This window comes from Stegostoma tigrinum, unplaced genomic scaffold (genome assembly GCF_030684315.1).
Source record: "Stegostoma tigrinum isolate sSteTig4 unplaced genomic scaffold, sSteTig4.hap1 scaffold_67, whole genome shotgun sequence".
Classification (NCBI taxonomy): Eukaryota; Metazoa; Chordata; class Chondrichthyes; order Orectolobiformes; family Stegostomatidae; genus Stegostoma; species Stegostoma tigrinum.
In genome coordinates, this window is record NW_026728611.1 from 1974769 (window position 1) to 2046857 (window position 72089).

Genomic DNA, 72089 nt, shown 5'->3' on the forward strand with positions numbered 1-72089 from the left:
TTTATTTATTCCCATTGTACATCTGCTTCTCTTTCACCGGAATTAAAAGCCCATTTGTATTTTGCACTGTTCCCCCACACCCTCTGTTTTCTATCACCCCTCCTCCACCTCTGTCAAGTTATAAAAAGTTTGTTTTCAAACCCTTTTCAGTCTGAAGAAGAGTCTCGCTGGACTTGAAACTTTAACTCTGTTTCTCCAACTCCACAGATGCTCTAGGCCTGCTGAATTTCTCCAGAAATGAATTAGCACTCACTGAATTTTCAACAAAACAAAGAACCGTGCATGCTGGAAATCTGAAACAAGCAAAATTGCTGGAGAAACTGGGACCCTTGAAAAGACATCGCTGGATCCAACAGCTTAACTTTGCTTTCACTCTGCAGATGCTGCCAGACCTGCTGAATTTCTTCAGCAATTTGTGTTTTTGAATAAATTCCAAAACATACGTCAAAGTTTCTCAAAAACCCTGCCCAACATGGATCACCATATACTGAGAAGTGAATGACAGCACAAGGTGAACAAATTAATTGGTTCTGAAACTATATAACACTTGCATCACTGACATTACAGAGCTCTTAATCATGGTCAGGGCGAGAAACATTCACTTTAAAAAAAACCTTCCTATGGTTTGGTAACAAGCCCTCCAGCCTAACAAGCCCACACCGACCCTCAGGGCATCCCATCCAGACCCACTCCCCTATTACCTACCGAATCTACACATTGCTCAACACAATGGGCAATTTATCAAGGCCGATTCAACTCGTCTGCACATCTTAGGACTGTGGGTGGAAACCGGGCCACCTGGAGGAAACCCACACACAGACACTGGGAGAATATGCAAACTCCACACAGACAGACACCTGCAGGTGGAATTCAGCCTGCATCCTGGGCGCTGTGAAGCAGCAGTGCTAACCACTGAGCCACCGTGCCACCCAAAGATGCCTCTACTGGAGGGGTAAACGTTCAGATGAATATGTTAAAGGGTTTTGAGGAATGTGACAAATTGGTGGTGTGTTATCATGGAGAGAAGAATTCGAATATTAAAATGCAAGTGTTACCACACCAGAAAACAGAGTAGGTCACTGTGTACAATGGGGACTCGGTCTGAACTGGGGGACATTACGTTGCACTTATTGCAGCTCAAAACTGGGCATCCATGTGGTGATAGAAACCCCAGCAGCAGCAGCAGCAGCAGCAGCAGAATTGTATTCCACCAGAATCTGTGACGCTTTGTCCCAGATAATCCTTCAGTCTATGATTCCCATGAAGCTGGTCAATAGCACAGTGACGAATGCAGGCAAACACGCCGGGGTCAGAACCATGTGTACCTGAAACTGATGGCAACTGTTATAGATACTGCATTTGACTGCTTGCATTACAGACAGCAGAACTGACACATTACAGACAGGGTGGAATGATTGCAAGATCAACAGACCAACTATCCTGCTGGAGCCAGTCATGAATGGTGATGGGGGCAGCAGGAACTGCTGATGCTGAAGGCTGAGATAACAAGCTGTGGAGTTGGATGAACACAGCAGGCCAGGCAGCATCGGAGGAGCAGGAAAGCTGACATTTCGGGTCTGGATCCTTCTTCAGAAAGGAGGGGAAGAGAGCTCTGAAATAAATAGAGAGAGGGGGAGGTGGGAACAAAATGGAATCAGTGGAGGAGATAGGTGGAGAGAGGACGGGCAGGTCAAGGAGGTGGGGATGAAGCCAGTAAAGGTGAGGGAGGTGTGACGGGGGTTGGTCAGTGAGGAGGAGGGGGCGGGTAGGTGGGAGGGAACATGGACAGGTCGGGGTGGCGGGGATGAGGCTAGTGGAGGTGAGGTGAGTGTAGATAGGAAGTGGGGGTCGGGGTCGGTCAATGAGTGCTTCACAAAGCAGTCTCCAAGCATCCTTTTGGTTTTCCCGATGTAGAGGAGCCCACACCGGGAACAGCGGATACAATAGACCACATTAGCGGACGTACAGGTGAATATCTGTTTAATGTGGAAGGTTTTCCTGGGTCTGGGATGGAGGTGATGGGGGAGGTGTAAGGGCAGGTGTAGCACTTCCTGTGGCTGCAGGGAAAGGTACCAGGCCTGGTGGGGCGAGTGGGGAGTGTGGAGCAGACGAGGGAATCGTGGAGAGCGCGGCCCCTCCGGAAGGCAGTAAAGGACAGGGAGGGAAACATATCCTTGGCAGTAGGATCAGATTGCAGATGGTTGAAGTGGCGGAGGATGATGCATCAGATCTGGAATTTGATGGGGTGATACATGAGGACAAGGGGAATTCTGTCTTTGTGTTTATTGCAGGGAGGGCGTGTGAGGGCTGAGGTGTGGGAAACACAAGAGATGCAGTTGAGGTCATTTTCGACCACTGTGGGGGTGAAATTGCACTCCTTGAGAAACAAAGACATCCGGGATGCCCGGGAGTGGAACGCCTCATCTTGGGAGCAGATGTGGTGGAGGTGAAGGAATTGGGAATAGGGGATAGCATTAGAACATAGAACATAGAACAGTACAGCACAGAACAGGCCCCTCAGCCCACAATGTTGTGCCGACCATTGACCCTCATGTATGCACCCTCAAATTTCTGTGACCATATACATGTCCAGCAGTCTCTTAAATGACCCCAATGACCTTGCTTCCACAACTGCTGCTGGCAACGCATTCCATGCTCTCAACACTCTCTGCGTAAAGAACCTGCCTCTGACATCCCCTCTATACTTTCCACCAACCGGCTTAAAACTATGACCCCTCGTGCTAGCCATTTCTGCCCTGGGAAATAGTCTCTGGCTATCAACTCTATCTATGCCTCTCATTATCTTGTATACCTCAATTAGGTCCCCTCTCCTCCTCCTTTTCTCCAATGAAAAGAGACCGAGCTCAGTCAACCTCTCTTCATAAGATAAGCCCTCCAGTCCAGGCAGCATCCTGGTAAACCTCCTCTGAACCCTCTCCAAAGCATCCACATCTTTCCTATAATAGGGCGCCCAGAACTGGACGCAGTATTCCAAGTGTGGTCTAACCAAAGTTTTATAGAGCTGCAACAAGATCTCACGACTCTTAAACTCAATCCCCCTGTTAATGAAAGCCAAAACACCATATGCTTTCTTAACAACCCTGTCCACTTGGGTGGCCATTTTAAGGGATCTATGTATCTGCACACCAAGATCCCTCTGTTCCTCCACGCTGCCAAGAATCCTATCCTTAATCCTGTACTCAGCTTTCAAATTCGACCTTCCAAAATGCATCACCTCGCATTTATCCAGGTTGAACTCCATCTGCCACCTCTCAGCCCATCTCTGCATCCTGTCAATGTCCCGCTGCAGCCTAAAACAGCCCTCTACACTGTCAACGACACCTCCGACCTTTGTCTTGCAGGAAGGCAGGTGAACAGCAGAATATTATAGGGAGCTGTGGGAGTCGGTGGGCTTAAAATAGATATCAGTTTCCAAGCACTTACCAGATGGAGACAGAGAGGCCCAGGAAGGAGAGAGAGGTATCAGAGATGGTTCAGGCGAGCTTAATGTTGGGTGAGAGGTGTTAGTAAAGTGGATGAACATTTCAATCTCCTTGTGGTAGCACGAGGCAGCGCTAATACAGGCATCGATGTAATGGAGGAATTGGTGGGGATGGGGCCAGTGTAGCTGTGGAAGAGGGACTGTTCCATGTATTCCACAAAGTCGCAGGCATAGCTTGGGTCCATACGGGTACCTATGGCCACCCCTTTCATCTGTAGGAATTGTGAGGAGTTGAAGGAGAATTTGTTAAGGGTAAGGACGAGTTTGGTTAGGTAGATAAGGGTATCGGTGGTGGGGGACTGGTTGGGCCAGGGGGAGAGGATGAAGTGGAGGGCTTTTAGTCCATCTGCATGGTCAGTTACACAACTCCCTGGAGGAGAGGGTTCCAGAAATATCCCCATCCTAAATAATGGAACAGCCCTGCACATCAGTGCAACTTCAAGGATGTAGTATCCCCACTTTCCTCAGCCAGAAGTATCGAGTTGATGATTCACCTCACCGTCACCATGACGTCCACAAAATCACAGAAGCCAGTCTTCAAACAATTAGATTCGCGGCACATGATACCAAGAGAAAAGATAATGATAAAGTAAAGATACGATAAAGATAACTGGCCCTGATGCCATTCCTACAATGGGACTGAAGGCTTGTGCTGCACAACAAGCCGTGCCCCTGGGGAAGCTGTTTCTTTCCAGCCCCAACTCTGACACCTACCTGGCAATGTTGAACATTTATCAGCTGTGCGCAGTTTCCTAAGAGGAGCATAACTGCAGTCCGACGAGTTGCCATGCTCTTAGTCTCATTACGATTGTCGAATTGTTGGAAGTTGTTTTTGACAAGCTGTCAAGCAGCACAGAAATAACCTGCTCAGTGTGGTTTCTGATGGGTCCCCATGTGGAGATGGTGCTGTTGTGGAAATATCATTGGGTTTCTAATCCAGACCAGGCTAATGCTTTGGTAGCTGGGGGATGTTAAGAATAATTAATAAAACATCGATGTCTCAGATCTGGTGTCAGTAAAAGTGACCTTGAAGCCAATATCGATTGGAAACATCAATTTGCTTCACCAACACACTTTCAGGATGAAAATCTACCGCGCTGTCCTAATCTGGCCGAAAAGCCTCTCCAGATACACAGACATGTGATGAACACTTCAATGTTCTCTGGAACAGCCAAGTAAGGGACTCAATTGTATCAAACTGCTCTGATGCGTTAAAGGATAAAATCGGATGGAACACCCAGCCGCGGTATCGGAAAAGGGGCAAAGAAACTCTGTTGTGTTGAACATACACAGGCCTCCTTCCTGATATCTGAGAGCTTGTGAGAACATTTAAAGAGCTTTCCCATGGGCGGTACAGAAATATCGGGAAAGGAGAAGGCCATTCAACCCATTTAGTGTTCCCCATTCTAGTTCATGTCTGAACATCGCTTCAATGCACTTCTCTCACACCGTACACATATCCCTTACTGTGATTAATCATTGGGGAAACAATATTAATTAGGAACTGTAGTAATTCCTTCGGTCGATTGATTTTCCTCCACCACTCAACATAATGACGCTGATACTCTTTCTCATGCTTCTGTTCTTTGCCATTTAGTGTCTAGAAATCCATATTTATATTCAGTGCCTGGCTTCTACAGCCTTGTGTGGCAGACTGTTCCCAAAGTTCACCAGTCTCTTTATGTAGAGATTAATGCTTATCTTGTTGTACAGTGGCCTGCCTGTACCTAATACTGTGGCCCCTTATTTTAGACGTCCCAGCCAAGGGCATTATTCTCCCTGCTTCCAAACTGTCTCACTCTGAGAAAACTTAATGCATTACACTGAGATCTTCACTCGTTTTCCGAAACCTCATGGAATTTCGGCTGATTTGACTCGAACTCAGCTCAAACAATGAGCCTGTCATCCCATAGATCAGTCTGGTCATCCTTCGCTGTGCTCCCTCAATATAAGGTTTATCCTTAATGAGGCAAGGAGACCAAAACTGCATACAATACTGCACAATGTTCAAGATATGGCTCATCAAGGACCTGGTCTCCAGTAATATAAACAGCCTTCTCACACCATCCCCTGTCTCCTGCCATTAAGACAATTTTGAATGTGACTTACCAAATTACCATTGATACCATTGCGTTTTACTTTCTTTATCAGTTTCCCATGTGGGGCTTTGTCAAAAGGCCTTGCTGAAAAACCATATAAGTGATCATCTTGAAAGAAATCAATGAAATTTGTTAGGCATGACTTCCCACGAATAAAGTCATCCTGACTATCCCTGATCAAACCTTGTCTCTCTAAATGCAGAACATTTTTTTTTGCTTTCCTATTTTCTCCCACTGTTTCCCTAACACTGATCTGATACTCACTGGTCTATTATTGCCCAGTCTATCTCTGCACACCTTCCTGTAAAGAGGTACTACACTAGCTATTCTCCAATCCTCTGATGCCTCCCTGCGGCGATTCTTATAAATCTGGATCCGGGTTTCCCTCTCCTGTCTCCGACAGCTTCCTCTGTTGCAAATCAGCCAGGTTCGGGGATTTGTACAATTTTGTACCTGCCAAAACCATCAATCACTGCTTGCATTATATATCCATCTGCTAAAGGGCTTCACAGTTCATCTTATTGAATTCTGTCCCCGAATCCTCCTTCTCCCAATTAAAACAGGCGTGAAATACTCATCTATCATGGTTCTCCAGCTTCACACACAGATTGTCCCTTTGTTTCTGGTGGGCCCTATTTGTTCCCTGATTATTCCATTCCACTTGATGTACATGTGGAATATTTTCGGATTCTCCCTCATCTCACCTGCTTGCTGTTCTCCATGTCCCTGTGTTAGTCAGTCCCGTCTGTGTGAATTTTCTCAGTTTCACTGTGATCACTCTCACTCTTTTAAACTTGGAGAACACAGAATGAGTTTTCTGATCAGACAATTTTGCCATCTGTGGGAGTAATCTCGAGAATACCCACTGCATTTCCTCATTGTTCAGTATATTCTTTCTCAGAAAACTGGACACAATACTTCAAGTACCGTCTCATCAACATTCTATGGAACTGCTGCAAGACATCATTATTGCTGTATTCCAATACCCTGCAAATGAAGGGAAACCTAACTTTCACTTTTCAGTTTGCATATGTTCCTCCCTACACCCTTTGCTTCAATTTCCTAACTCACTGTGCGATCTCTTGGAAAATCCTTCTGAATATCCATATGTAGCACATCCACTAGTTCTCCATTACCTATGCCTATCAGAGAAATATCTTCAAACAGTTTGAAATGGAAAGCTCATCAATTGTAATTTTCATTTCATAACGGTCTAATATTGCTGCCTGCGACTTCTTAGTGCTTGCATTAAATTTTCAGCTGGAATTTTTGGCTTCCCAGTCAAATTAGGTTTAAATGTATTTTTAAAGAACTGATCATATTGATTTTGAAAATTTCCTATTTCCAGTTTCCCCTCTCTTACAAACTGCAAGAGTTCCCCTCCTGTGATTACATCAATTCCGGCTTTGGAACATTGACAGGCAAAAAACAGTTTGAACTGCATTGCAACCTGGAAATGCAGGCATTAAACTAGCTCTGACATACGACCGTAGGTCAATTTCCAAGGATTAACTAGTTGCATTGTACACAAAGTCACTGAGAAACTTTACATTTTCACAAGTTCGTGATTAATCCCAAAGTGCACAATCCCTTCAAGTTTAAGATGATTTGTTTTATTGTTGTGCCTTTATCTACTTACATTGTCGATCAGAAAGTGAAACCATGGTGGTAGTGTCCTTAATTCTGAGCCTGGAGTACTGCGTTCAAACCCCACCTGCTCCAGAACTGTGTTATGACTTCCCTGAACATTTTAGTTAGGTTTATCAAGAAGTAAGTGGATATCAATATGGTGTCGGAAAAGGACTGAGGTTTGATTCCGGCCTCAGGTGACTGTGTGAAGTTTGCACATTCTCCTCCTGTCTGTGTGGGTTTCCTCTGGGTGCTCCAGTTTCCTCCAAAGATATGCAAGTTAGGTGGTGTGGACATGGGCAATGCAGGTGGTTCAGGGATTTTCAGAATGTCGGTGTACAGTCGATGGGCCGAATAGCCTACTTCCATACTGTATTGAGTTACCTGGTTCACTTGAAGCTTTCTCTGACCAGCCAACACTACAGACCATTAATTGTTTCATTCTGCCAAATTTTCATTGCAAGACTTTATCCGTACAATATTTTAATAGTCTGATGTCATTTTTTATGAGGTGGTGCCATTCCCAAAGGGATTGAAACAGGCTGGGGTTGTTGAACTGGAAAGTTGGAGAGTTGTGGCTTTCCTCGTGGCTGTAAGTGTGATTCCATTTGTATCAGCATCAAATAGACAGAACACTGATCTTCTTATGACTGGCTCTGGTATATGGCATCGAAAGGTTGCATAAAACCAACACAGATTTACTTACATCTGTCACAAAGAGCCACAGTGTAGTTTCTACACACAGCCATTTGAAGTTGGATTACTTTTATATTAATGCTTCTAAGTGAAGTTGAGAAGGGAATCTGAATGGGATTTGGACAGTTTATGTGACTTGGTAAGGGCACGGCAATTGGAATGTAATGTGAAATTTTCCACTTTGGAATGAGGGAAAATGAAAGACAGAGTCTTTCTTAAATAGTGAAAGGTTGAGAAGTGTTGCTGTCTGTAAGGACCTGGCTATCTTGAGCCTCCCAGTTAGCAGCAGGTACAGCAAGCTGTTGGGAAGATAAACCATTGGCCCACATCACAATGGGATTTAAGCACAGGACTTGAGGCATCTTGCTGCAACTGTTTTGGGCATTGGTGAGACTATACTGCGCACAGTTTTGGGCTCCTTCTCCAACAAAGGATAAGTAGAGACAGTGCAATGAAGGATCAGCAGACTAATTCTTGTGATGGTGTGTGTGTCTTATGAGGATAGATTGAGGAAGCTGACCTCCCTGGGGGAGGTGAAGGCCGAGTGGGTATTATTGCTGAACTATTAACCAACAGTCCCCAGTAATGTTCTGGGGAGCCCAGTTCAAATCCTACCATGCGCATGGCAGATGGTGGAACTTGATTTCGATAAAAATCTTGAATTGAGGATCTAATGATGTCTACGAATCCATTGTTAATTGTTGGGAAAATGATTCTGGCTCACTAATGACCTTTGGGGAAGGAAACTGCCATCCTTACCTGGTCTGGCCTTCACGTGACCCCAGACCCACAGCAATGTGGTTGACTCTTTATTGTCCTCTGGGCAATTTGGGATGGGCAATAAATGCTGGTCTCACCAGCGCTGCCCTCATCCCATGAATGACTAAAAATAAATATTCTCTCGTGTTTCGATGAATGCTTGGAGATCTCATTGAAACGAATACAAATCTCATGGAGATTGTCAGCATGCATGCAGATAAAATGTTTCTTCTAGCTGGCAAGGCTAAAGGCAGAGGATATAATCTCAGAATAAGAGATGGGCCATTTAAGACCAAGGTATGAAGAATTTCTTCACTCAAAGCTTGCTGAATTTTTAGAATTCTATACCACAGTGTGTTACGGAAGCTCAGACATTAAGCACACTCAAGACAAAAATGGAAAGATGTTTGTACACTGATGGCATCAAGGGACAATGGAGCTTTATTGTAGACGATGAAACATGTTCTCATTGAATGACAGAGCAGGCTTAGGGATCTAACTAGCTCACTCGTGTTCCTACATTCTGTTAGAAACTGAAAAGATGTATTTTCCAGTTCTCAGTCTAGTTGACAGTACCACAATTCCCACAGGCCCAATTTGGGATTCTAAAGGTAAACATCAGGAGGTCATCCAGGAAACTAAACTGTTTAGAACATGCTGCAGACTCCTGGACTATTAGTTTTATTTTCCATGCAGTATATTTCAATAGCAACTAACTGTGGACAGGACAGAGACAAACATCGAGGGCCGAAGGGCCTGTACTGTGCTGTAATGTTCCATGTTCTATGTAAACCATGTGGAGCCTGACTTAGCTGCATCGAATCCTATTTACGTTTCAAGCCTTCATCAGAAAATATGTTGTTTGCTGCTCCAACTGTTTTAGCTATCTCTGCAGAAATGTACAATATGTGCTGCTACAATGCAATCCTCTTCCAAATTACTTTTGGTTTTCAATTCTTCATTCACTACACATAATCACTGTCGGGGCCAAACCAACCCTGTGTGAAGAACTGAATATTCTGCTTGTTGTGAATTGCACATTCCAACAGAAATTTAACAGGGATGAAGAATGGCTGTTTCAATAGTTAAGGGTCTGCTGTTGAAAGACTAATGTTTTCCAAGCTGTTTGATCCTACTGGGACAGTATTTTTGTTAATATGTAAAAGTTAATCATGTATTTCACAGGCTAACTCAACCTAAATGAAATTACAGCAAAATACTACAGAAGCAGGAAATCAGAATGTGGGGAAATTGGGGAAAACAGAAAGTGATGGAAATACTCAGGCAACATCTGTGAAGCGACAAAACTAACATTTCAGCAAACATTTCAGCTAACATTTCCTTCGCCCTGCTTTGGTCCTAGATGCATTTTCCGATAAAACAGCCTCACCACCTCAGAGCTCAGTCACTGCAAAAATAAACATGCAGCTTTCCTTTTTAGAAAAGGGAAAAAGCAATGAGCATCCAACAACATTTTGATAAAAATCTTGTAAGCAAAGCATCATGACCAGGGATTTAGCTCATGCTCTAAACAGAGGTCAGTAGGCAGAAGTTATAAGATGCGGAATTCCACCACTAACCTTGAAGAATAATTTCCACTTTATATAAAATACTAAAGTGGTACGGACAGGGAGCCTGGCTGAGTAATTCAGTAATGAGCAGAAACTGGTTGAGTAGCATTATCAAACATATTGTGATCATCTGATTTGATAAATACCACAATTTACGTTAATGAACCTGCCATTTGTGTTCTGAAACTATGCTGATGACTGCCAAGCGTGATGCAGCTGAGATTATATCAATACTCTCATGTTGGAACTATTGAGAAAATCCCCCATATCAGCTGCCATGGGTCACCTTCACAACGTAAGCAATTACCTGGTTTCCCTGCAGAACAGGACACATCACATTTGCCACTGCAGTCAAGTTAAATCTTTTAGTGGGGATGTCTGAGCTCAGATTTTTGCAAACATCTATATCAGGCCATGGGAAACATACATTACTGAAAGCAAGTTTGCTTTTAATATTTTCACTTCAGGATTGCACGAAAATCTACTGGTTCCAACAATGAAACGTAGTAATATAAACACTCAACTTAGAGCATTTATTAGAGTCACAGAGTTATACAGCACAGAAATAGACCCTTCAGTCCAATTTGTCCGTGCCGACCAAGTTTCCCAAACTGTACTAACCTCATTTGCCTTTATCCGCCTCTGAAGCTTTCCTCTTGGGGTAACTGTCCAAATGTCTTATAAATGTGGAAGCAGAATTCAGCTGTAGTTGTCTGTACCACTTCCTCTGGCAGTTCATTCCACATGCAATCCACCCTCTGTGTGAAAATATTGCCCCTCAGGTCCCTGCTGCTTCCCTCATGCAAGTAATATGTTTAGACTTTCAGAAAGCATCAGTAAGATTTTATAAAAAGGATTAAATAGGTTAATACTCAAAATTAGACCTCCGGATTGGGGTTAAATATTGGCACATATTGGGAATTTATTAAAGGGCTTAAATTTGACAGTAGGATTAAACAGTTTTGTTTGTGGACAATACGAGGGACTTAAGGGGAGGAAAGAGAGGAGGGGGAATGGTGATTTTGGTTTGGGATAACATTATGGCTGTACTTAGCGAGTACTTAGGGAGGATTTCTGGGAGTTTGCCCAAGGAAATTATTTGGGTTGAACTATGAAATAAGAAAGGGGTGACCATATTGTTGTGAAAGTACAAAAGTCACCCCCAGTCGTCAACGGGAAATTGAGAAGAAAATATCGAAGGAATTCTCAGATATCTGTGAGAATAATAGGTTTGTAATGGTTGGGGATTTTAACTTTCCAAACATAGACTGGGCCTGGCACAGTGTTAAGAGGTGGGATGGGAAGGAATTTATTGCATGTGTGAAAGAAAACTTTCTTATTCAGTATGTGGATGTATGTACAAGAGAAGGAGAAAAACTTGACCTATTGGGAATAAGGCAGGTGAAATGATTGAGGTCACAGTAAGGGAGTACTTTGGGAAAGTGATCATAATTCTATAGTTTTAAAATAGTTCTGGAAAAGGACAGATTGATCAAAAAATTAAATTGGAAAAAGCCCTATCTTGATGGAATTCGGCAGGAACTTTCAAAAGTTACGAAAACAGAAATCGCTGGTAAAGTTCAGCAGGTGTTGCAGCATCTGTTGAGAGAAATCAGAGTTAACGTTTCAGGTCGAGTGACCCTTCCTAGACTCTGAAGGAGTGTCACTCGATCCGAAACGCAAACACTGATTTCTCTCCACAGATTCTGTCAGACTTTTCCAGCAATTTCAGCTTTTGTTTCCAATTTAAGCATCCGCAGTTTCTTCAGGGTTTTTACTTTCAAAATTTGACTGGGAGAGATTATTTGCAGGTAAAGATTGGGAATCAGGACTCCTTTAAAAAATAGTTAAGGAGAGTCCAGAGACAGTTTGTTGACGGTAATGTGAAGTGTAGGGCTCGGAGGTGCCAGGAATGCCGGATGAATAGAGAAATTGAGGGTCCGGTTAAAGAAAATGAGCCATATATTGGGTTTGGACAGCTGGGATTGAGTGACTCCCTGAACAAGCATAGGGGAAATAAGTATATATTTAGGAGGGAAACCACGAGTGCAAAAAAGGGACATGGAATGGCTTTGGCAAGTGCAGTTAAAGAGCATCCAAAGAGATTCTGTAACAATAACAGGGGCAAAACAGTAACGAGGGAGATAGCAGAGCCCTTTAAAGATCAACAAGGCCGTCTGTGTGTGAAACCGCAGGAGGTGGGCGAGATATTAAATGAATATTTCACATCAGTATTTCCCCTGGAGAAGGACGTGGAAGCTAGGGACCCTGGGGAAATAAATAGTGATGTCCTGAAAACAGTCCATATTACAGAGGAAGTGCCGGAGGTTTTAAAATGTATAAAGGTGGATAAGTCCCTGGGACCTGATCAAGTGTAACCCAGAACATTGTGGGAAGCTCGGGTAAATTACTGGGCCCTTTGCTGAGGTATTCGTATCATCAAAAACCATGTGCGAGTTGCCAGCAGACTGGGGGTTGGCTAACGCAGTGCCATTATTTCAGACGGGTGGTAAGAAAAAGCCAGGGAACTATAGACCGGTGATCCTGACTCCAGTGGTGGAAGTGGGTACAATGACAGTTAAAAGGAATGCGGATGGGTATATAAATAGGAAGGGTTTGGAGGAATATGGGCCAAATGCTGACAAATCGGACGAGATCAGCTTAGGATATTTGGTTGGCAGGGACAATTGAACCAAACGGACTGTTTCTGTGCTGTAGAGCTCAATGGCTCCATGAGTACCAGAGACTCTTAAGCCTCAGAACAAATTCCTCCTCGCCTCAGTCTTAGGCTGAGGAGTAGGACCTGTCAACTCTGTCCATTTAAATTTCTGTTTTGTTTTCCCTATTTTGGCTTCTTTCTTCTCAGTGATGCCCTGAATGTCCAGCCTCAGTGTAGGCCCAGCAAGGTGATCCATTGGCTGACATGCCCTCAGCATGGACTTCTGGCCTTGAGATGATTCCAGAGCAGTCTCCCGGCCTCGAGAGGCTCAAAGTGAAGCCTGGCATGGTCAGGAGTTAAGGCTCAGACTGGAGGCTCGGTGCCAGCGTGAACTGGGTTCAAAGGACTGACATTCTGAACTTTTTACTAATATTTTAAAATTTATTCCTGTGAACTATCACGGTGAATTTCTTGCTTATTGTTCTCCCTTATTCCTCTGATCTATAATCCTGGAACTTTTCTTTCTTTATTTTTCTAATTGTCAATCTGACCAAGAATTTGTACTTAAGAATCTTAACCTGGGTACCTCTGTACCTGAAATGGCCCGATCTGTGACATTTGAGTATATGTGACAATAAAGTTACTTCTCAGATTCAATTCTAACGTGGCACCTTTTATTTGGGGACTACGCCCTCTGGACATATAGTCTCCCATGAAGGAAACATCCTTTCCACATTTACCCTGTCAAGCCTCTTAAGAATCCTGTACGATTCACTGAAATCACATCCTCATTTTTTAAAAAGTTCCAGACAGTAGTGTCCCAATCTGTTTAGCCTTTGCTCATAAGGTCATCCCATCACATTGGAGATCATCTAGTGAACCTTCTTTCAGCTGCCTCCAGTAAAATGATATCCTTTAAATAAGGGAGGAAAAACTGCTGACATAGTCCAAATGTGTCCCACCAGCAAACCTCCCTCATTTTAAGTGGTTGGAATGTAAGACAAGGGCCAACATTCGATTAGTCTTCGTGTTTACCTGCTGCATCTGTGTGCCAACTTCCTGTGTTTTGTGCACAAGGACCTCAACTGCTTTTATTGCAGATTTCTGCTGTTTTTTGCTCCATTTGAATAAAACAACTCTTCTGTTCTTCCTTCCAAAATTAACAACTTTGCGTTTTCCCACATTATACTGCATTTGCTTTTTGTCTATTCAGAAATCAATATTTCATTGTGAACTGTGTGTACATCTCTCACAACCCACTTTTCTACTTTTTTTTTTACATTTTCTGCAAATTCGGCCCAGGTACTTACACTTCATTGCCTCAAGTTGTTTATATTTGTTGTAAACAGTTGCCGTCCCCAGTACTGATCCCTGTGAAACTCCACTGGTCGCAGGTCACCAAGTTGGAAAAAGAACCTCTAATCCCTGTTCACTGCTTCCTGGCTGTCAGCCAATTCTCCATCCATGTCAACTTATCACCTCCAACACCACGGTTTTTACTGTAAGGCTTAACCTTTTGTGAGGTACCTTGATGAACGCCTGCTCGAATTCCAAATATAACACATGTACTGGCTCCCCCCTAACTGCTCTGGTTCGGCATTCTTCAAAAAACTAATAGTCAGACATGATTTCTCTTTCATGGAGTCATGATGACTCTGTTTAATTAGGTTATTGCTTTCCAAATGCACTGTTGTTATTTCCTTAATGATTGATCCCAACACGTTTTCAACGTTAAATGCTAGGCCTAAAGTTACCTGCCTTTTGCCTCCCTCTCTTTTTGAATAGCGGTGTCACATTGGCAGTTTTCCAGATACTTCCCCAGAATCCAAAGATGAGGAAAACTACAACAGTACACCCGCTATTCCTGGAGCTAACTCTTCTATCTGTACCACCAATGCTTGTGCCAGCACGAGTTGCCCCACAGCGCTGATGTGACAGTCACTGCAAACACCATTATACAACAGTCTTGCACAGAAACTCTTTGAAAGTGCATCAAGGCCAATGTGGCCTTTGCACTGAAGCTTGCATTTTACAAATGGCATGGGGTCAGTGATGCAAGTGAGTAGACGGATGTCAGAGGCCATTTTTAATGGAGGCACCTTTCCCACATATTGCAAACAAACTGTTCCAATCCTGGCAGAGCCATTATTTGTTCAACCAGTTTCTCCATCAGCTGCCCCACCAATGGAGATTTCCTGCGTGGTGCCAAGGTACCTGCCTTGCTCTCTAGGATTATGGCTGTCAATTGCCCCAGATACCTGGTTCGTGGAGGTGAGCTCTCAACACAAATTGCTGATAGGAGCTTATATTTAGTGAGGCAGCACTAATTCGATATGAAGTATACTCCATCAGCCCAGAATTTGTCTTCTACTTCAAAAGAATGAAACAAAAGATAGCAATTTAAGTTTTTTAATTTAAAACAAATGTAAGAACATCAAAAACATTTACTGAACACTATTTTTAGAAATGAAACTTAGACAAAGAACTCAGATGATTTCCTCTTTTATCTGTGGCTGGTATTGTTGGCAAAGCCTCGATGTTGAACCATTTTAGTTTTAAAGTAGTTATGTGTAAATGTCAAATTAGTGAATCCTATATCGAGCACCAAGCGATTTACAGGAGGAGAAGGAAATAAAATACATACAACCTCTCAAAAATCAGGGCAGTGAGCTCTCTAAAGTCCTTCCTCACCAGAGCTCACTTATTCACATCGGGAAGGAGGTTCGAACATTGCCTGTGGAAGAAAGGAATGCCAGAAATGTTAAAGTGCTTGTTGTTCCTGGTGTTAATTTATACATAGTGCAACTGTGAATTTAACAGAGTCTCAAATATTGTTAAAAATTCCTGCTATTTTGCTACTTTGACTGGATTTTTGTTTTGGGTCCATTTGAAAAGTGAATATACATAACCAACGCTGTCCTGCATGTGAGATGTGGTTGCATGAAGATGAAAAGGTCAATGAGTGAGTTTCAGATTAGGCTGTTAACCAATGAGACCCACTTGAAATAATGACAGATCTGAGTAATGGAACATAAGCAGATAAACTAGGAACAACAAGTGTCTTACAGTATTCATGTCTGAGGTGATCTGGTCCCCTGTGCATCTTTTAAATACCTTTTATCCCCAGAACAGTTTGTGTGTTTGAGACTTTAATTAATGCTCAGCTTTATAATGAATTTATTTTGAATTGTTATATTGTGAGATGTGCGCGCGTGTGTAAGAGAATATATATTTGTAAAGTTTGTACTTTACAAATATATATTCTCTTACACACGCGCGCACATCTCACAATATAACAATTCAAAATAAATTCATTATAAAGCTGAGCATTAATTAAAGTCTCAAACAAGTGCGATACCACTGGCAATAATAAACAATGCTGTTATTTCTTGCATTTGCAGTCAGTTAAAAACATTTCAGTGGGTTTTTAATCCAGAATTAGTTAAAACCACTGGAAACAAAAGGTTGGCTGGAGAGTTTAAAGGCCGAGCCAAACAGTCCAGCTGAAGTACTCATCATCCCACCGAACGTTCTGGATAAATGTTTAGTTTGTTAGTTTTTTTTTCCCTGAGATGGTATGCACTTTACAGATATATCCTCTCATACACACACTCCCTCACTCTTACACTCTGACAGTTTCATTCGCAGTCTCACACTTACACACACAATTTCTCACTCAGCCTGTTATAGTCACTCACACACACTCAGTCAGTCTGACTCACACTTCATGCAGCCTCACTCACACTCAGTTTCACTCACAAATAATCGACACATTCACAGACATGGACTGACTCACTTCCGACACACTCTCACACAGTCTCATTCACACTCAGTCTCACACAGTATCACAAGCACAATCTCACACACTCTCACTCAGTGTCACGCTGATTTTGCAGTTTTACTCACACAACCTCACAGTCTCACGCACACACATCAGTCTCACACACAGCCTCACTCTGACTTTTTCACTCACACATGGTCTCAGTCTCACACATACAGTCCCATACTGACTTTGCACAGTCTCATTCTCACTTCACACAGTCTCACAAACGTAGTTTGACTCACTCCCATACAGACACTCACTCACTGTGTCACACGCACAAACTCAGGCTCAAACACACACATGCTCAATCTTGACTCTCACACACCAACTCAGTCTCACTCACACAGGCTGTCTCTTACACCGTAGTCAGTCTCATTTTGAGTGCGCAGTCTCACTCGCAGGCAGTCTCACCCTGAGGTTCACACACACAGTATTGCCTGACTTCCCACAATTTCAGTCTCACACACATTGCCTCTCACACTCACATAGTCTCACTCATACACAATCTCACTCTGAGTTCACAATCTCAGTCACACATGGTCTTGTTCAAACTCACTCAATTACACATGCTCTCTCACTCATACATTCTCACACAATCTTATTCAGAGTCCCACCCACACACAGCCCCACCCACACACAGCCCCACTCAGACTCTCTCACTCACACACACATTCTTAGTCACACACATGGTCTCACTCTCACAAATGCATGGTCTCATTCACATACAAATTCCTACTCGCCCTCTCTCAATCTAACTCTGACTCTCTCTCTCACAGTCTCACTCACACATATGGTCCCACTCACGCACATGCTTTCACTCACAGTCTCACTGACTTCATACAGTCCCACTCTCTCACACCCACTCACACAGAAACTCTCAGTATCACTTACACAGTCTCACACTGACTGTCATTCAGTCTGACTCACACACGGTCTTACTCTAACTTCACACAGTCTCACTCTTACACATCAGCTCACTCTGACTCACACTCACACGGTCTCACTAATGCATACCGTCTCACTCTGACTTCCCACAGTCTCACACACTCACTCACACACAGTTTCACTCACTCTCACTGACTTGGCACTCACTCACACACATGGTCTGACTCGTACTCTCACAATCTCACTCACATAATCTCACTCTCACACACTTGGTCGCACTACGTAGCCCGTATAATAATTTTATATCAAATTTCTGTAAAATTGAACATTAAGTAAAAACAGTTAAGGTCTCAAACAAGTGCAATATCACTGGCAGTAATAAACAACTCTATTATTTCTTGTAGTTGCCCTTTGTTGAAGGCATATCAATGGCATTCTCTCCAAATTAGTTTAAACCACTGGAGAAATAAAAATATTGAAGGCAGGAGTGGAGTGCTGAAGAGTTTAAAGGCCAAACCAAACACTTCAGTTGAAGTATTCATCATCCTGCCATTGGCTGACCAAATGGCTGGTTTGCTTTTTAACCAAACAACCATTGAGGAAACCAGGCAACTTCAAACACAATTGGTCAACAAGATTGATACGTAAAAGATTCCTTTTCTCATCCAACCAATTGAAACATGACTGTGATGTTCATAGAAGACCGGTGGCAGGGTGCAATTCTCCAGCCTTCCAGAAAAAATAGCTGATGTGCAAGATGTTTGAAAAGCACAAACAAGCACTGGACTCAAAAGTTAATGTTAAGCAATTGTCTGAAGTCAAGTCACTCTCTCCAAATTGTCCAATAATTTAAAGTAGAAAACTGCCAAAGTAATTTATTCATATATTGCAGGGTTTTTGATACTGAGCAGAGATTTTAGATCCAATAGAGTCTCATGAAACATTATGTTCCTTACAGCTAAAACTTGCATAGACATGAAGATCTTCTTTCAGTGAATCTCAGGATGAAGTCATGATTCACTTTCTTGTTCATTGCGTAATACAGGATGGCATCGGCCGGAAGTATGAGCACTGAAAAAGCAGAGGGAAAGCACATTATTATTCACACGTGTTTTCATCATATTGATTGTGCACAGGTCCAACTGCTTCCTGGGTACGGAAATATCAATGGCTGGGAGGAACAGAACAAATGTACTGCAAGGATTCAGAACGTATTACAAAACACAAGAGAAAGTCTTGGAGTTATACCATCCTTAGGTAAACTCAATAACTGAAAACCATTATACCTGAGACCCATTCTCAGAATGAGCATTGTTGGTCAAGACTAAAATCCATTTCAAACCCTTCGCTGTCCGATGGCACATGCCTTCTTCATGACAGTTTGTGCAATTGAGTGGCTTTATTCTGCCACATATGAGGCTGTGAAGAGTCAGCATACAGCAGCCCAGGTAAAGATGTCAGATTTTCCTTACTACAGAACAACGCAAAACCCCAATTGATTCACGAATGACCCAGCAGCTACATGTCACTTCTGCTGATACCAGCATCAAACACAAAAAGGTGCAGTGTGATCAATGCGAAAACACTGAGAAAAGCTATCCTCTCCTTCAGCATTAGATTGGAATCTTGGAACTAACACCACTGAGGGCACCTGAATCAAACACGAGTTAGTGACACAGCCTATGACCATTTTCTGAGGGCTGTGATGGATGCAGAATAAATTCCAGCTTTGTCAGTGAGGCTTGCATCCAGGGGATTGATTTTTCTTTTCTGTGAAAACTGACAGGGATAGCATGCTGCAGAGGCACTGGAACCTTTCATTTTCATAAGGCATTCTGCTTAACACAGCCTGGATGGCACGTTTTAAACCACAGCAGAATTAAACCCATGAGTCCTCGTTTCTACTTTTCACCCGGAAATTGTGGGGGGAGGGTTGCGACAGATTAGCAACTTGGCAGCAGCGACCCCACCCATATTTCTGGTCTCAGCCACAGGCCAAAAGAGGGGAAGAACTGATTAATTTCAGCAACAGAAAACAGTTATTTTGGAATAACCAGTTAAAATAAGAATGAACAAAGCAATGTGAGTAATTCAGGATTTAATGCCACAACCAACTCCTATGTGCATCCTTCACTCAATATGTGAGTAGCTTTGAAAAAGGGCTACTGGACTCGAAACACTAACCCTGATTTCTCTCTACAAGTGCTGTGACACCTGCTGTGCTTTTCCAGCAGTTTCTGATTTCCAGCATTTGCGGTTCTTTGTTCTGATTTGGCTTTGGGGAATCAGATGGAATAATTTGTTTTTATTAGGTGCAGATATTAGTTGTTTATTGGCTTTATATTCCTCAGAGTTGAATCCTGCTGAACACAGTTGGGTATGTTCAATTCTACAAATTTAGATATCTTCAGCTTTTTGGTGAAATCAGAAGAAAATATCAATTCCCTTGCAGTGGTTATGCCATTCAGAAACTGATTTAACTTAAATTGAAGATAACAGAGTGTGAAGCTGGATGAACACAGCAGGCCCAAGCAGCATCTCAGGAGCACAAAAGCTGACGTTTCGGGCCTCAACCCTTCATCAGAGAGGGGGATGCGGTGAGGGTTCTGGAATAAATAGGGAGGTGGGGGGGAGGCGGACCGAAGATGGAGAGAAAAGAAGGCGGGGGAGAGGAGAGTATAGGTGGGGAGGTAGGGAGGGGATAGGTCAGTCCAGGGAAGACGGACAGGTCAAGGAGGTGGGATAAGGTTAGTAGGTAGGAAATGGAGGTGCGGCTTGGGGTGGGAGGAAGGGATGGCTGAGACAGGCTGGGCTGGTATTGGGATGCAGTGGGGGGAGGGGAAGAGCTGGGCTGGTTTTGTGATGCAGTGGGGGTAGGGGATAAACTGGGCTGGTTTTGGAATGCGGTGGGGGAAGGGGAGATTTTGAAGCTGGTGAAGTCCATATTGATACCATTGGGCTGCAGGGTTCCCAAGCGGAATATGAGTTGCTGTTCCTGCAACCTTCAGGTGGCATCATTGTGGCACTGCAGGAGGCCTATGATGGACATGTCATTTAAAGAATGGTAGGGGGAGTGGAAATGGTTCGCGACTGGGAGGTGTAGTTGTTTATTGCGAACCGAGCGGAGGTGTTCTGCAAAGTGGTCCCCAAGCCTCCGCTTGGTTTCCCCAATGTAGAGGGAGCCACACTGGGTACAATGGATACAGTATACCACCCGAAGGTTGCAGGAACAGCAACTCATATCCCGCTTGGGAACCCTGCAGCCCAATGGTATCAATGTGGACTTTACCAGCTTCAAAATCTCCCCTTCCCCCACCGCATCCCAAAACCAGCCCAGTTCGTCCCATCCCCCCACTGCATCACACAACCAGTACAGCTCTTCCCCTCCCCCACTGCATCCCAAAACGAACCCAGCCTGTCTCTGCCTCCCTAACCTGTTCTTCCGCTCACCCATCCCTTCCTCCCACCCCAAGCCGCACCTCCATTTCCTACCTACTAACCTCATCCCACCTCCTTGACCTGTACGTCTTCCCTGGACTGACCTATCCCCTCCCTACCTATACTCTCCTCTCCACCTATCTTCTTTTCTTTCCATCTTCGGTCCGCCTCCCCCTCTCTCCCTATTTATTCCAGAACCCTCACCCCATCCCTGTCTCTGATGAAGGGTCTAGGCCCGAAACGTCAGCACTTGTGCTCCTGAGATGCTGCTTGGCCTGCCTTGTTCATCCAGCTTCACACTTTATTATCTTGGATTCTCCAGCATCTACAGTTCTCATTATCTCTAACTTAAATTGAAGCAATTTCCACTGCTCACCTTTATTTGATTCAATAATCTGTGCGAGATCAAAGTCCTGAGGACGCTCGGGTTCAAATTTGAGCATGGTCATGGCTTTGTGGAAGATTTCGGAAACCCGATCTTGATTAGTCACCTAATTAAAACAATATTCACTTTTCATTAATGCATTAGACACACACACACACACACACACACACACACACACACACACACACACACACACACACACACACACACACACACACACAGTAAAGCCTCAAATTCCAAAGGGCTTCTCAACATAGCTGCTTTCACCCAGAAGACTAATCGGAACATTACACCAAAATCTGTACAAGTTACATGAATAAAATAATAACTGGAAGGACAGTTGTTGTTAAACATGCCGTCGATGCTCCATAACGCATAAACTGTGAACAGTAAAGGTTGGAATTTGATTGGAAACAGAGCCCAATGCTCAAGTTTACCTATACAGTCAGTTTGAAGCAAGTAACTCGTTACGAAATTCATAATTTAAATAAGCCAATTCCACCCCCTCCCACCCAAAACCCCCATCCCATTTGCCTGCTTTTAACATTTATTGTCATTACAGCAAATGGCTCAATGTTGTTTATGAAGTCTGACATTTCCTAATGCTGTGCTTATTCGTATAAAATGATTCATAAAATTGTTTTCGCAGTTTGGGACATTTAGCAATTTGCGATTCAAAGACAGTGCAAAAAAAAATATTCAATCAATTGTAAACTGTGCAGGAATAATATTTAATAGGCAGGACATTGAAAAGACACATTTTGGGCAATTGTCTGTTTTTGTTGAATTCTATGTTAAATTTGGAGATTACTTTTCTCAACTCAAGTTTGAGCAATGACCTGGAAATTGAAATAAACTAGAAAATTTGCTGTTTCTTCTGGAGAACTGCAATGTTTTCTGGTTGAGTAGACTCATACTTAATTCTGCTTTAATTGCACTATAGTTCATGGCTAAAAAAATTACTTTTGCCATGCACTCAAAAGCAAAGACCATAATAAATATATTAATGAACAACAAATCTGAAAAATACAACAGAAGTTGTGGAATTAACTTCCTGAGGAAATGGCAGATGTAGGCACAATTACAATGTTTAAATGACATTTGGATAAGTACATAAATAGGAAAAGTTTGGAGGGATATTTTGTTCCGTATGTCTCTACAATTCTGTAAGTGGCAGAGTCAAATATTACACAATTAGAGATTACATTAACTACATTATTTTTCTGAAGAAGGGTCTAGGCCCGAAACATCAGCCTTCCTGCTCCTCTGACGCTGCTTGGCCTGCTGTGTTCATCCAGCTCTACACCTTGTCATTTTACATTAACTAACATCCCCTGAAGTGATCTTTTTTGAATAACCAATACCTTTCCCACTCAGTTAGCTCACACTGTAAATGATTAATCACTGATTTTAGTGATTAGTTGGTAATACACTGGATTTTCTATGTTCGATGAAGTGCCACACAAGTGTGCAAGCAAAATGGAAGCCTGTGGAATGAAACGGGCAGTGGCGGTATAGACTCAAAATTGGGTCAGGATGAGAATACAGAATCATGAAGAACAGTCATTTGCTCAGGCTAACTAAAGTAAATGAGGGAAACTGTTTACTGGTCCTTCTGGCACTATGTACCAAGGACAAAATCTAAGGTGGGGAGCAAAAGCAAAAAAAAAATTCTGTTTTTTCCAACCACAATATCCGAATAGGTGGTTAAAGCAGATTAAAATACTTTCATAAGACGACTGAATAATTACATGGAGCAAAATTTGCAGGGCAGGGCTAAAAAGGGCAATGGTGGTGGTGGTGGTGGTGGTGGGGGAGGTGGGTGGCAAATTTAGCTACTTATTATTGAGATTTAGCACAGACACAATCAGCCAAAGTTTTTTTTTGCTTTGTAATAACATTCCACGATTCTCTAGTTGGCCTCTCATGACTGTGTTTGTGGGCAAAAATTTGTTGCACTTTCATCAGGAGACATTTTCGTCATTTTGGTTGAGAATTTAGTTTTCTGTGTTTCATAGATGTCCAATTTAAACAAGCTGTTTGCCATTTGCTTATCCAAATCCTACCTCAGATCTTAGGCTGGTTCTGCCCCATCTCCAACTCACTTACAAGCTAACAAATGTTCTCTTCACCAGAGTAAAGAGGCGCTGTTTGTTTAACAATATTTCAGTACCAGAAGCAATTTCCCACACATTACCCTGACATCTGTGGAGCCACAGTCAAAGAGTATGACTGATCCTTTGAAGGAAAATAAATGATCAAACAAAACAATCGATGTGCCTTCTAATTTGGCCAACATTCCTTTGGCTTTCCTGAACTCGCCAGCAGGTAATTATTCTATTTTGGATTGCACTCTTCTCTAACCCATTTTTGATGTGCTTTCTTCCATGCACCAGGCTTTTAAATTTCACATGAGCCAAAGTCAGGAAAGAAATATTCTATGGCTCTGCTAATATTACTCGATTAGTTGACAGATGGACCAAAGTGCCTGTGGTCAGCTAACTGAAGATCTGGTACCTCCTTGCTGATTTATTGTACAGTTAATGGTGCACATTAATTTGTGATTTTTCCTCTTCAATATTTATCAGCCAGTCCCCAAAATGGGGCAACAGAGTGCTGCACCTTGCCATGTACACTTAAAGGAGAAATGCAAGGAAAATGTGTTCAGGCCTAAAACCTAAACATTGCTAGTGCATTACAAAACAGGATCAAAATGATGGTCAAAGCACCCCTATTGACCAAAAAAGACTTCAGCAATGTGGAAAATACACACTGAATATGACTGCATGGCAACAAATAATTGGGATAAATAAATCCTCTTGCGATACTGGCAGAAAGCAATGGCAATTATTTGGACCGAGCATGACGAGAGCAACCAGTCCAGGGACTTACCAAAATCGTTTTGAATTCTTGTGCTCTGTCCTCCTCTAATTGGACTCGGATGAGGCAGCTTTTCTCATTCTGGCGGTTGTCCCTCTGACGTGATGCACACCAGCAGCTGCCCAAACCCGCACGCCTACGAGACTTGGCTATGTCGTAATTTGGTTTTGCTGGTGCACCACTGTTGGATGAACCTCCAGAGGAGGCAGTATCCACGGATTTTAATGACTGTGGAATAATTATTTTGTTGAAGAAGACGTTTGTCAATTGTTGCATATTAGAAACTTCCCCCTTTCCAGTCATATTTATTATTACACAAAATATGCTGTCCTGCTGCCCACAAAGGTGAAGGCATTCTGCGCAGGACAGCTTAATTGCAAGAACATGATGTTGTACATGAATTCTGGGTCGTTGCTGTCTTGTGAAATATTTTACTTGCAGTTCTTTCCTCTACCACCATAGAACACTTCTGAGGAATTATACTCCCGTTTGTGTTTACTAGCTGTTCAGTCAACATCAACAATTCAGTACTTAGCATGCCTATAAATTACTAATTAGTTTCCTTCAGCACAATAACATTGTGGTCATTTCACTTGACCATGTAAACTGGTGCTTCAATTCGAGGTTTGTCAGATAAACCCTTTGGGGTTTCAGTTTGCACTCAGTATGTGAACATGCCTACATAAATATTTATTTGCCCACTTCACCTTGCTCTGCACAGAAATCTTGGATCCAACTACAATGTTTGAAGTTAAAACACACATTTATGAATTGCGGGTGACTGCGAATGGGCCAAAAAGTGTATGGTGCAGGTCAGAATGTGTGCGGCACAGCACCACTGGCAGAAAGAAAGACAGACAGCCAACGCAAACCACATACAGCACAGAACTAAAGAAACCAGAAGTGAAATCATCCAAGTCACTGCAGCTCTCAGTTTATGATTAATAGACAGGAAGTCACAACACTAAACAGGAGAATCCATAAAAAGGAAGAGGGTATTTTGAAACAAAAAAATACCACTCCAAAACACCCAAATGTGACCTAATAATACTTAGCCCAATTCTTAGAGAAATACATTATGAAAATATCCCTGGCACAAGTCCTAGACATATTCTATAAACAATAACCATAACACAACTTTGATAATCTCCCAAGATACAATGGTCTTCAGCAGAGAACGCACTAATCAACAGCTCAAAGCCCGAATATTGATGAAAAACAAAACGTGCAGTCACGAGGACTCCATGCAGAGACTTGCATTACTTTGTTGCAATTGCTGGATCAAGACCTGTCCAACATACTCTAAATACTGTTTTTGTGGACTGGGCGCTTCAAGCTGTGACAGATGTACCCCATGCACTAAAATTTACTGTGTAGAAATTAAAGATGCTGTGAACAATTAAAGATGAAATATTTTGGCGATTAGTATAAAATCATATAAAATATCTAAGCAAAACAAAGCCAACAGCACAACTCAAAAAAAACCAAAAAAATCAGCTCTCACTTTGTGAACAAATAATACCTTTTCTGGAATCAAATGCTTCAGTAACCAGCACAAAGGTTGAATTTTGATGGGAGAGGCACAGCTGTCTTGCCTTCGTTCTGAAAGCAAGTGACCCAACTTTGGCAAGTGGGACCTGGGATGGAAAATTGCTGGCAGCAGCCAGTTATGAAGATGCTTGGTGGAACGGCATTCACATTAAGGATTTCAGTCTGGCTGAAACATCAAAATGGCTATTCGGCTAATAGCTCTTAAAAGAAAGGCGAAGGAGATTGGCTAGGCAGCCATCCAGCTCCAGTGGCTGGGACGGTATCACTGAGTACCTTTGTATCCTCTTGACTGCCAAAGTGTAGTCAGGATAATAGACGGCAGGAAGGCAGAAGAAAGGAAGGAAAGAAAGAAGAAAAAAAGTGTCTGGACATTATTAGGCAAACCAGAGTCTCCGAGAACAACATATTTTACGTGATGAGTGCCTCACTGTCTCACCTTTTCTGACGCTTTTTGCGAAGTGCTCGGCTCTTCCATTTCCAAGTGGCTGGAATCGGATAAAATGCTGGCTGCGGTAATGCTGTCGTCTGAATCCTCATTCTGAAAGGTTGCTCGCTGCTCAGAGCTTTTAGTTTGAGTGTTGTGTACTTTAACATCACTCCTTGAAAACAGGCTGCACAAGGGAAAGGGGGCACAACAAAAAATATGGAAATGTCATTGCATTCTAGACAAACTGTTAAAAAAAATTAACTAGAATGAAGGTATACTGATGATGTGAGTACCAGGAGTTTGATGTGCGCGACATTTGACCTGTGAGAAATTAATAGTGGCACACTCATACCGAGAGCTCGCATTACTTGTATTGAACATTGTTACATTGCCTAATAGTTAGGGAGTATATGAATAGGTTATAATGTTTGCATATTTAAATGGCACAAGAATCTGGGCTTTTTGCAATGTTATTCAACCTGCTATCAACCTCAATCTTATGAAAGGCAAGATGTGGATTTGAATACCCACAGGGTGGAAAATTTCCCCCAACCTGGCCACATGCTAATGTGTATATAATTTCTTCCTGAAAGCTGCAGTTTATTAAAAATAAAACGTAAAACAAAGTAACACCATTGATAATTGATAGAAAACTGTACACAACACTTTGTAAGGTACGACAGTGAACTCTGATTGTGGCCTTCAGTATATTGGTACTGCAAACGTTAGGATTTCTATTCAGCAATTTGCATTTATATTGCATGATTAACATAGAAAATTTTCCAAAACTCCCAAAAGAAGTACAGCAGATGGCATGATAAAAAACTCCCACGCTGAAAATCCTGATTGTTGGTATATTAGTCATTAAATAGTATAGGGACCAAGAGCAGATGGCTGCTGAAATGTGAGATTGCACACTAATGCTGCAATGTTGAATGCCTGCACTTCGAGAATCATAATTAAGCCACGGAAGCCTAAATCACATTCATGTAACATCCACACTCATGTAAAGAGAAGATATCCCAGGAAGTGAATAAGTGTTTCCCTTCTCTTTCTTGGTCTCTATATGACAATAAACACATGTCACACTCCAGATCACTGCAAGGCACAACACAGCAACAAGGCACGGTTTTTTCTCTGAAACTCTAGATGGGTAGGTGGGGGAAAAATCTGACTTTGCTGAGTTCTGGTCAGTCCTTACCTATTGAACAGAAATATAAGATAATATCCCCAACTCAGGAAAAATTACCAAAAACAATAACTTTGAAGTCTTTACACATGTATACACAACAACAAACACATACTTTCATGTCAACTTCCACATGGAAATATATTTGAGTTTTTTGACAACAGACAATAGGTGCTGGAGTAGGCCATTCGGCCCTTTGAGCCAGCACCACCATTCATTATGATCATGGCTGATCATCCACAATCAGTATCCTGTTCCTGCCTTATCCCCATAACCCTTGATTCCACTATCTTTAAGAGCTCTGTCTATCTCTTTCTGTGAAGCATCCAGAGAGGTGGCCTCCAGTGCCTTCTGGGGCAGAGCATTCCATATATCCACCACTCTCTGGGTGAAGAAGTTTTTCCTCAACTCTGTTCTAAATGGCCTTCCCCTTATTTTTAAACTATATCCTCTGGTCCTGGACTCACCCATCAGCGGAAACATGCTTCCCGCCTCCACAGTGTCCAATCCCTTAATAATCTTATAAGTCTCAATCAGAACCCCTCTCATCCTTCTAAACTTAAGTGTACACAAGTCCAGTCGCTCCAATCTTTCAACGTATGATAGTCCCGCCATTCCGGGAGTTGACCTTGTGAACCTACGCTGCACTCCCTCAACAGCCAGAATGTCCTTCCTCAAATCGGGAGACCAAAACTGCACACAATACTCCAGGTGCGGTCTCACCAGGGCCCTGTACAGCTGCAGAAGGGCCTCTTTGCTCCTATACTCAATTCCTCTTGTGATGAAGGCCAGCATGCTATTAGCTTTCTTCACTGCCTGCTGTACCTACATGCTTGCTTTCATTGTCTGATGTACAAGAACACCTAGATCTCGTTGTGCTTCCCCTTTACCTAACTTGACTCCATTGGGATAGTAATTTTGAGGTGGAGCTTCAAATGTGAGAAGCATGGCTGATAATTTTTCAACAGAAGATATTTCTGCTGCCTGCTGACCCACAAAGTGGAACACAAATCTGATTTTTCTCTCAAAATTGTTAAACATTGCTAGTTTTCATTATGCAGGCCCACAAATATGCAAATTTAATTCACTGTAACACCTTTTTGGCTTACTTGTCTCTCATAAACAAATTTATTCCGGCGAAATTTAGCCATGGTGCAGAAACTTCTCAGTGGATAAATGAGAATCGCTAGGCAATACCAAGCTCATCACAGGTCCACAGTCTACAATCATGGTCATAGCAAAGAATCTCTATCAATCAGTCTACACGAGACACATGCATAAGGTGAGAATAACAGCACTACTCCTTGCATCGTCTCAAATTACTCAACCAGTTACTAAAAAATCTCACTCCAATGAAGCAATAATGACCACACATCAGATGTCTCTATTTGTCAAGGAACAGATGTACTTATCTTTCTGTCCATTCATCCAGGTAATAAAGGAAATAATGAGATATTTGCGGTGCTTAACATGGGATACTTACCAGCTGAGGCGTTTAAACACACTCTTTTTGGGCTTTGGCGGTTTCTCGAGTTCAGAGGAGCTGCAGGGTGGCAGATAAACATTTTCAGACAAGATTCATTTAAAAAGAATCAGATGCCTTTGTTCAATATTTTTATTATTAATGGCAAAATCAATCATTTACATAGAATTGAAATTGCATGAATGATAATTTTGTTTGCAAAAGGCACGTGTTTTCAGGCAGGAGAACACTGAACATTACTTTGACTAATGAGCGACAAAAGTTCTCACTGTAGGCACATCGATCTTTTCTGCTTTATGAACAGGAGATCAAGACAATAAGAGTTCTGAAGAAACGTCACCAGACCCGAAAGAGAACTCTGCTTTCTTTTCACAGATGCTGCCAGACCTGCTGAATTTTTTCAGCAATTTCTCTTTGTGTTTTTGATTCCCAGCATCTGCGATTCCTTTGGGTAATTTTTTTACCAAGACGATAACCCCCTCTTTTTGCAGAACACGTGGAATTGAACAAAATGCTCGAAATTCTACAGCAGGTACAGAAAAAAATTAACAAGGACTGGGCTTGAAAAAAGTTAACTGGAAAACATGAGAATCAAACTTCCAGTGCCGAATGTGATACAATAGGTTGTAAAGTTATACAGGAGTTTCTCTGGGCCTCATCCACACTGTCATGTGAATGTACAGACAATGTCAAGCAAAGAAAGGTGGTCATGAATCAGTCACTTCAGGTGACTAAAACAGCACATGCCACATCTCGGAGATAGTAAAATGAAGGAGTATATCTCTTGACCAGATTTTCTGTTGCTGATATTTTTAGACAATCTGTCCGAAAATCAATCAAACTATCCGAAAGGTCCAAAAGAACTTTAAATATAACTTATGATCCATGTAAAGTGAATTTCGGAAACATTTTGTAATTACTGTTACAATAAATACCATGTTTAAAGTTCGCCCAATACTGACGGTGCCACTGATTGAATTGACGATAATGCCAGGTGCTTGCTGCACATGGTCATCCATAGCCTGAGGATGGGCTTAATAGTGAGCTTTGTTTTTCAAAGCAGGAATGTAACTTGATACATCAGGTACATTTTAAATAATTACTTCTGCCCACCAATTTATGAAGAAGCAAACTGTTTTCAAACAATGTAATTATTACAAAGCCTGCTCTGTCAAAACTAAAAAATTAGTTTCAGTGATCTATAATCTGGTTCCTTCATCAACTCTGGTCCAGCAATGGCAAAGTGGTTTTTTTTCAGTTGGAGATTATTTTTGGTTGCATTATTAAAAATATACTGTGGCTATTTTGAGATGAGGGAATGATGTTTTTAGGCAACCATTGAAAGATACTTTAAAATGCTGATCAATTGTGTAGGGTTATTGTTAATTTTATGTTAGTAATAGGATTATGTATTTGAAAAGAAATTGGAAGGAAATGAAACATTTCTCAAAACTGGTACAATTTACATCTGGATTTGTAGATGCACCCACAATAGGAGCTCTTGGACATGTTGCTAAAATTGGTCACTCATCAAGTTTTTTGCATTTTCCTGCAATCATTGGCTTAGTGGTAGTATACTCTGCACTATTATATACCAATGAAACGCATTTTGATGCAACACAACAGAATTGATTCATTGAGCAACTGGCTTTATCCTCATAGGTCAGAATTCATTGTCAAAACTTTGAAACCAAGGAAAAGCAAGACAATAAACAATCTGGCAGCTCACTAGCATTAAACAGCAATTATAACTAGAGAAGATTTCACACACAACCCTTAACTGTTTTACCTGCACACTCCTACAATACCAGTTACGTACTCGCTATCCTCACTTAAGTATTGTTGCATAAAGAACAAGTCTAGAAAATTCTCGTTTGGACGAAGGGTGTAAGATGAGCAAGCAAACTGCAGGGATTTGATACCCAAAATTATTTCATATTCCTGAAAGAACATAAATAAATAATGAGCTGTTAAAGCAAGTTTAAACTGCTATAATTGTTCCTGCTAAATCCGAGTCCATGGTATTTTGAACAGCATCATTAACTTTATTCAAAGTGCACAGTACATCATGTCACAAAAATATTTCTGCTTTGGAAATAAATGACACAAATGTGACTTTTCAAGGATAAATTTCTGTACAGATTATCCAGGATGGTTTCAGGACACTAATTCCCAGAACAGCGCTTCAAAGATGGATTATTTTTAAAAAATGATTCACTTAAGAACCATAAGCTGATTTAGGGTGAAGACAAGAAATGTTATGAAAGATCATTCATCCAAGCAAAAGGAAGTCTGCCAAGTACAAAATAAGTGGCTGATCTATAGTAACTGATACCAAGACAGATGGTGAAAATGTTGAGTTAATTTTTCAAAGTTGCACCACCATGAAATTGAATGGACCATGAGCAGCTTGAAGTTACTGGACTATTTTCTTTCAACCACAGTGGCTTCTTGGTTGAATCTTGTCACAATTTCACATGTAAAAAGGGGCAGACCTTTCTAAGTCAAACTCTGACAACATGTTACTGCCAACTTGTAAAGTGCGTGCCAGTTTTCAACAGGTCAGTGAAAAGAAACACTTCACTACATCCACATCAGCCACTACAAATGGCGGGCCATTTGACAGATTACATTCCGAGCTGGTGAATTGGAGTCACACAGCTTTGGATGCCTACTTTGCCACCCAGCTGATTTTACATCACATGGCCCAGTTTGGCAAATTCAGCATCAGCTGCTCCTGATCGGAACTTATTCTATTCATAGGGACCTCAAGTTACAGCTCTGTAAGCAATAATTCATTGTTTGCCATAAGGTCAAATTCCACTCAAATTAATATTCTCAGGTTGCCTGCTGAATGTTGCAGTACAAGATGAAAATATAATCTGAGTGGGTTTCCTCTGGGTGCTCTGGTTTCCTCCCAAGGTCCAAAGATGTGCAAGATAGGTGGATTGCCCATGCTAAATTGCCCGTAGTGCCCAGGGATATTTTGGGGTTCAGTGAGTTAGACATGGGGAATGGGTCTGGGTGGGACCCTCTTCAGAGTGGCCCTATGAACTTGTTGGGCCGCATGGCCTGTTTCCACACTATAGGGATTTGATGATACCCTCAACAGTAGCCGTGACAACAGGGATGTTTGAGAATTTGGTATTACCAAATTCAGAAATATGGAGTAAAAAATAGTGCCCAGTCAGTGAGAATCCAAACAGTTGTACTCCCTCAATTTCTGACATCCCATGACGAAATGATGCCTCACATCTAAAGGAAAATACTGACTAATATGGAGAGATTGTTTACCCAGTGTCTTCAATAATGAAATAGCTTCCATGACACTGAGATTAATTGAACAACATCCTCATTCACATAACACCTGGCATATCCTGTACGTGGCTGTGACTGCTCAAAGGCAAATTGCAGCACATTAGCAGCGCAAAAACAGGACATTTGGCTGAACTGCTCCATGCTGATCTTTACACCTCTCCCACCTTGCTTCAAACTCTAAATATGCCTCTTTGTGTCCTTTCTGACATCTAACTTTCTCTCAAATACATCTGTGCTCATCCTCTCAATGAGTCCTGGTAGCAGCAGCTTCTGCAATCTGGCTGCTCTGAGCAACAAAGCATCTCCTGAATTCTTTATTGGATTTATTAGTGACCATATACATTTAGGATGCAGTTGTAGACCCCCGCTACACCCCCATCAAGAAAATAAAGCAGCACAAGATTGAAAGGCATGCTTCTCCCCTTTCATACAATTCCAAACATTTTGCACAGTGCAATTTTCAGTCCTAACTTTTTGTCTCTTGTCAAAGTTGATCAAGCCATTCTGTAAGAGATAGACAAGGACAAAGAAAATTAGTTCAAATGTACAAAGGTCAAAGAGTACTACAAGATCAAGAAATTTAAAAGATCAGAAGTGAAATACAAGCTCTGTAAACTTGGTTCCATTTTAGTATATCGTCAAAGGCCAATCACAAATGATCTATCATACCACCAGGTCATATCTTGGACACTACAGAGAGCCCTTTGCTCCAGTCAAGTAGATCAGTACAAAGCTGAAGACATTCTCAGCTGTTCAACTGCTCAACAGGCAGTGACATCCAGGTAACCAATTTACCTGTACAGAATAAAAATGATGTGCAACTTATCCAACCTTTTGGAAAACTAAACCGATATTCAATTAACTGCAAAGTGATTTGCATGTTCCTTTGTTCACAAATTGTTTGATTCACAGCACAAAGCATCAAATTGTTCTGGTTGGGATTATTAATCAAACTCATTCATTTTTTTATTGCTTTGATTCTCATCTACAAGCAGCTTGCAATGAAACAATAATAATAGCGCTCATCAGCAAATAAGGAATCCAAATCTTGTAAGAGAGACTTACTGAATGGTAATTCGGGAAAGCCGAATCCAGCGCTGAAAATTCTGTTAAGCAAGTTCCCAGGTACGGCACAATTCCCTGAACGATATCCTAGAAAAAGAGAGGTGAATTTGTTTCATCCATTGTGAACTCATTGTCCTATTTCTCAAAATTACTACTCCATGTCTTATTTATTCCCTTGATCATACAACTAAATCTGTTTAGAATCAAAATTTAGGACTCAAAATTTTAGACAGTTATACAGTGGAATGCATAGTTAGATCTATAAAGGCCAGGCAAGTTCAACGTTTGATCCCTGATCTGTGAACTGGAAACCAAACTCAATACTTGTGTAACCTCATCATTTGGAGATTGGAAATTTTCTACATAATGTGCAATTTCGCTTGAAGACAAAAACAATTTACCTCACCAGATCTCCAAAACTTTGTCTCAACAAGTTTAAACGTCATTTTTTTCTAAACTCAAGAATATAATTCTTCTCAATGTCTTTTCATAGGACACCTCTCTTACCCAAAGAAATAATTTAATGGTCTCAGACGGTGGGTTGGTGAAGAACCTAACAGCCTAGGAGATCTATCGGAATTGGCAAATTGGAACCAATACTGGGTTTGTGGCAGGAAGTAAATGCGATTTTTGAGGGGCTTTTCGGCAACTTGATGCTTTCATCCAGCAGCATACCAGAGGGTACAGTAATAGTTCTTACTGTGCGTACATTAATGTTGAAGACACGAAAGCTCCAAGTATGAACAGCCGGTTCACAGATGACACAAGAATTGGACGGTTGTAAACAGCAAAAAGCCTTAGTCTCTCGGGTTACACATATGGGCTGGTTAGAAGGCTTGAACAGAGGCAAATAGAATTCAATCCATAAAAGTGTGAGGTGAAGCATTTTGGGAGTCTAATAAGTCAGGACAATATATGTTCAATGAGATAATAAGGTGTGGAGCTGGATGAACACAGCAGGCCAGGCAGCATCAGAGGAGCAGGGAAGTTGATGTTTTGGGTCTGGATGACAGAGGATCAGAAGGACCTTGGTGTGTGCATAAACATATTCTTGAAGGCAGGAGGACCTGTGGATAAGTTGATAAAATATTGGATACTTGCCTGAATATAAGAGCAAAGAAGTAATGATGGAACTGTAAATAACATTAGTTGAGCCACAGCTGGAAAAATGTGTGCCGAGAAACTAAGGCATTTTGCTACTTACTACCGCTCCAATTATTGTGTCATCTGTGAACCTGCTGTTCATACTTGGAGCTTTTGTGTCTTGAACATTAATGTACTCACAGCAAGAACTATTGCGGTGCCCTGCACCATTGCCAAAGCACATTTGTGTAAGATGCTGCAAGATTAGCAAACCATGCACTGTCATTCACTGCATAATCTGGGAGAAAGCTTTATGGAAGTTATACAACTGTCCAATCATGAACTCACATTTTCCCCTGTATACTTACAGAATTTTGCACCACAAAAACAATCATCATGCAGAGCACACATTTTTGATTATAAAAGCAAACCTACTTTTAGATTCAATCTAGATCAGAAAAATATGTTGAAATTCTGCACAGTGCACCAATCACAACACACAATAAACAAAGTGTGACAGCAGGGCAGTAGAAATTCTAGGGCAAACATCTGGAAAGCAATGTAAAAAGATAGTTCTCTGCAACTGGAACATTGAGCCGTTTGAAACATGGAGTGGCTGTCAAACTGACAACATGCTAGCATGATTACTGCATTTCTCCCTCTTCAAATACCAGCTTAAAAATGCTTCAATTCCATCTAAGAATGATTTAGAGAATAAGAAAACTTTGACAATTTTCTGAGCTGGACAACTAGTTTGGTAAAGTGGCACCAAAATATTTATATCTGACCAATTATTTTGTTCTTTTATCAAATTCAGGAGCAAAATGAGTGGACAAAGTGCATGATAAAAGGAGTGAGGAGGAATGGCTAGAAACTTGTCAATTTTCGTCCAAGCTAGTTGAAACTAGATAGTTGATGTCTGAAATACTGAACAAACAAAGAGATATGAATATCTCTCCATTCCTATGCAGCAAATAGTCCTTACTGCGGAGAACAATAAAAGGAAGACATGGTAATTGAGTAAAAACACTTATGAGAACCAGTTAAATCTCTTAATGTTTTGCCTTGGCTTTTATTAATTACAAGGCCCTTGAAGTGTACAAAGCAAAAGAAAAAGAAATTGGCACATATCACACTTTAGACATTGCTTCAGTTCAAATTTCCAAGATAATGAACACTGAGAAAGATAATCTATGAAGGCTGCATCACTGCAGCATAACCACATTAGATGTTGATTAAAATGTTAACTGCAATATCATCAGCAATTATAAGAATCACGGCAAAACAATCTTGGAAGACTTGAGCCAAGCCAGACCACCTGGACTGCAATACATATATTCCTGTTGCAGTATTGATTGACAGAATCTGTACGCATTCAGTCACCAACTGAGTTCATTGCAGATATTTTACTGGAAACTATTGATCACGCCCTGAATATAGTCACACTGGGCCAAGTGCAACACCTTACCTCCATTAGCAGCTCTCTACTTGCTATAAAGTTATCTTCTTCATTGTTTGAAAGGTCTTCAAATGTTATCTTACTGCTCCTAGTCAAGAGAATGAGACAAATTACTCTTGGCAGAATAGAGTCAAGATAACAAACAGCCGACATAGAATCTGACAAATAAGCAAGTAATACAGACAGTGAACGGCAGTGAAGCATTTTTACAGTAAGTATAGTTATTTTAGCCAAATTGTTCAGAAATGTTTTGGCAATCTCTGGGGCAGGTAGAACTTGAACCCTGATTGTTGAAACCCAGGGATGGGGATACTGCCATTGTGCTGCAAAAGCTCTTGAGTGCAGTCGTTTTGGTGAATCTCATTGCAGCAAGAGAGACTTCATTCCCAAGCTGCCTACAAAAAACAACCATGATCAAATGGTCTGAGGCACACGAACATAAACTACAGGTGTGCACTTCAAAGTGTTATAGAGTGCTTTCTTGGGTGATTAAAATAATTGTTGTTTTTGTATTTTAGTATCCCACATAAACCTCTGGCTTATATCACCCCATCACAGCATATCCACAGGAAACTGTGTTACGTTCCATCCGACAGCAGATCAGTTTTGGAACACGATAGTTAAATATTTCAAGTTGCCAAACAGTTTTCTTTTTCCACTTAAACAAATTAACTCTTCGCTCCTTCGTGAAAGAATGAAAGATTCTGCCAATTAGCCAATTGTTAGGATTGCACTGTAGTGCCTCTGGTAATCCTGTTAATGCACCGAGTGTGTGAAGATCACTTGTGCAAGTAAACCTGGAGGTCAAACCTGCAATTTCCTACCTCATATTTATTAAATAAAAATTACATGGCTCTTTCTGAACAATGACTTACTTTGACACAGCTGCCCAAGTCTTCTTCAAATTGAACACACTATTTGATTGCAATGCAGTGGTAATAGCATGCACTGACGAGAAATTCTGCAAGATCCGACATTCCTGTCAGAGAAAAAAAGCCGTGAGTTCTGTGGAAAAAGCAGTGACTCTCCATTACCCAACACCTCAGACTTTTTAAAAAGGTTCTATCAGTAAAATGTTAGCTGATAAAATAACAGCATTAACAAACAAACTTTTTGAGGGAAAGAATTCCATGATTCTTGGCAACTCAAACCTTGATATTCATTTTGTATCCCTCTGAGACAACCTCTTCAGTTCACTTGCTGCCAGCCTGTGACTGGTTAGATATGATTACTGACACCAAAGGAGAGCTTAAAATGAGTAGGATTGAGACATGGACATCTGAGTGGTAGAAGTGGCAAAGGTAGGGGGGTGGAGGTGGGGTAATCATCTTTGTTATATCCATCACATTTTGCTCATAAATGAATGATAGGTTGTATTATCTGACAGAATACGAGGGCAGGACCAGTCACGTGAGATACTCATTCGAGGGAAAACAAACAAATCAGGAAATTGGGTCTACTTTTATGAATCACTACGTTATTGATACTGAGTTAACTAATCTTACCTAGATTAGCAGCTGAATGTCCTTCATCTGTTTCCACCACCCACCCCACCAACCTGTTGGAGGTAGGGAGAAAACTGGATCAAATCAAACCTCCCAAATGTGTACTTTGGGGTGTGGTGGAGATGAGGAGGAAGCCTGCGAGTGTTTGTTATCAGGTCTCAAAGCCACTTCTGCTTGGGGAGGAAGGCCAGGGAGGGGCAGGGTGATCACACCATTTGGGATTTCTTTGGAGGTGCGTCAATTGGCATAATCATAAGTGCCTTATCTGATCAAGGCCAGCAGGTAGGTTCTCAAGCCCAGAGTCTTCCGGCTTCAGGGAAATAAAGCTGCTGCAGTAAAATGGAAGTAATGGAGGGCACTTCAACATGGAAGCCACTCCTTGTCAACTATTGTAAAAACTCAAAATCAGAACTAGAAAAGTCAGCCAAGTGATCAAGTGATTCCTCTTCAGAATAGCCTTTGATAGTGCCAGTGGATATGTCAGGAACTCTTTCATCCATGTCTATGACTGGGTGTCAGCCTACATTCGGTTGAACTGCTCCATATTGTAAAACTGGAGACAGACTTTCAAATCCCCATCAAGGTCCCATTAATGCCTCAAGACTCATAATGAGTCAAAACTGATGCAGGCAGTGTTGCCAAGACCCAAACCAGACTTCTCTAAATTAGCTGGCAACAGAATTATTGTGAACTTTCATTCCAAACCTTACTAATGAATGAATATTTTGTTGTCACGTGTATACGGGAAAATACATTGAAAGTACAGTTTTGTTGCAAAATCCAGTGCAATTTAGGATTACAAAATCAGTAAGAATCAATTACTTCCTTTCCTTAATTAGTTAATTACTCGGTTCCTATCCTGATCCTTTCCAAATGTACGAGTGGGAATGCCACATGTTGGCGACAAGTACAAACCTGGTATCAGATCTGACAGCCCTTCCTCACTCTTTTCCCGATTGCTGACTAACATGCTGAGACAAATTCCTTTGACAAACACATAGGAAACAGACAACCAGGCAAGTTACTGGAGGGCCATCATGTGGGCACACAGAATGCAGAACATTGGGAATAAAATGTACACTGTTTCGTAAATTGACTACAGCTTGGAAGGGAGGCAAATAACTCTATGTAATGCCCAATAACTAACTTCATTTTTGAAGGGCCAGTAAAAATCTGAAATCAGTTTGCCTTTTTTATCCACATAAATATTTTTGATTAGAAAAAAATACATTAATATTTCAATGCAACTGTAAACTGAGGCAAGAACTATTAGCAGCCAGCACTACAGAAATTATGAATGCTAGGATTTTCCATGAAGCATTCAACTCTTATTCAGAAAAGTATTCTGCTCGCCAATTCAAGAGGCTTTCAAACCTTGGACATATCAACACATAGTGTTAATGGCTTGCTCTCTTCCACCATGGTTGTTTCATGCACTGTGGACTTTAACATGTCACAAAGGCTAAAAACCAATAAAGAATAGTGTACCTGGGCAACATCAATCCATTTCTCAATGATTTTAGCCGTCTGCCGTGGTTTCAGCTGTTGAGGTCTTAATATGGTGCTGGTGACACATTTTGTAACATTATTGAATTGTATAATGGTGGCCTGGACGGTTGATACCAGATGCTGTTTTTCTTCCTTCCCTCGTTGAGACCAGATGGACCCTAAACATTGGCTGGGCACAAGTTTCCGAAAAAGATCCTGATCAAAAATAAAAAGGAAACAAAGGTTAAAGGTGTCAGTCGTGCCATGATTTTGGCAATGAACGACAAACAAGATTTGTCCGTCCATGGGTACATTCGTCCTGCTAGTTTGCAATTGTACATTAAAACCGCATGCTATATTGTCAACGACTGGCTACAGAATACTCACATTGATGCACAAGGGCACATTGGCTATTCAGACAGATCAAAACCCTCGAATTTTCAGTCATCTGCTTCCTATTTGTGGGTTAGATTTAAAATCACTGGTTATCTCCACCCAACTCCGACTGTTGGCTCCACGCACACCATCATGCATGGCTCTGCTGGCAATAGTCACTGCTACAGATGCTCAGCCCTGGTGGCCCACAGGCTAGACAGGCTGGGCATCAGTATAGCGGCCCTGCATCATGTCTACTTCTCGCACCAAGGCAGGTTGACAGAACACAATGGCAGCCCGGCCCTCTGTTGGTTCAACAGATCTCAATGTCAACACTTCCCCACTGTTGGTTTCATGCTGAACACGAATATTGCCAAACGTCCAAGCTTGTCAACTGGCCATTCAGATTGCATAATGTCCTTCTGTGTCCCTCTTCAAGATGAGCAACTCCCATCAACAATTATGCCCCAACAGTGAAAGTTAACACAACCGGCAAATAGCTCCTTCAGATCCCCGTAAACTCATTCAGAATGGAGAAATTTGTCAGTCTCGTCACTTTCAAAGCCAGAGTTGGCTGTGACAGGCTGCAGTAGAAAGGAGTGCTCAGAAACCATCGAGTGGGAAACTGTTGCATGTTTATGCAAGCATGGTGGGCTCTCACTTTTAACAGTCTGATCACACCACAATGATGTCAGCGATCATTTCCGGCAAGGAATAGCTTCGGGTAACCCTGCTGCCTCGACAGCAAACTACATAATAAAACTCCTGCTGTTTAATGCTTCAGCCCCCTGGCTCTGCATTGTAAAGAAAAAAACTCGCGATGAGGATCAAAAAAACCGCTTTAATATTCACCAGGTCAAACCACTGATTTGACAAAGACTCACAACCCTCACTGCAGATCTCGATGGTTCAACAAAAGAAAAGCAGCTACATTCCTCAACAGACACCCAGCTAGGTTGCTTCCCACCAAAAATGGCTGTTGTCATCATTATGTCACATGATTAGACTCTAAGTGCCAGTCGGTATATACATACACATATGCAACAGAAACTGCAGTGAAAACAGACAGTTACCTTTGGAACTCTGTGCAGAAAAGCAGCTGCCCCTTAACAAACTGAGATAACAAAGTGTGGAGCTGGAGGAACACAGCAGGCCAAGCAGCATCTTCGGAGCAACTGTGCTCACCCAGCTCTGCACTTTGTTAGCTCGGGTTCTTCTGCATCTGCAGTTCCCATTATCTCTTATCCCATAACCAAAACCTACTTTTGACAAACTGGTCACTTCCAGATGAGATTGCTGCACCCCTGTTCTGAACATGAACATATGCTTAGGATTTTTGAGACCTAGAGGACTACTTACATTCTAGAGTCACACCCAATGCTGTCATACAGACCACTGAACTTCCACTTCAAGCCTAAGCCTATGACCAGACTTTGACATAACTCAAATTTTGATTCAGCAACCACGAGTCTCATTTTGTAGAGGTAGGCATCAAGCCACCTTGGAGACTAGACTGGAATACCCCGTGGCTGATCCCACTCCAGAAGATTCTGGGAAAACAACAAAATTGCCATCCTGGATACTACAAACAAAATCAGTGGACTCTTGAAGAAACAGTGACTGTTATGATGAAACAATTAAACTTTTACCCTGAAATACTATTCATTTTGTAAAGTTTCAACACTAAGTTACAAAGGATTTTCAGTGCTCTCTCGGGTCACTTATTTCACATGGCGTTCATTCAAAACAAATGACAAGTGCTGAAGTTTTAGTTGGCAGGTATTTCAAGCGAGATACTGAAGTCACACGTCAAACAACACATTTTAACATCTTGGAAGACTGCATTTTGAAGGGAATTCAGTTATAATGACTGGTGGAGCAGTAATAGCATTAAACAATACAGAGAGATTCAGATGCCTACTGCTGACTGAAACATCTTATTCAGAATGACTGGCCGCCAGACTCCTGTTTACTCACAGCATCCATAAAAGTCAGCTGCTCTGCAATGAAGCGTGATGGGTAGGACAGGAGCTTTTCGTCAACTTGTTCGATGGTTTGGTCGTGTTCTTCTCCCACATAGAATCTGACTCTTCTACGGTAGCCTTCTGTGCAAGTGAAGAAAGACATGTATTTTGTGCCCAAAGTTCACATTGCTCTAAAATATCTCACGAACTTGTGACTAGAAATTGTGCATTGGTTTCCAATGGTTATCTAATATTCATACTTCTAAATCTAGATTTGGTGAAAGTAATATGATATTGCACTGAAATCCTCTTGTTGGGAGCATCTCAATTGCAAAAGAACTTGTATTTAATGACAGATTCCCATCCCAATTTCTGGCTTTAGGAAATATTCTGAATCACAATCTATTGTTTCACAATAACTTGCAAAATTATTACATCAGATTATAAAATAAAATGTCATTGATGAAAACATTTCAAAAGGAAATTGTCCAGAAAGTCGCATTACATGCTGCTGGGTCTTATCGGACCATATGAGAGTATCAATTCTATGCAGAATTTGGTCTTGTACATCATGCAATTAGTACAGGGGTAAGCACTCAGCAATAATTTTAATTAACTTCGTTTATCCAAAAATTTGGAAGTAATTTTGAAGCTTGTCAAAGGAAACCAAAATGAACTAAATCCTGAGACAGAGGGGCAAGCCGCACATAAACTTGTAGGGAGGCACCCTGAATTAAAACCACATTTTTGCAACATAATTGTAAATCTTACTGAACATCTCTTTCTCCGCTGTTTCCTCCGCCAAAAACCGACTCAGGAGTTTCTGGGCCCGATGTTCAGCATCTGACCCTGGCACTGTTTGGTTCAAGTAGGAAAGTACCTTCTGGAGACAAGAGTAAGTTGGAACTTGACGAAAGTCTTCGGCAGACTCCTCCAGCCAGATTTCGAGAATTTCAGGAATAGCACTGGAAATAAAGTCAGAGTTAACAACTGTTCATCGGGGAAGCAAAACATGTGGGGAAAAAAAAGCTTCTAATTCTACAAATGTCAATGCAATAGATTAAAGTTGGAATATGGGGTCATCGTGCTCACACAGGAGATGAGCTGCCATCTTGAACTGCTGCAGTGCACATGGCAATGGTGATCCTGCTGTGCCATCAGAGGGGGGCTGTGTGGCACTTTGACCCAATGATGAAGAAATGACTGTCCAAGTTAGAATTACGCTGGCCATGGATGGAAACTGCAAGTTGGCCATGTTTCCAAGTTTTCTTCTTTGTAGATTGCACAGGTAAGCTTAAGGCTCACGTATAAAGTGATTTCACATGTGTCTGAGGTTACTTATTACACCAGCAGGACCTCTTCGTGTTTAGAGTTTACTAGTAAAGAGAAAGTGAGCTTTAACAAAAAATCTTCTTTATAAAAGTCAAATGGGACAAATCAGATGAACAAAGAAAAACACAAGGATAATGATGATTTGTTTGCGTTTGTTCTGGGAGTTGCATTGCCAGTACTTGGATACCTCGGTAACATGGATAAATTGGGTCTAGTTGCAGGTGAATAATGAAATACTCCAACATAGTCAGCTTTCAATTCACTTATTTTAACTGCCTGGCTAATACTGAGAGGCCACGTAGCATTATTTCACAGGTAAATCAATGGTTACTTTTTTGCAACAAGACATCAGCTGCACAGAGAAGTCATCACACCACTGAAATCGAACGCTTTGCACAGAAAAACTCCCCAGGGCACTTCACAGCAGATTAACCATTCAAAAACTGACAAAGGAGGAGATATTCAAACAGATGTCCAAACATTTGGTCATAGTGACTCTTCATGAGTTTCTTAAAGGCGAGAGATGGTGATGTCTCGAGGAAGGAACTACACATCTGCAGGAAGTAGCACTAACGGTGGTGGGCTGATGAAAAAAATCAAGTAGTACACACCACACTGGACGTGGCAGAACAGAAAAGTTCCAGGCAAAGTTTGGGACCTAAAATAATTCCAGACTAAAGCAAAATAAGAACATGAAAGGATATGAACACAAGAATTGAAAGTTTTTTCGAAAAAAAATCTAAAGTTCAGACATTGGTCAACCAAGAGACAACGTGGGCCAGCAAACATCAGAATGATGAGTCTTGTTGTGAATTGGGAGATGGACTGAGTTGCAGCTATGGTCTATGATGCAGTAGGTCGGAGAAACCTTTGACTTTCCAAAGACTCCAAAAAGTAAACATTTGTTTGATTAGCATCGCCAATTTACATGGAACATTTTACGCTGAAAGTGCTGTTCTAGTTTTTAATTTGGAATTTCTTTATCTGCAGCCCTATACTGAAACCGATGATCACCTATTTGAGCCCGTTCATAATAGATCATGACAGCACAGAAATTACATGGTGTGAAACATTACACACAGACATTGGGGCTTGATTCAGACTTCATCAGCTCCATTCCTGTTAAACAGTGGTTGGTGTAGGAAGTGCTAGGCAGCCACAGTGCCATATGCAGCAATAGCCTCTTGTTGTTTGAGAAAGATATACGACTTAGAAATAGTTCACACTGGAGGGGCTATTTTGACTTCATCTGCTTTCAGATCAGTTGGCATAGGTTGTACTCTTTTGCAATGATTCAAAAACACAGCTGGCCCATACTGGTAAGGTGCTGTATGATATTAACTAGTGAACATGGCAAATTATGAAATGAAGTGACTCATTTTGGAAATGTCAAGAGATTGTTTTTCAGTGAGGTCAGAAGAATCATGAAAAGCTTGATAAAAGGTGAAGTTTTTAATCAGCTTTTTACAAAATGGAGAAAAGCATACTGTGCATTTCAGATTTTCGAGTCTCAACAGCTGAAACCATGGCTGGTAACAACAGGACAAACATAATCTGGGATAGGCAAAAAAGTGAAACTGGACAGGAAAAAAGAGAAACGTCCGAAGTGGACACAAGGAAATTGCAGAGATGGAGGGACAAGGCTGTGGAAATGTTATTTGTTATGTTACCTCTCGGAAACAGTGACTAACTGAAACACACTGGAAACATGACCTAAGGAAGTTGCCTGGGCTCATTTGGTCCTGAATCATTCAGAAATGCCTAGGTCACATTACAAACACTCGAACAGTAACCCTCCAAAAATATATATAAAGAAAAATCAATTCAAAAGATCACAAAACCAAAAAATTCCATTTCCTACTGAAAGCCTTCATGGCTGGGAAATAAGTTGCTGAGCTAAAGAGCCTCTACCCTGCTGACAATATGGTAGAACTTAATTAGTACTGTGCTGAGTCCAAAATTTGACCCAAAACACTTTTCTGTCGTCCCACTAGAATTAAAGTCTCTGTTTCCAATAGATTCATTAACAAGTTACTACATCCCCACCGAGTAATCTGAAACCTTTAATCAGCTGCAGTGTACAACATCATTTCATTTAATTACTCATTATCATCCTTCCACCATCTAAAAGGATCATTTCCTAAAGCGAGCACAACATAATCTTAGATTGCAATGGCACTGGAGAGAAGCGTATTCTTAAAGTATTAGAGCGTTCCAGAATTGAAATAATTATGTACGGGTGCACTTTTGTCTTTCTTTTCAATTCTGGCCACTTGCGCATCTGAGATTAATTGTTTCACCGATGACAACTTCACTGGATAGATTCCTGCCTCTTCTGCCCTCACTCAAGCTGTTCCTTTAAAACCATGCTTTTACTCAACCCCTAAATATCTGTGTTTTCTTCAATGTCAAACTGACAGGTTGTAAGCTACTATTCTGTAGAAAAAGAACTCAACCCAAAAAACTTGAATTTAAAAGGAGATTAACATACCAAAAAACATACCAAACGAGCACATTACTTTCATGAGGATTACACTGTCCTCAATCGGGAATCAGGATAATTTAGGTTCCTTTATACACTTCATCCCTATATGTCTCTTGAGACATTAGTACAGGAATATTGTGAAATTAATCAGGACCAATTTGGTATCCACAATTAGCTGTGTTCATCCAGACATGAATAGCTAGGTGTTGGAGAAAAATTTCCAGATAACCACCATGCCCTGTGGCTTAGATTTCTAAAACTTTGTTTCATTTACCCAAAAAGCCAACTGGGTGGGTTAGAGTGAATAGCAATGCACAAGGCATCCCAACTGTGTTCTGAGTTAGTAGGTACTGCTGATGCTGGAGTCTGAGATAACAAGGTGTGGAACTGGATGAACACAGCAGGCTAGCAGACTAGGGGCTCAGGAAAGCTGGCATTTCAGGTCTGGACCGATCTTCAGAAAATTTCTGGTGGAGGGCCCAGACCCGAAATATCAGTTTTTCTGCTCCTCTGATGCTGCCTGGCCAACTGTGTCCTATTTGTTTGATTAACGAGAGGGATTTTTCCTTTGCTGCATTTTTCATAAATTGTTTGAGCTTTATTTCGAACTTCAGTGCAGCCCAGTTGTGAACGCTTGCTATTGCATCTGAACTAAAAATATTCCATGAAAATCCTCACTCCCTCAAATTGACCATTTTTCTCAATGCAATACTGCAAAAATTTGCCTTTGTATTTGCTCACAAGTAATTTTTCTGTGCTTGGCCCTTCAGGCATTGGCTTTCTTGATTGTAAAAATGACAAACAATATCAACTCAAGAAAACAAAATAAATGAGTAAGCAAACCATGTACAAAAGAAAATAAATCACTGTATATATAAAGGCAAGAATCTCAAACTTTAAAGTCCCCAAGTCCAGTCCAGCACTCAAATCTATTGGATAAATGTTCTTTTGTCTTAATCAAAAAGCACAGAGTTTAATCGAATGGCCAGACAAAGAAGAATAATCCCATCTTTAACCCCATGCAGCCAAAGTGTCATGCAGGGCAGCATGGTGGCTCAGCGGTTAGCACTGCCACCTCACAGCTCCAGGGTCCCGGGTTTGATTCCAGCCTTGGGTGACTGTCTGTGAGGAGTTTGCACATTCTCCCCATGTCTGAGTGAGTTTCCTCCAAGTGATCCAGTTTCCTCCCACAGTCCAAAGATGTGCAGGCTGGGCGGATCAGCCGTGTGCTAAATTGCCCTTCGTGTTCGGGGAATGGATCTGAGTGGGATGCTTCAAGGGACAGTGTGGACCTGTTGGGCCGAAGGGCCTGTTTACACACTGTAGGTAATCTAATCTTATTCAGAGCAGTAAAACAACCTCAGCAATCTGGTACAGCTCAAAAATAACTAGAATTCCAGCTAGAGATGCATTTGTGCGATGCTTTCTACAGTCAAATATCTTTGAAAGCACTTAGTTTACAAACTTCAAACATGAAAAATCATTTCACAAGATCATTTGGATTTCATAGATTCAGGAAGTATTAATTCAAGGTCGATTATGTGCAAAATGTACAACAGCAGCACGGAGTGGGAGGGCTACCAAAGTCAGGACACCACAAACAAACCACTTGCCAAGTATCTGACTGCTCTAGATAGCGGTATCATTCGGTTTCAACTATTCACAGGAAGTTTGCAGGATAACTTCTAATAAAGTGGTGTGAAGAGGAAAACCATTCCTGCAATAATGCATCATTATCACAAACTAGACTAATGACAATCTGAGATAAACAACCCCAAAGGCGTGATCATGTAGGACAAACAATTCCAAAAGACAAAGAATCTTGGATGATTTACACTGAAAAATATTAACAAGCCAATCTCTAGGAATAATGCAATCATTGGACATGCAAGGCAAGCAGCTTCTTTAATGCAAAAACAGAGTTAACATTTTGGGTCCAGCGACCCTCCCTCAGAACTGGAAGGGTCACCCGGACCTGAAACATTAACTCCATTCTTACCTTCACAGATGTTGCCAGAAATGCTGAGCTTTTCCAACAACTTTGTTTTTGTCCCTGAATTGCAGTGTCCGTGATTCTTTCAGTTATTATTTAGCTTCTTGAATGTGATTGTTATGGGTTGGAGTGCTGTTTGCCATCCTGTTTTGGGTGCCTTATATATTCATGACAAAGGCTCTACATTATTTTACAGGTCTTTCTGGCTCTCCAGCAATTCTTCTCACATTCTTAAATTTCACATTGAAAATACAATTTCACTGCATGTCAAATCAAACTTACATTTTCATTAGTGTTTCCTTTTCTGCAGGACTGAAATTATATTCTTCTAGAAAGCTTGATCTGTTGAAGTCTATGCTTCTGCAATTGATCATAAACCACAAAAGAAAAAGCAAATTAAAATGGTGTTTGGGTCTACAATTGCTTGCCAGCCGTAAAATAAGAAATGAAGTCTCAAAATTCAGCATCCTAAGCCGTGATCAGCTAACTTTATGAAACAAGGTCACACTCTAAATGTAAAACTGCATAAAATAGTGAATACGTTCTTTAAATTTCCTCAGGAAGTTTACCAGAAATGCCCTTGAGGGCCAAAGCAGCTCACCAGCAGTGGTGGCGGCTGGTGGTAACAGGGGAAAGGAGCAGGTGCAAGGAGTGAAGCCACTTCTTCAATAGCTTACATTTGCTATTAGTCCAGAAATTTCAGTCTGAGATAAACTCAACACCTTCACATGCAACTGCTGCTTGTGCTTTGTATTGCTTGTTCCTCAGAATTAGGGAGAGAATATGCAAAGAACTCAGAAGCTGTTTCTTCATCAATGTGCCATGATCTGGAATGATATCCGTGTTTTTGTTTCTGTGGTATGTCTGACAGAGTCATACAGCATGGAAACATCTCTGCCTTCATGAAGAGATTTCTGATTATCCAACCTATGGCCACCAGCTCTCCAGCCATTCCCTTTACACACTACTGTATTGCAAATGAAGCATAATATGGTCACATTTTGGATCAAACTCACTTCTTGACTGTCGCTCCCTTCTCCGGTGAACTTAAATTCTGAATTTCATCAGAATTCGGACAGTGTTTGGACTTAACACTTTCACAGCTGCAATTGAACATCAAGAACAATTTAAAACACCTCAAGCAAACCCTTTCATCTTCAGTTAAATCCATTAAAATACCCATGAAAATTGAAGATTCAGAATGACAAGCCTCCATCAGATGGTTTTATTAAACAGGTTACACACCAGATGGTGAAGATTTCTGAGTCAGCATAAAATGTGAGCCCATATGCTCCCCAAGTATTCTTGCTTGAGACTGGGATTACAGTTCCTGTGATGCTGTCCCGCCAATAAGATGAATCTAGTTGCTGGATTTATCCACACACTTTTGAACATAAACATAGTACATGTTGTAATCCTCCAGTCCTCTGATACCACCCCCTGTATTCAAACAGCATTAGGTTGTTGTGCAAAGTGCCACTGCAGCCTCAAGCTATTTTTTTCTTTCTCAGTATCCTCAGTTGTCTACAATTCACTTCCTTCTGAGTTACCAACACCAGGGACAACCAGCCGTTCTAATCAAAGCAGAAATTGCTGTAAAAGCTCAGTGGCTCAAATTACTCAAAAATATTAACTCTGCTTTCTCGCCACAGATGCTGCCAGGCCTGCTTAGCTTTTCCAGCAATTTCCATTTTCGTTTCAGTTTTCCAGCATCTGCAGTTGTTTAATGTTCACATTTCTAAAATGCTGTCCAACCTCAGCTCATCCTTGTCTCAACTATTTACTTTTCATCATGAATTGGACATCAACTTCTTCTGAATAGTATCGCAGCCAGGCCCTTACCTCTGTGAAGATTAAACAGTGGATTTATGACCATTAGCCCCACTTTCGCTACCCTTTCACTGCTCACAATGGAGGACGACATTCGGATTCCCTTTTAACATTAGCTGCCAGCATCATTTAGTTCAACACTTCCCTTCTGAACTACTTATAATTAACTCGGTACACATTGGGGTCATCAATAATCCTCATCATTTGTACCATTTGCCACTCTCTCCTGCTTGTGGGAACATTCTGACACTGTCACTAAACAACCTCCTTCTGTAAGACAGACTGCTGTTTCATTGCAGTTTTGCCTGAACTTGTGTTCAACCTTACTTGCTGCAAACGCCTTCTTGCTCCTTTTGAAGTTGGACCTCCTCCAAATCAAAATTATTCTGGATTGTTCCTTCCTCTTTTCTGTAGCCAAAATAAATATCTTATGATATGGTGCTTCCTGAAATGATCCATGTCTGATATTCGATATATAGTGTGTGTGTATGTGTGTGCACAATAATTATAGAAGTGGTAGTGCAGGTTGAAGATATCATCAGGATTCTGAACTTTAAAAATTGGAGTATTGTATGAAAAACAAATATGTTCTGACTAATCATGATTAAACAAAAACCTCCTGATTTCCCCTCAACTCTGGTATTTACCAACCACACTTCAGGAAGGGATTTGAGAGGGTGCACAAAACATTCACAAAAAATATTACCAGAGATGACAAACTAGACAGCCCTGTGGAGAGGCTGAAGGAGCTTGGGCTGCTCTTGGAGAAGACTAAGAAGTGATTTTAAAAGTGTTCAAAATTATAAGGGATTTGGTTAGAATGGATAAGAACAATCTGTTCCTTGGCGTAAGGCTGAAGGCTTAAGAACAAAAGGACACTGATTTATGATGATCAGCAAAAAGAACCAATGGTGACAAGAATTTTTTTTAAAAATAGCATCATTAGAAACTGGAAAGCTCTGCCTAATAGTGTGATGGATGCAGCTTCGATTGAGGTCTTCAAAAGTGAACTAGAATTTTCGAAAGGAGAGATTTCACAGTATTACACAGTAAAAGGACTTCGGAGTGAACGTAAGCAAGTTCCTCTTTGAGAGCTGGTACAAACATTATCAAATCATTGTCTCTGGGCTATTACCAATTGATGGCTGTACAACATTGCACAAACTGTTAGCTCCCCGGCTATTTCCTACCGCTTTGTCATATTCTGAATAATGATTCACTTTGTCATGCATGCAATTAAACTTACTGAGCAATTATTTCGCTTGATCCTGAAGAACCACAACTTCCATTTTCCTCACCATTTGCACTGTCAACATTTCCAGAACTGCAATTGATCAAAGAGGACAAATTAAGTCATTTAGAACAGGCAAACTCGTCCAGAATTAAATCCAACCCAATTCAACAACAAAAAATGACAGTCTTGAGAGAGGGGTTCTTTTGACTTCCACAGGATGCCCACAGGCGTTCATATAGAGGCAGTGCTGGGGTGGGGGTTGGAAGAGACAGAGCAGGGCAAGAAGGAGAGAAAACCATTTCTTCAGTATTTCACCCTTGTTGAAAGCCGTTTCTGCGCTGTGCAAGAACTTGATTCTGAAAGACAAGCAAAATTCAATCTACAATTGAAAAGCTTTGAAAGCTCTATGCTAATTCAACATTATCACATGTCTTAAAATAAGCCAAACATTGCAGAAGCAGTGAAGCATTTGCTTCATGTGATTGCTATTGTCTGGATTGGTGCTCACTGCACTGCCAATTGGGGTATCTTCCTGAGGCAACCCTGACATAATCTTATAGCAAATCCCAACAGTTTCCTTTCACAGTATTAGATCCCAAATACCACACAACAGGTTTAATCTGTCGTCACATCAAATTTACTTGTCAATTACTCCTTCAGTTTCTCACAAACTTAGGTTTCCACCCTCTACACAGTGTGACATGTCAACAATTTCACAGCTGCAACTGGCCACAAAACACCAAATAAATGACTTTACTTGCACATATGATCACATTTTTTAATTTCTGGCACTCATATCAACATTCGGATTTTTGTCTGTCGGGGGAGCCAGTGGGTAGATGAGGCGTTAAGAGGTCAAATAAAGAACAACTGCACTGGGACAGACAATAAACATCCCAAAAGAAAGGATTTAATTTTAACTTCCTCACCTCTGACAAAGAAACGCAAGCTCTTTACAGACTATTGACAATTCAACCCTCACAAGCACGGCTTGTAACTCAAAGTTTGATTCGGAGCACTGATGTAGGAATTTGTCATTGCTCAAATTCACTAAAGCTTATTGTCAGATTAGTCACCAGTGGCTGTTTTGCTGGGAAAAAAATCATTTTTCTTTTCTGCTCCTTTAACAGTTCTGAGTTTCATTAAAAATCTGGACAGAATAAACTCAGGATTAATTCCAGGTCTCTGACTTGGGAAAATGCCTGATTCCATGGAGACACATGGCAGATGGCCAATTTAGATAACTCAAACTGCAGATTATTCAATGGCAATATTGTATGGGAGAAATACCAAGGCTCTGACACGGGGAGCAGGTCACATTCTTAATTGTAGAAATATTTCTTCAAATGTCACGGAAGTTTGGAGGACACTTCAATGAACTTGGAGGAAGTTTGTGGGGAGGGTGCAGCTGAAGCAGGAAAGAGGAACACAGAGTAGTGCCGAGGTGGGGTCGAGGAGATTAACTCATTTCTTTAGCATTTTTACCAGAGCCACATTGTCCAGAAATATAACCTCAATCTTGATCTGAAAACAATTTCCCATCTCAGTGTTTTAGATGCTTCAATGGTGATGCTATCATTTAAGACAACTGTCTCTGTTATAAATTTTCTAGGGAGGCAGCCCAGCAGACACTTTAATGTGACTGCTATAGTCTGGAGTGGCACTCATCACATTGCAACAAAAATTTTGAAGAAATCAATGGTTCCCCATCATTCCCTGTTCACACTGCTGCATTCCAAATGCAGCATAATGAAAACATATCAAAATTATTTCCAATCAACCTTGCTTCCTCATGGTTACACAGATGCCTGGCAAACTTTGATTCCCACCCACCCGACAATCTATACGGCCAAAATATCTGCAGCTGCAAGTGCTCATGAAGCACAAATTAAGGAAAGGATTTGCATCTACAACTGACTTATAAACATTGAAAATAAATTTTGAATCCCAAAATGCTCAGTATTTCAAGTCCCCATTCGGTCAATGTCCAGATGAATGACTGCACTAGATGGTTTGCTTTCCACATTTTCAGAGAAAATATGTAGGATACTCCAGTGACAGAGGCTGGTGCATTTGAGGGGAGGTGGGAGGTTTCACAGTTTAGCATTGTTGAAAGTTAGACCACCAAGGTCTGGATGTTGAGGGGCAATCAAATTTGCACTGAACATTTTTGAGTGTTTTCTATGGATCAAAGGTTGAAATATGTCATTCATTTAATTACTGGCAGTGGCCGCAGAGGGAGTAAAGCTGTTTCTTTAATGTGATTTTTATCATCTCGAATGGTGACATAATCTTTCAGGAGCTACTATACTCGCAGCAATTTCTTTTCATGTTATGTATTATGAATGAAGCACAGAAGGATAAAATTTACTTTGAGATTTATGCAGTTGCTTTTGGTGAACTTGGTTCTTCATCTTTCTCTGAGTTTTGGCTGTCAAAGGTTTTGGACCTGCAATTCATTAAGACCATAAGAACATCAGACATTGGAGCAGAAATTAGGCCATTCAGCCCATTCAATCTGTTCTGCCATTCAGTCATGGGTGATAAGTTCCTCAAACCCATTCTCCTGCTTTCTCCCCATAGCCCTTGATCTCCTTGATAATCAGGAACCTATCTGTCTCAGTTTTAAATGTCCTGGCGTCCACAGCCTTCTATGGCAGTGAATTTCATAGATTCAACACTGTCTGGCTGAAGATGTTTCTCTAAATCTCCAACTGAAAAGGTCTCCTCTTTATTCTAAGGCCGTGCCCTCGGGTTCTCGTCTCTCCTATCAATGGAAGCATCTTCCCAACATCCACTCTGTTCAGGCCATTCAGTATTCTGAAAGTTTCAATTAGATCACCCCTCATCCTTCTAAACTCCAATGAATATAGTTCTGGATTCCACAAACTTTCCCCATATATTTAGCTTTCCATTCCTGGGACAATTGTCGTGAATCTCTGCTGAACCCATTCCAGGGACAGTACATCCTTCCTGAGATATAGGGCACAAATCTGAACGCAGCACTCCAAGTATGACCTGACCAGAGCCTTACAAAGCCTCAGAGGTACAGCCCTGTTTTTACATTCAAAATAAATACCAACATTGCATTTGCATTCCTGACTATATAAGGCAAAAATTAAAGACATTGTATACAAGCACTTGCACCCAGAAATGGCTTACTCACAAAACGAACATTGAAGTATTTAGTGTGGATCCATAAGACGATAAGATATAGGGACAGAATTAGCTCATTCGACCTGCTGAGTCTGCGATGCCATTCATTTCTGACTGTGATGTTTCTCAAGCCCAATTGCCAGCCTTCTTCTGGTACCCTTGATCCTCTTCTTAATCAAGAACCCTTCTCTCTCTATATCTTAAATAGACCGAATGACTTGGCCTCGATGGGTTTCTGCAATGTTTTCCACAGATGAGCGACTCCCTGACTGAAGAAATTCTTTCTTACCACAGCTCTCAAGGTTGGTCTCTTCACTGTGCGACTGCGCCGGCATGTCCTAATCTCTCCTACGAGTGGAAACATCTTCTCCGTTCCATGTGCAATCCTTCCAGGCCTCTCAGTATTCTGTAAGTTTCAATGACATTCCCTCCTCTCCTTCTAAACTCCACCATGGACAGAACCAAAACCCTCAACCACTCTTCAGATGACAAGCTCTCCCAAGTTTTCAAGTACTTATCAACTGGGTTCGTTAAACAGGCAACATTTCTGATGGATGTAACTACAATAGATCGAGATTTGTTTTTCACCTCCAAGCATTAAAAGGTGGTTTGCAAGTGACAGGAGTTGAGTCTGGAAGAGAAGCTGGGGGAGTTGCAAGGAAGAAGGAATTTCAATTTTCACACATGTTTTCAAAACACCACAGTCTTTTTTTTGATGGGGCAATGGGGGGAGGTGGGGCATGTAATAACACTGGAAACAGAGTTAGAGAGTCAAGTTTTTCAATATATTTACCGGCAGTGCACAGCCCAATGTTTGGAACAGAAATTTTCCATTAAAGATCGTGTGTTAATGCATGGCCAATCATTCACTGACAATTAAATTGGAGGCGGGAGGATTAGGAAAAGGGCAGGGAGGGAGTTTACCACCAACACATTGCAAAGCTATGTGACATGGGCCAGCTCTCTTTGACACCTGGACTCCCCTTGACTTCTAAGGACTGCCTCCCTCATTTCCCAGATGGTGCCCACTGACACAACCTCAGTGACAATCAGCATTAACAGTTGGGCTCAGAAAGATGCTGATCTGCCATCCCCTTCACTGGACCAGCAGCTGTCAAAACTGAGCCAAACCGTCAACTGGTGAGTAACGCCGACAGCAATCTCTGTATGGTTACCGCTGGAATCGGCCAGGGCCTCCAGGTTTCAGTTCCAGCAGAAGGCCTGCAGCATGAACCACAAGCTTCCATCTAAAATTTCTTTTTTACAACACTAAGAACAGAGCAAATATTAGAACAACGGCCAACTGTTTCTTTAATGTAAAAAAAAACAAACTACGGACACAAGCAATCTGAAAGAAAGGCAGACGTTGCTGGAGAAACTCTACAGGTTTTGCAGCATCTGCAGACAGAAAACAGAGTTCAAGTTGAGGCAAGCGACACTTCTTCAGAGATGTGAAGTTCTGAACAGGGGAACCTCAACTCAAAGCGTCCACTCTGCTTTCTCTCCACAGGTGCTGCTAAGTTTCAGGAGATAGCCTCTACGTAATGCTCCTGAAAATGCCAGACCTCCAGCAGTTGCCCTTCACATTTTTGTATTCTGATTTAAGCATAATTTCCTCACACATTGGATCAATACTTACTTTCTGATCTCAGCAACTGTCTCTGGAGGCACTGGATTTTCAAGCTCCTCACAGCTCAGAATGTTAGCATTGTTCCCCCTGCTGAAATGAGTTGTGAAGAATGTCATTTTAAACAAATACTTGTACCCAGTAATTCTTAGCTCATCGGCAGTTTCCTTTGTATTCCTTGTACTCTGAATAAAGCAAAACCTTAACCGCTTATTGTATTCAAATTTATTCTTTCATGACAGATTTTAGAGTGCATGGTTTCCCATCTACCTTGTTGTTTGCACTGTCAGGTATTCTGCCAATTGTCATAAAAGTGCTATCAAGTAAATTTAAGCGAACATCTACATCCACAAAAAAATTATCTTCATACTCCTGAAAGACATTGAGTCGGTATTTTGAGCCATTGACAGCTAATTTTGTAACAACAGGTCAAGACGAAACTGCAGAATACGGTGATTTGTCTCCACAAAGCCCTCAACTGCAGTTTGCAGGATAAGACCGTGAGACTGGGGTGTGGAAGTAAAGAGAGAGAGAGAGAGAGAGAGAGAGAGAGAGACGGATGTATCAGATCCATTTCTTCATCATTTTATATTTGATGCAAAGTCGAAAAATATCTCAAACAAAGAGCTCCAGGCCCAAATATAGAAAGGCAACCAACTTTCCGATGAAATACTTCAGATAGTGTCTCGACGTACAGGGCTGCATTTCTCAAGTCAACTGGCCTTGGCCTGAGACATGACATTCTTGGCAAACTGGAGGGGAGTTCATGAGGAAAGCTGAACTCTCTTCTGCACCATTATACTGTATTGTCAGCGGTGGGCAAAGTAGCTGGTTTAATGACTCACTGGGCATGAATCACGTCACCAGCTGAAAGCCACTTGTGTCTGTCTGTCTTGCAAATATGAGAGTTCCACAACTCCCACAGTGGACATTGGCCTGAAAATCTCTTTTGTGTAAGCTCAGTAATACCAACCGCAATGAGAGCAAAGAAAAGATTGCAGCTCTGCCTCTATTTCATTCTTTGGTCAACTGTTTTTATAATTTAGATCACCCTCCAGATGTACTGGGAGTAGGCTTTTCTTCAAAACCTTCACAGGAGATTTGAAAGACACCACAGGCAGACTGAGGGGAGGGGAGGAGGTACGAACATCAATTCTGAAAACATGTTATATCCTTGCTTCAGAGTTCAGCTATCTAAATGTTTGGTGACAAATGGAGATCTGAATAGTGAGTGGATAAGCAATTTTTCACTGAACACTTCTGGATTTTTCTGTTGATACAACGTTTCTTTTCAAACAAGCAACATCTGTATTGATTTTTGATACAAACAAGTAACTTTGTTAGTGTGACTGCTGCTGTCTAGTGTTTGCTGCATTGCTGTGGGAGGAAGGCCCTCCACAGATCTTACAGGAAGTGCCAGCAGGTTTTTTAACATTGTTATATTTTGGATGAAACTTAATTAAGTCACACATTAGACTAAAGCTTACTTTGTGTTCACTGAATCGATTACTGGAATCTCTTCTGCCTCTGAGGTGTCAAAGCTTTCATATCTGCAATTGGTCAGACAGCACAAACTAAGTGATTTTAAACAAGCTTGAATCTGCAATTTGCATTCAGCCGCTGAAAAACATCTGAAGGTTCAGGATTTCGGCATTTGAAGCCTTGATTACCGAGTGTGTTAATACTTTGCACTGAAACTCCAATTTGGCATTTTACAGCATACCTGCCACATCCCACACAAACAGAGAAGAGTAAAGCATTCAATGTGGTTCTGTCTCATCTGATCGTAACTTCAAATCTACATTCCTGCCTCTCCTAACGACATTTCGCCTCCTCTCCCTCAACAAGAATCGATTTATCTTTGCATTTACAATATTCCAGAGCTCTGCTTTTACCATCTTTTCTGGAAGAAAACTCCAAAGAATACCTACATTGTGAGAGATTTTTAAAAAATCACGGTTTTAAATTGACAACCACTGACCTTTAGACACTCACCCTTCATTCTAGTCTCTTCTGTAAGAGGAAACATTGTCTCCATGTCTACCCTGTACAAATCGTCAGATTTTTTTTTGTTTCAAACACGTTGCCTCTTCCTTCCCTAAACACCATCTGATGCAAGCCTTGCCTGTGCAAATTTTCCTTGTCAGACAAGTCACTTAGTCTCGGTATTATTCTGGTAAACCTGCTCTGAAATACGTCTAATATATTTATTTCCATCCTTGAAATACATTGACCAATACAAAGAAAATCATTCAAGGCATGGGCTCACCATTGATCCCTGATTTTGCGCTTAAATTCCCTCATGATAAAATGAAAACATTTGATTGCTTTCCAAATTACTTAATGTGTCTGTACACGATCATTTTGTGATTCATGCACAAGGATACCCAGATTCCACTCTATCTCAGAGCAATGCAATCTCCTTCAATGAAAACAAAACTGCTATTCTTTCTGCGAAAATGAACTTCAAATTTACCCATATACAACTCTATTTGTCAGATCGTTGACTACTTGCTAAACCTATATTTCTCTGCAGTATTCCGAAGTCCTCTAAGGCTATTTTTTTAGCGCATCTTTGCCGCGTCACCAAATCTGTCAGTCATAAATTCATTCCTTCAGAAGTCATGGACTGGTCGTCAACACTTGGAAAACTTGGGCAGGAACAGATTTTTTAAAATTATACTCATACTATACGATCCTAACCATTTTGAACTCAAGTTAATTCTCAGTCTCAAATAAAAACCTCAGTAAATGAGAACACTCACGTAAAAAGGGATGAATTCCCTGGATCTAATTACAGAACACCAAAATAACTGCAGCATCTAGTCAGACTGTTTCTCCCTTTCACCACGGATAAAGGAAAATTTTGAAATATAGGGTGCCTGTAAGGTGAACGGATACTATAAACATCCGTTGAATTATGATGATCATTTAGCCGAATTAAAACGGTTGACTCAAACACGAATCTTAAACACAACATCTGTCCAATTGGTAAAATGAGTTTGAACTTTTCAATGGCATGGAAGCCATTTTGTTGTCAACTTTTTAAAAACTCCAAGAATCTCACTGCAGATGGGGACTTTCACCAAAAGACAATGGACAAGTTAGAGATCTAAGCAGCCAAAGTAATAAACAGCTACATTGTGAAAGGAGGAGACAATAAATATAACAGATGATTGTCTTAACCACAGCTACCTTAGAGTTTAATGAGAATCAAAGTCCTCAAATTTCAACAAACCACAGTTTGCTGAGATTCCTTGGATTTATGAAATTTTTGCTTTACCTTTAAAAGAATACCATCATCTAAGATGACCACCGGCCTAACACAAAAGCAAATATAAAAGAAATAACCTGCGAAGAATCGTTGTCCAAAATCTCACCTCTGAGAGATAACATGAGACACATGAGTGAGCTGTGATGTTTCAAATTCTACGGCAAGTATGGGTCATCTTTTTTTAAAAACTCAGAAGCTTATTGCTGGAACATTTATTTACTTGGGCAAAGAAAGAGAATATTTTGGCAACAGGCAAAAAGAGAAACGCAAATTCACTTTTGAAAGGTCCAGCTGGATCGGCTTCTGCAACCCATTGGGTTCATGAAAGCCAGCTCATTAGCTTACTGCTTTGAAGAAAAATCTAATCATCTCTGGTTATTTGCTGATTTTCTCAAATTTTATTACCATAGCACATTTGGGAAACTTTTCCTACCCAGGGATATCCCTCTAATGTCAGAGGTACATCAATTGAAGGTCAGCAGTGGTGAGAATCGCTTTGTCCCCGAACTGAGTTTTGATAAGTTACCCCAAAACACCATTTGTGAAGTACATAAACTGTTCAATGCTCACCCAACATGCAAAAAACGAATGTATAAAAACTGAGGTGACAAGAGAAACCATCACTGATGTCATTTGAAAAAACATTTCACCCATTATTACAGAATTGCGGTATTCCTGCATATTTCAGTTGGAAGCAGACATTCATTTGACCAACATTTCAGTTTTGCAATAAAGGTTCCTCACCTTGAGCTCAGCTTCCAAACTATGTTTGTTATGCCCAACACACACTTACAGACAATTGATCAGAGATAATGGGAACTGCAGATGCTGGAGAATCGAATTAACAAAGTGTGGAGCTGGATGAACACAGCAGGCCAAGCAGCATCTTCGGAGCACAAAAGCTGGGTCTAGGCCTGACACGTCAGCGTGTGCGCTCCTAAGATGCTGCTTAGCCTGCTGTGTTCATCCAGCTGTTACTACAGACAATTTGTTACTACAGACAATTGATAGGCTTCTTTCAATTAAAATAACATTTTTCCATTCACTACATGCAGAAACTTAAACATTCCAAACATAGTTGTAGGAAGCTCCAAACTATGTAAAAAGCATTGAAGGAAGTCAACGTCACTGTTTATCTTAAATACCAAGGTCGAGACATTGTCCTAATACATTCACCACACTTTGTCATCGTTGTATTGTACTCGTTCTCGATCGCTGCATTATTGCAAAAAAAAATCAAAAATACATTGCCACCTCTCTGCATTATGTTTTGTGAGTATGTTTTATTCACTTCTGTCCCAAATCACTAGCGGGGTGCTTAAACATGACTTGTGCCACCATTTGGGATCAGGGATATTGGAAGAGGATGGGGGCACAAAACAGGAGAGCTGAAGGACTGCTTTGCTTTGTTGTAAACAAACAAGATCATCAGTCCCACTGCAGTCTCTCTTTATGAAGGGCTTCAAGTCTAATTACTTTTAATCAAGTTATTCAAACTTATTTTGACACGTGGCATAGGAGATAGAATTTGAATGTGGACCTTTTAGGCAGAAGGTGGAGGGTAAATCCATCTGTGTGGAGGATAAATTCCTCCAGAATACTTTAAAAAATGTGGACTTTTCTGATGAAACTGGATGAAAGTTAAAGCCCAAATTTGCAGAGCTTAATGTCCAAGGGATTGGGGTGCAGGTAAGTTCGTGTCTTCAAGGAACGAAAAATAGTCTCCCTTACTGAGGGTTGGTTGGAGATTCTCAGTTTACTGAGAGTTGTTTCCAGACGGCTAGTTTCAGTGATTCATTGCCAGAAGGATTAATAACAAAAATTACTCGACAGAACATACTTTTCTATCATTACCATTAAACAAAGGAGATGCTCATTATATTTATGCTCATTTGTTCAGGAGGATGTACAACACACTTTCAGTAGTGGTATATGCTTTGTATGTCGAAAAGAACGTGCGGATGTAGAAAAGCTCCTTGTTCATGACAGCGATCACAAAATTTTCGACAAGTCTTTTTGAGCTCTCAGAGTTAAGAATTTGAATGTTGGAGGTATCGACAGCGAGATGTGATGGAAGCTCATCTCCTGATGCCTATAGAGAATACAAATTTAAAAAGTAAATGTGATGCAGGAACAACGTTTATTTGTATAGATCTCTGACATGGTAGAAACATTTCAAAATGCTTCACATTTACATAATCATTTAAAAATCACTCCAAGATTCATTAAGCTAAAACTAGGACAGGTCACCAAAAGCTTGTCAGAAAGATTGGTTTTGAGGACAAAGAGGAGATGTTTTGGAAGAGTGTCCCAGAACTGGGTAGCTGAACACACCAATGACAGAATAAAGAAGATCAAGCATGCAGGGAAGATCAAAGTGGCTGGAATTAGAAGTGCAAAGATATGAGCATTGAAGGGTTGGAGGGGAATACCATTGATGAGGAGATACAATATGTTCAATCCAATGATAAAGCAGCTGGTCACTTCATGTATTACTTGAATCATTAAAAAAAACACAGAGTTAAAGTCAAAACATCGCAGAAACACGGCCAGCTAGATTCATATAAAACAGAAATTTGAGCCTTGGAGTTATTTTGTATCGGTCGCAAGAATACTAAACCGTCATTTTAAGTAAATAAACATTTAATATTAAATCCTTTCAGCTGACCACCTACTATTTCTCAATTTCTCCTTCAATCCAGTCATCAGACGGGCCAGAAAGTTTCCACAACAGAGTAAATGTGGAATTATATGCAGCAACTTCTGTCTACAGCTCAAGGCCACAGCAAGCTACAGGAAACAGGGCAGACCGGCTTCAATTACGTTTGAACTGTCTGCTAACATTATCACTGACCTCACATTTCTGAACAATATTGTTTTTCGGAATCTAATTACTCTTGAAAGCAAGCTTACATAACTGGTAGGAAAACAGAGAGGTGTAAAATGTTTGCTGACTTGGCGGAAAATAGAAGGAGGGAGAAACTGAAGAAAAAGGAAGCCTATGTTTTTTTTGTTCCACAGCTCGTGCTATGCAAGGTCTCTTCCAATGTGCTGCCTAAGGATTATCATACTTGATACTGTGGAGGGTGCAAAAGAAATTTAGAACTCTCGCAAAGAACTTCTTAGTCCAAATCGCATCAAGCACCCCTATATCAAATTCAGTTTCCTTCATGTCAGCAGATGAATATACCTTTGGGATTGGGCAGGGGTCGGGGTGGAGCATGTCAGCAAAGGAGGGAATTGGAGCACTCTTTAAGGAGCGTGATTTGAAATTTGAAATCCAATGTGAACCTCTCAACTTTGCCAGAGTAGCTGGCCGGTTCTGTCAGAACGATGAATTGTCTGGAATCACAGGAAATGTATTTCCAAGACTTGTTCCAAGTAATAGAAAATTGTACATAATGTGTTTCAATTAAATGAAGTTGCCGTTTTAAGAACTTTACCCCACACGAGTATAAAAAAGCATGACTGAAGAAAAGCATAACCTTCAAACAAAGATAACAAAGTGTGGAGCTGGATGAACACAGAAGGCCAAGCAGCATCTTAGGAGCACAAAAGCTGATGTTTCGGGCCTAGACCCTCCATCAGGATAGGGGGAGGGAGAGAGGTATCTGAAATAAATGGGGAGAGAGGAGGAGGCGAATCGAAGATGGATAGAGGAGAAGTTAGGTGGAGAGGAGACAGACAAGTTTCGAGGCAGGAATGGAGCCAGTAGAGGTGAGAGTAGGTGGGGAGGTTGGGGGGGATAGGTCAGGCTGGGGAGGTCGGATAGGTCAAGGGGGCGGGTTGAGGTTAGACAGAAGGAAATGGGTGTGCGGCTTGGGGTGGGAGGAGGGGATAGGTGAGAGTAAGAACATATTAGGGAGGCGGGGACGAGGTGGGCTGGTATTGGGATGCGGTAGGGGAAGGGGAGATTTTGAAGCTCAAATTGTTTATGTGTCATCATATTTTGATCCAGTAAGACAAATAACATTAAAAATAAATTGATGTTTTATGACCAAGCTGACAATCTCAGCAAGAGAAATTATGTCATGTCCATGTTTAAATATTAAAAGAGCAAAACTATTGAATGTTTGCAATACATTACTAAAATCAAGGCTACCAGCTGTCAATACATTGCTTTGAACATTTTTAATGGTGAAATCTCTGTTCCTTCCTCTCTCACCCTACTACTCATTGCTTCCATCTGTTCTGCTGTTGTGGTACCAGGCTATCAGCTCCCCTACTCAAATTTACTTCATAGTCATTCTTCCCGCTCCTTTCCTTCCCATTCATCACACAGTGTAACAGAAGAAAGGGCAGGATATCTATGGAAGGATGTGCCTTTCAGTGTTCTAAGTTTTCACAATGCCAGCAAAAAGGAAAAAAAATATAATTGAGCACAGTAAATCACAGGCCTTCAACGCACAGTTTTTGCGACGATAATTCAAAACTGGTGCATTTTCACAGCATATTGAACACATGCAATTAGTAAGCAATCAATAGGCATGGAGGAAATCTCTCAAGCAGATATTAATATGTCAATAAAAGCAGGATGGAAGAGTTGAATTTAATTATGCAGCGGAGAGAATCAACTGAAGTGTGCACATTCAGGTTTCAAATATCAAGTAGAGTTCCACATGAACATTGTTTTATTTACCTCTCGCAGTCAAAATGCCACAACACACTGGATTGCCTGACAGATGACATGTTCTTTTCTTGTTTCGAATTCAGGAACTGGTTTGCAAATCTGGTTCAAATTTGGACTTTGTTCACTGAAGGTTGCCAGGCATAGCATGTGGCAGAGCAGTGGAATGTTGCCAGTGATTGAAACACCATCTAATGTCCACTCTTAACCCCTATTAACACACTCCAGTTTGTGGCTTTCAGTTAGTTCTAGTCATGATGATTGTTAAAAATTTATGAAAAACATGACAGTTATTTTCATCACCCCCACTACACTACATCAAGGGACACAATTCCTCTTCATGATTATATCGTTGTTCGATGTTCATCATGAATGTAAATTGGGTGACTATTCTATCTCAGTCTTAAATTGAAAAGAAGAATTTGCACATGGCGCTTACTTAATTAATACCAATTAGAAAAGTTTGAACAGATCTCTATCCTAGTACACAGCATACTTTTGTTACTCCATTTGTCTTAGAGTTTGCTTGCTGAATATCTCAGAACTTGAACTATATTTTCTGAATTCATAGGAATAAGGTCTCTTGAGCTTGCTCCATTGTATCACATCATGATGCGTTTCTCTCTTAACTCCATTTATCCACCATTTATCCATTTACCATGAATACACTAGCATAGCATAAATGGCAGTCTTGAAGTTCTGAATGAACCCAACAGACTCCAACTTCAGAAGCTCCAACGGACAACATTTTTGGAAAAACGTCTGTCGCCAGATTTCACACCCATCGGACGTAGCTTGGATTTGAAAAGTGCAGCAATAGATATTTCCTGACATAAACAGTCAGAGATTATCACAAAAAATAACCAGCTTGTCTGTTCCAAAGTGACGCACCTTTCGAAAAAAAAGTCACCATTATCACACCACATCATAGGGCTGTGCTCACATGAGTGAGGCAGAGAGACAGCTGCTGCTTGTTTAAGCTGCATGTCAGGCACGGGGAGAAGTTGAGAAGGACAATCCCTCATGGTCAACACAAATGTTGTTTACTCTTTCAATATCACCTTGCTCTTCCTTAGAACAATTTAAACTTTAAAAGGCCAAGTGAGCGGACGAGAGCATCAGCCTTCAAATATTTCAGCTCCCTCAGAATGAAATGGGACAAATCTGTGACCAAACATATAAAACATCTTGCACATCGTGGAAGAACGTGCGAGTGAGTGAGTGCAGGATGGTATATCGGAATATGAAGAAAAAGTAATCAGGGGATTGGAATTTGTCATGTGTAAAAAACCAAGGATAGCACATACCATTTATATTCAGAGTAGTATGACGGAAATCTGACTGCTTCGACAAGCTGACTGACCGGAAATAACAGTCAAATCTATAAGATAAATGAAAACATCATGAGAGAAAAAACAAAATTAAACAAGTAAAGAGAAAGACTGCCATAAAAATTAAATACTGGACCAAAGAAGATAAAATGCTGACTTCAGTGTAGTTACATCTGTCCATGATCTGTTTGCTGTTCTGATATCACGTTGCTCTTGCTTAGAAAACACAACTTTGAAACCCTGACTAAGCCAACACGGACGTCAGGTTTCAGACTTTTTAGGCCACTCAGAATAAAAAATCAACAAAGCTTTCACATCAATATATCAATAAAAATCACTCTACACCCCCTGGAAGCACTGTCTCAGAATCTAAAGGGAGTAACCCAGAGTCAAAGCAAGGGAGGCTGCCTTCATGCAGGATAGGTTCACCAAGACCAGTCTCTGGCATTAATACAGGGTAATGGGCACTGCCAGATCGACACCCGAGGCAGTCAGCTTCTCAGAGTCCACACCTCTGCAGTCCAGTGAGTGGGACACAGTCAGCCCAGTGGGAGACTGAACCCAGTGTGGGGAGTGGGGAGAAAACAGCTGGGAAACTGTAGAGACATCAGTTTGATGTCAGGTCACCTGTTGCTCAGTCTGTCAAGGTCGCACAAGGGGGCTGCCACATCAGTCCTCATTGTGCTCAGTGATATTACACTGAGAACTGTCTGACTCCAGGGTCAGGCTGCTGTCATTGATGCAAGGCTGACAACTACTACTTTTCACAGGTGTCATGGACCGCTGCTGTTTTAATCTCGTCGGATATGGGAGGCACGGTGGCTTAGTGATTAGCACTGCAGCCTCACAGTGCCAGGAACCCGGGCTCGATTCCAGGCTCAGGCTGACTGTGTGGAGTTTGCATATTCTCCCCGTGTCTGCATGGGTTTCCCCTGGGTGCTCCCACAGTTCAAAGATGTGTAGGCGAGGTGGATCGGCCATGCTAATTTGCCCGTAGTGTTGAGGGGTGTGTGGGTGAAAGGAAGATGGGTCTGGGTGGGATGCTTCAAGGGGCGGTTTGGACTTGTTTGGCTGAAAGGCCTGTTTCCACACCGTAGGGAATCTAATCTAATTTAATATGTCAGAGATGAGTATGAGCAAATGGAACAAAGGAGCAGGAATATTTCCAAGATAACAAAGTGTGGGGCTGGATGAACACAGCAGGCCAAGCTGCTGCAGTTCCCTGCTGTGTTCATCCAGCTCCACACTTTGTTATCTTGGATTCTCCAGCATCTGCAGTTCCCATTGTCTCGAAAGGCAAATTTCCATGTGAGGTCTGGAATAAGTGAGTCGATGCCTGACCGAACACGGGGAGACAAGGAACTGGATTGAAGCTTGTGCTTTGTGAAAAATTAATGATAACTCATACCTTTCAGAATCAAAGTGGGTTGCAGTCTGAGAAATGAGAAAGGTGAAGTATCGTCTAACCTAAAAGAGAAATGAAAACACCATAAAAGTAAAAGCCAAATTCAACATGAAAAGAGAAAGAGTACGATCACATTTAAATACTAGTCCAAAAAATATCAACTGCTGACTTCAGCCTCATTACATATGTCTAATATTCATTTGCCCCTTCTCTGTCTACTTTGTCTTCCTTCAACAATTTAACATTTTAACTTGTCAACTGAGCAGCCAGGACATCACCCTTCAGATACTTCAGTTCAAAATGAAACTCAACATAGCTTTGCTCTAATCCAACACCTTGAACATCTGGAATGAATTCACAAAGGGCCTTTTTAATCTAAATACTATTTTTTGGCTGCTGTAATGTCGGAAAGGCACTGGTTAATGTGCAGAAAGCACGTTTTCATGAATAACAATTGGTCATGACTAGTTTCTCCATTGAAACAACATTGACTGAGGGATAAATAGTACAAGATTTATACGGGAGAATTCCGTTCTTTTTTTTTTGCGAATTGTTGTGATAATGGGATCTTATGGTCATCCGAGATGAACATTTTCCCTGCTAATATCACCTTCAGCAAAGACCAGAAGAAACATTTTGCTCCATCAAAGAGTGGACACAAAAATGTGGCCAATATAATTTTGGTTTTGGCAAGTACTGGAACCATTGCGACCCACAACATACACACATTAATTCAATCAGGTTACCCATATTCACATCATTTTTCCAGTTTTCCCGCCTTTGAAATTCGTACTAAAATCCAATTTCTTTACAAACAGTGTCCAGTATATATTGAATTCAAATTACCTCAAAACTCTTCTCACAACCAAGAGTGATACCACGAAGGTATTGCTCTTTTCCCTCCGCTTCAATTAGTGTTAGTTCTAATTACACTGATGAGGGAGAGAAAAGAAATAAGCTATGCGCACTTGAAACTGCAGAGCTACAAGTCTGCAATGTTCACCTCACGTTGTCTCAACATGAAGTGAGGACACACAGCAGTTATTGTTTATTCTTGTTTGTGTTTATGACATCACAGGCAAACCATTGTGACGTCACTGGGTTTATTCTTTTTTAAAAGAAAACCTTCCCGAGAAAGAACACAAAACCGGTTCGAGCAGTTACCTGCTGTTTTCCACTTCATCTCCGTGTACGCGGTTGTCATGTGGGGAGGGCTTGTTTGTAAACGTGGGCATCATGTCATGGATTCAGTTTCCCATCTCCGCCATCTTCCCTTAACAGCCTTCCTGGTATATTGCCCATGGGGGTGAAGGCACCAGGAGGCCTGCCCACATGTGACCAATACGTCTATTAATTTATTTGGTGGCCAGACAGGCTGGTCAGCCGACAAGAGGATGGATGGTCTCCTCTGTCCTGAATGTACCTTAAAAACTTCCTGGAGTTATTTCAACCTTTACATTGACCTTTGAATCCTTTGTATTCCTCTCATCACAGTCACAACAATAATTAGTGTTATGTCCTGCATGTTCTCCAACTCTCTATTCATGCTCATACTGTCAGTTCCAGAGCCCTTGTCTTATCTCTTCGCCATCAGTGTGACACCCTACAAAATGCCTCTTGGGAATCCAGGTGTTATGCAGCTGTTGGTTTCCTCTTTGCGACCTCACTTGTTTGACTATCAAAAAGGAATAAAATTCTCAAACATGCCTGGCCCCAGGGTGACCTTCGACTTCCCTGCAACTGTCCTGTCTCCATCATGGAATGTCTTCTTCTGGATTGACCACGTTGATTTAATCAGATGATACGATTTTTGTTTTAAAAGCATTGCCGAAACATACTTAGTGAAGGAACATTATTAAGCACTTTCCCAATTGATTGAAATCATGTTAACTGGCTTTATTCCTTATTTTTGCTCCTCCTTCTTTCTTAAATAGCAATGTTACATCTGCTAATTTCCACTTCACTCAGACTTTTCCAGAACCCAGGATGTTTTGATAAATCAGAAACCAAAATATCTACGATGTCTGAAGCTGGGCTCCAGGGGCATTCAGTTTCTTGGAAGGAAGGACAAGGAGGAGGAAGTTGTGAGAAACAGTACCTGCTCACAAACTCAGCCTGAGACTAAGCCTTGGAAACAAGACAATTGTATTCTGTACGATCTTGCAAGAAGGGATGTCTGCTAGACATGCACACACACACAAAGGAAGTTAAACATTCTTATCCAATTTACGAGTTGCAGAATCACGCCTCCCTGCTTCCGTTGGTCCTATCCTATCATTCCCCGTCCTGCCTGACAGCCCTTGTTTATTGTTCCCTTTTCTGCCGGCCGAAGGCCCCATTCCCTTTTTTTAATTGCAATTCCTTATTTGGCTATCTTAAAGAGCACTAGACATGCTGTACGTGTGAATCGTCAGGTTTTCAGAAATACCACTCTGCTACAACACCCTTATCTCTACCATGTCCTTGTCTGCAGAAAGAATGTTTCTGGTCGTGTTAACTGCCATCTTTGCAGAACCTAATTCTGGTTAATGATAAACTTCTGCTACAAAATCTTGTGAATTTCTGCTTCTTTAAGATCCCACTATTCATTCTTACAGAACCTAATCTCTGGTTAATGATATACTTCTGCTCCAAAATCTTGTGAATGTCTGTTTCTGTAAAATCCCACTATTCATCCTCACCTGCAGAAACAACATGTTTCATTTCTCCCAATGTGTGTATGCATTGCTGGTTAGAGAGTAGAATTAATATGCTTATCAAAATGGATGTTATTTCTATGAAATGGAGTCTGGTTACAGCTTAGAAACATCAAGGGACAGAAATTGACAGCGGTATATATATATATATATATATATATATATATATATATATCCCAGCCAGCTGTAGTGGTAATTTTAGGAGAAGGCACTAAACAGGAAATTGAAGACACCAGCAGAAAGGGAGAGCTCTAACTATGATAAAAGGTCACTGACTTCAAGAGTCAGGTGACTACAGTTGGCATAAAGATTGTGTAAAGCAAATCAGTTATCATTCCTTAGAGGAGGAATTCCTGAAGTTTTTTTTTTAAAAATTCATTCACGGGATGAGGGCATCGCTGGCTAGGCGTGCATTTATTAGCCATTCCTAAACATCCAGAGAGGAGTTAAGCGTCAACCACATAGCTGTGGATCAGGAGTTACATGTAAGCAAGGATGGCAGTTTACTTCCCTTTAAGGACAATGGATTCATGCTCATCATTGGATCTTTAACTCCAGGTTTGTATTGAATTCAAATTCCACCATCTGCTGGAATGGGATACAAACACATGTCCCCAAAATAATATCTGGCTCTCTGGAATAACTGTCCAGTGGTAACAACCTCAGGCCATCGCCTCCCCAATGAATTGTGTGCTGTGTGGTTTTCTGTGTCAACACTTGGAAGAGCCAGCAAGAGAATAGAGATAACAAGGTGTGGAGCTGCATAAACACAGCAATGTGAAATCCATATTGATGCCTTTGTGCTGCAGGGTTCCCACGCCAAATAAGAGTTGCTGCTCCTGCAACCTTCAAGTAGCATCGTTGTGTCACTGCAGGAGGCCCAGGATAGATAAGTCATCTGAGGAATGGGAGGGCGAGTTGAAATTGTTCGCAATAAACAACTGCACCTCCCATTCGCTAAACGTTTCAACTCCCCCTCAAATTCCTCCGACGACATGTCCATCCTGGGCCCCCTGCAGTGCCACAACGATGCCACCTGAAGGCTGCAGGAGCAGCAACTTATATTCTGCTTGGGAACCCTGCAGCCCAATGGTATCAATGTGGACTTCACCAGCTTCAGAATCTCTCCTCCCCCCACTGCATCCCAAAACCAGCCCAGCTCATCCCCGCCTCCCTCACCCGTTCTTCCTCTCACCTATCCCCTTTTCCCACCCCAAGCTGCACCTCCATTTCCTCCCGACTAACCTCATCCCACCCCCTTGACCTGTCCATCCTCCCCAGACTGACCCATACCCTCCCTACCTCCCCACCTACACTTACCTCTACGGGCTCCATCCCCACCCCTTTAACTTGTCTGTCTCCTCTCCACCGATCTTCTCCTCGATCCACCTTTGATCCGCACCCCCCTCACTACTTATTTCAGAACCCTCTCCCCTCCCCCTTTTCTGATGAATGTTCTAATCCCAAAATGTCAGCTTTTGTGCTCCTAAGATGCTGCTTGGCCTGCTGTGTTCATCCAGCTTCACACTTTGTCATCTCGGATTCTGCAGCATCTGCACTTGCCATTATCTCTGAAGAGGAGCAGTTGTCTGATTAAATCAACAAATTCTGAGGAGATACAACCTATGTACTTCCCACTATCTCATGTTGACAGTCATGCAAGTTTCTGGACAGATTTGTACCTTGCGGGTGTGAATTACCTTTGGTGCAGACATTGCATAGTCAAACCTTTGCCCCAGATTTTTAATGTTTTGCTTTCAAGCGGCCTTAGCCTGTCTCAGCTGTGAGGATGGAGCCCGTTATGTGATTTTGTGAAACTAACCCAAAACCAATGAAATCAGAATGTTCCAATCCATTGCAAAGCAAAGTAATTGCAAGCTCCCTAATCTCAGCGAAGCTTTTTACAAGCCCGGCCTCACCAAAAGAAAAACAAACATCACCATTCTCCCAAAGCTTTAACTTCTTCGATTTTTGTTTTATTCACAGACCTGGATCAATCTTACCCAGTCTGGCTTTGCTCTCTGTTGGTCACGTTTTTTTTTGCTGTCAAGGTAGTCTCAGTCATTAATCATGAACTGAGATGCTACAGAGTAAACGGATTTTCATAATTAGGATTAAATGATCCCCAATAATTGATCAGAACCATTCCAAATTCGATAAACAAATTTACAGCTGATATAAAATATTTGATTTATTATTATTGTCACGTTTCCCTAGGTACAGTGGAAAGTTTTATTTTGTGCGCAGTCCAGGCAGATCATCATGTACAAAGTACATTAGGATAATAGAACTGAATGAAGAATATGATGTTAAAGCTGCGAATGATCGAATTGAATTGAATTAGCATTATTGATGTATGTACTCAAGTAAGTATGGCGAAAAGTTACAATCACCACATTACACGTCCATCTCAGGTACCTAGATACCAATAGTTAAGTCAAATTCTTAGGAAACAGAAAGAAATAGAAAAGTAAAGGAGTAATATTCCGCCATTATAGGTCATAGCAATAAATTAGCAAAATAAGTCAGTAAAAAAAATGTTCAGAATATCCGGCAAGAGAGAGGGAGGTCAACATTAAATTTAAAATTTGAGAGATCCATTCAGAAGTCCAATAACAGTGGGGAAGGAACTGTTTTTGAATCTAATCGTACGAGTAAACAAACTTTTATATCTCCTGCCTGATGAAGTGGATGGAAGAGAAAGTAACAGGGGTGTGTTAGCTCCTTGATTATATTGGTTGCTTTCTTGAAGCAGAGATAGAGTCAGTTGATGGAAGGCTGGTTTGCATTATTGACTGGGCAGTGGTCACTCCTGTCTATAGTTTCTTGTGGTCTTGGAAACAGCAGTTGCCAAACCACATTGTTATGCATCCTGATAGAATGTTTTCTAAGATGTTCATATAACAATTGGCAATAATCCTTGCGGGCATGCCGAACTTTCTTCGTTTCCCGAGGAATTAGAGATGTTGTTGTTCTTTCTTCACCATTGCATCAACAGAGGTGAACCTGGACAGATTGTTGGTGATCAACACTCCCAGGAACTTGACTCTCTGGAACATTTCCACATCAGTACCTTTGATGCCCCCCATTCTGCTTCCTGAAGTCAATGAACAACTCCCTCATTTTGTTGACTTAGGGAGAGATTGCTTGCTTTACACCATGCCACCAAGCTCGCAATCTATTTCCTGTGTTTTGTCTGTCGCTATTTGAGATCCACCCATCAAATGTAGTGTCATCAGCAAAATAAATTCTGCTGAGGTAGAATTTGTCCATACCGTCGTTAGTGCATAAACAGCACAGTAGGGCACTGAATTTGTATTCTTGCAGGACACCAGCGTTGAGCATTATGGAGGAAGAGGTGTTGCCACCTATACTGTTTATGTTCCGTGGGTTAGGCAATGTGAAATGCAGCACAGTACCCTTGGTCTCAGGATGGTATATAACATACCCAGTTGCAAACTTTGAACTGGTTCCATTGCAAACAAAGTGTGAAATCCAAAAACCGTTAACTTCCAGTAATCGTGTAATTGATGATGACATCTTTATGTTATGCTTTAAACATTGGATCTGCCAAGCATCTGTCAGTCAAACTTCATTTTTGTGTTGGAATGCAGCAACATCTGCTGCTAGAAGACTTAAGTCTTTGATATCGGAAGTGTGCAACTTTAGAATGAATAAGAAAGCCTCTGGAACCGGAGCGTAATATTTATCTTTGCACAAATAATGTTTGCCAGGCGTTAGCTGAAATAAATCTCAAAAATGCTTCCTCTGTTATATAATCCAATGTGTATGAAAATAGTTTATTTTCTGGCTTAACAATAGATGATATTTTATTTTCATGAGATAGCATCACTTTCGACGTTTGT

At 41.2% G+C, this 72089-nt stretch overlaps 1 protein-coding gene across 1 annotated transcript; it reads right to left on the reverse strand.

Annotated features, from left to right (window-relative positions):
* Positions 1-15368: 15368 nt before the first annotated feature.
* Positions 15369-48228, reverse strand: LOC132209120 (ral guanine nucleotide dissociation stimulator-like 1). Its single transcript, XM_059644292.1, has 16 exons — positions 48060-48228; positions 47326-47403; positions 42005-42198; positions 41247-41374; positions 38895-39110; positions 36777-36880; positions 35911-35989; positions 33360-33446; positions 32766-32798; positions 30766-30917; positions 28977-29036; positions 26314-26488; positions 24339-24554; positions 21438-21552; positions 18580-18694; positions 15369-15649 (listed from the first exon to the last, which is right to left on the reverse strand). Exons 1-15 carry the CDS (start codon positions 48224-48226, stop codon positions 18582-18584), a joined length of 1917 nt encoding a protein of 638 aa, XP_059500275.1. The 5' UTR covers positions 48227-48228; the 3' UTR covers positions 15369-15649; positions 18580-18581.
* Positions 48229-72089: the final 23861 nt, after the last annotated feature.

Bases quoted from the DNA above. Each gene is read 5' to 3' on its own strand.
- LOC132209120 (XM_059644292.1), bottom strand. From the start codon at position 48,226: ATGGGTATTTTAATGGATTTAACTGAAGATGAAAGGGTTTGCTTGAGG. The intron at 47,404-48,059 runs GTGAGTTTGATC...GATCAATTGCAG, and splicing joins AAGGGAGCGACAGTCAAGAA to AAGCATAGACTTCAACAGAT. The intron at 24,555-26,313 runs GTGAGACAGTGA...ATTATTCCACAG, and splicing joins CGCAAAAAGCGTCAGAAAAG to TCATTAAAATCCGTGGATAC.